General features: G+C 49.0%; 1 pseudogene; it reads right to left on the bottom strand.

Annotated features, from left to right (window-relative positions):
• Nucleotides 1-22,694: 22,694 nt before the first annotated feature.
• LOC135532746 (transcriptional regulator ATRX-like) lies at nt 22,695-66,514 on the bottom strand (annotated as a pseudogene).
• Nucleotides 66,515-72,089: the final 5,575 nt, after the last annotated feature.

The following is a 72,089-nucleotide window of genomic DNA, read 5'->3' as shown; positions in this document are numbered from 1 at the left end:
TACAGTGAGGTCACACTACAGTGAGGTTACAATACTAGGCTACAGTGAGGTTACACTACTAGACTACAGTGAGATTACACTACCAGACTACAGTGAGGCCACACTACAGTGAGGTTACACTACCAGACTACAGTGAGGTCACACTACAGTGAGGTTACAATACTAGGCTACAGTGAGGTTACACTACTAGACTACAGTGAGATTACACTACCAGACTACAGTGAGGTCACACTACAGTGAGGTTACAATACTAGGCTACAGTGAGGTTACAACACCAGGCTACAGTGAGATTACACTACCAGACTACAGTGAGATTACACTACCAGACTACAGTGGGATTACACTACAGTGGGATTACACTACAGTGAGATTACACTACCAGACTACAGTGAGATTACACTCCCAGACTACAGTGAGATTACACTACCAGACTACAGTGAGGTCACACTACAGTGAGGTTACAATACTAGGCTACAGTGAGATTACACTACCAGACTACAGTGAGATTACACTACCAGACTACAGTGAGGTCACACTACAGTGAGGTTACAATACTAGGCTACAGTGAGATTACACTACCAGACTACAGTGAGATTACACTACCAGACTACAGTGAGATTACACTACCAAACTACAGTGAGGTCACACTACAGTGAGGTTACAATACTAGGCTACAGTGAGGTTACAACACCAGGCTACAGTGAGATTACACTACCAGACTACAGTGGGATTACACTACAGTGAGGTCACACTACAGTGAGGTTACAATACTAGGCTACAGTGAGATTACACTACCAGACGACAGTGAGATTACACTACCAGACTACAGTGAGGTCACACTACAGTGAGGTTACAATACTAGGCTACAGTGAGATTACACTACTAGGCTACAGTGAGATTACACTACCAGACTACAGTGAGATTACACTACCAGACTACAGTGAGGTCACACTACAGTGAGGTTACAATACTAGGCTACAGTGAGATTACACTACCAGACTACAGTGAGATTACACTACCAGACTACAGTGATGTTACACTACAGTGAGGTTACAATACTAGGCTACAGTGAGATTACACTACAGTGAGATTACACTACTAGGCTACAGTGAGATTACACTACCAGACTACAGTTAGATTACACTACCAGACTACAGTGAGGTCACACTACAGTGAGGTTACAATACTAGGCTACAGTGAGATTACACTACTTGGCTACATTGAGATTACACTACAGTGAGATTACAATACAAGGCTACAGTGAGATTACACTACTAGGCTACAGTGAGATTACACTACTAGGCTACAGTGAGATTACACTACTAGGCTACAGTGAGATTACAATACAAGGCTACAGTGAGATTACACTACTAGGCTACAGTGAGATTACACTACTAGGCTACAGTGAGGTTACAATACAAGGCCACAGTAACCTTGAAAATGAAAGCACTTCCCTGACCAGAGTAAAGCTGTGGTGTATGTCTGTAGGAGGATTCTTTATGTGTCTGTGTTTTGACTTTTGAATAGAGGGAGAACAGTAGACCATAGGGAGAACAGTAGAACAGAGGAGAACTGTAGAACAGAGGAAGAACTGTAGAACAGAGGGAGAACCGAGGAGAACTGTAGAACAGAGGGAGAACTGTAGAACAGAGGAAGAACTGTAGAACAGAGGGAGAACCGAGGGAGAACTGTAGACCATAGGGAGAACTGTAGAACAGAGGGAGAACTGTAGAACAGAGGGAGCTGTAGAACATAGGGAGAACTGTAGAACAGAGGGAGAACTGTAGAACATAGGGAGAGCTTTTGGGGACAGATGGGAGAGAAAGGGGCTTGTAATGTTCAGCCTGTACAGAGGAACATTATTCGAATACAACCAGTTGAGGTGTACATAGGAATGATCATATTTATGAGATGTACTATATATTTATTTTATTACATATAAAGTATAAGTATAAATCTATATTATATTTATTTATTGCAAAGGCTCTATTTTGTAATGAACTTGAAGTTATCACAACTGTAAATTCTACTGAAATTATAGACAAAAATGCTGACACGTAAAATGAAACTGAAATTAAATAAATTTGGCAATAAAATTGTCTTGCTGTTGAGTGTTCACTGTGAGAACTTGGATTAGGATCTAGTGTACTGATTCAAATCAGATATTTACAATCCATTAGTGTCTATCGATGAGCGATTAATTAACTTCCTCCACTTACCTTGTATTGCATTATCTTAACCAGAGTCTTTATGTCTCAGAGTCTGTATGTCTCAGAGTCTGTATGTCTCAGAGTCTGTATCTCTCAGTCTGTATGTATTAGAGTCTGTATGTCTCAGAGTCTGTATGTCTCAGAGTCTGTATCTCTCAGTCTGTATGTATTAGAGTCTGTATGTCTCAGAGTCTTTATGTCTCAGAGTCTGTATCTCTCAGTCTGTATGTATTAGAGTCTGTATGTATTAGAGTCTGTATGTATTAGAGTCTGCATGTATTAGAGTCTGTATGTATTAGAGTCTGTATGTCTGTATGTATCAGTCTGTGTGTCTCTACTCCTGTGGGTTGTGTCTCTACTCCTGTGGGTTGTCTCTCTACTCCTGTGGGTTATATCTCTACTCCTGTGGGTTGTGTCTCTACTCCTGTGGGTTGTGTCTCTACTCCTGTGGGGTGTGTCTCTACTCCTGTGGGTTGTGTCTCTACTCCTGTGGATTGTGTCTCTACTCCTGTGGGTGTGTCTCTACTCCTGTGGGTTGTGTCTCTACTCCTGTGGGTTGTGTCTCTACTCCTGTGGGTTGTGTCTCTACTCCTGTGGGTTGTGCCTCTACTCCTGTGGATTGTGTCTACTCCGATGTTTGATTTGAGATTCCAGAGGACCACAGAGGCCCTTCCCAGTTCAGTCCCCTGGACGTTTGGACTACTTCTCAAAGAAGTTTTGATCTACTTCTCAAAGATAACCATTAGAACCAGGGAAAACAACTCAGGGGGAGGGAATAGTTTCTCACTAGAATCTCCTGGTACTTAGCCCTCCTAAACCCTATATAGTGGATGTAGGCTTTCCCTTTTGACCAAAATTAGTGCACTATAAAGGGGTGCCTCTTGGGATGCCTGCCTCCTTAGGATCTAAGTCAGGCCTCCCTCCATTCTCCTTAGGGTCTAAGTCAGGCCTCCCTCTATTCTCCATAGGGTCTAAGTCAGGCCTCCCTCTATTCTCCATAGGGTCTAAGTCAGGCCTCCCTCCATTCTTCATAGGGTCTAAGTCAGGCCTCCCTCCATTCTTCATAGGGTCTAAGTCAGGCCTCCCACCATTCTCCATAGGGTCTAAGTCAGGCCTCCCACCATTCTCCATAGGGTCTAAGTCAGGTCTCCCACCATTCTCCATAGGGTCTAAGTCAGGCCTCCCACCATTCTCCATAGGGTCTAAGTCAGGCCGCCCTCCATTCACCATAGGGTCTAAGTCAGGCCTCCCTCCATTCTCCATAGAGTCTAAGTCAGGCCTCCCTCCATTCTCCATAGGGTCTAAGTCAGGCCTCCCTCCATTCTCCATAGGGTCTAAGTCAGGCCTCCCTCCATTCTCCATAGGGTCTAAGTCAGGCCTCCCTCCATTCTCCATAGGGTCTAAGTCAGGCCTCCCTCCATTCTCCATAGGGTCTAAGTCAGGTCTCCCACCATTCTCCATAGGGTCTAAGTCAGGCCTCCCACCATTCTCCATAGGGTCTAAGTCAGGCCTCCCACCATTCTCCATAGGGTCTAAGTCAGGCCTCCTCCATTCTCCATAGGGTCTAAGTCAGGCCTCCTCCATTCTCCATAGGGTCTAAGTCAGGCCTCCCTCCATTCTCCATAGGGTCTAAGTCAGGCCTCCCTCCATTCTCCATAGGGTCTAAGTCAGGCCTCCCTCCATTCTCCATAGGGTCTAAGTCAGGCCTCCTCCATTCTCCATAGGGTCTAAGTCAGGCCTCCCATTCTCCATGGGGTCTAAGTCAGGCCTCCCACCATTCTCCATAGGGTCTAAGTCAGGCCTCCCTCCATTCTCCATAGGGTCTTAGTCAGGCCTCCCACCATTCTCCATAGGGTCTAAGTCAGGCCTCCCACCATTCTCCATAGGGTCTAAGTCAGGTCTCCCACCATTCTCCATGGGGTCTAAGTCAGGCCTCCCACCATTCTCCATAGGGTCTAAGTCAGGCCTCCCACCATTCTCCATAGGGTCTAAGTCAGGCCTCCTCCATTCTCCATAGGGTCTAAGTCAGGCCTCCCTCCATTCTCCATAGGGTCTAAGTCAGGCCTCCCTCCATTCTCCATAGGGTCTAAGTCAGGCCTCCCACCATTCTCCATAGGGTCTAAGTCAGGCCTCCCTCCATTCTCCATAGGGTCTAAGTCAGGCCTCCCACCATTCTCCATAGGGTCTAAGTCAGGCCTCCCACCATTCTCCATAGGGTCTAAGTCAGGCCTCCACCATTCTCCATAGGGTCTAAGTCAGGCCTCCCACCATTCTCCATAGGGTCTAAGTCAGGCCTCCCTCCATTCTCCATAGGGTCTAAGTCAGGCCTCCCTCCATTCACCATAGGGTCTAAGTCAGGCCTCCCACCATTCTCCATAGGGTCTAAGTCAGGCCTCCCACCATTCTCCATAGGGTCTAAGTCAGGTCTCCCACCATTCTCCATAGGGTCTAAGTCAGGCCTCCCACCATTCTCCATAGGGTCTAAGTCAGGCCTCCCACCATTCTCCATAGGGTCTAAGTCAGGCCTCCCTCCATTCTCCATAGGGTCTAAGTCAGGCCTCCCTCCATTCTCCATAGGGTCTAAGTCAGGCCTCCCTCCATTCTCCATAGGGTCTAAGTCAGGCCTCCTCCATTCTCCATAGGGTCTAAGTCAGGCCTCCCTCCATTCTCCATAGGGTCTAAGTCAGGCCTCCCTCCATTCTCCATAGGGTCTAAGTCAGGCCTCCCTCCATTCTTCATGGGGTCTAAGTCAGGCCTCCCACCATTCTCCATAGGGTCTAAGTCAGGCCTCCCTCCATTCTCCATAGGGTCTAAGTCAGGCCTCCCACCATTCTCCATAGGGTCTAAGTCAGGCCTCCCACCATTCTCCATAGGGTCTAAGTCAGGTCTCCCACCATTCTCCATAGGGTCTAAGTCAGGCCTCCCACCATTCTCCATAGGGTCTAAGTCAGGCCTCCCACCATTCTCCATAGGGTCTAAGTCAGGCCTCCTCCATTCTCCATAGGGTCTAAGTCAGGCCTCCCTCCATTCTCCATAGGGTCTAAGTCAGGCCTCCCACCATTCTCCATAGGGTCTAAGTCAGGCCTCCCCTCCATTCTCCATAGGGTCTAAGTCAGGCCTCCCTCCATTCTCCATAGGGTCTAAGTCAGGCCTCCTCCATTCTCCATAGGGTCTAAGTCAGGCCTCCCTCCATTCTCCATGGGGTCTAAGTCAGGCCTCCCACCATTCTCCATAGGGTCTAAGTCAGGCCTCCCTCCATTCTCCATAGGGTCTAAGTCAGGCCTCCCACCATTCTCCATAGGGTCTAAGTCAGGCCTCCCTCTATTCTCCATAGGGTCTAAGTCAGGCCTCCTCCATTCTTCATAGGGTCTAAGTCAGGCCTCCCTCCATTCTTCATAGGGTCTAAGTCAGGCCTCCCACCATTCTCCATAGGGTCTAAGTCAGGCCTCCCACCATTCTCCATAGGGTCTAAGTCAGGCCTCCCACCATTCTCCATAGGGTCTAAGTCAGGCCTCCCACCATTCTCCATAGGGTCTAAGTCAGGCCGCCCTCCATTCACCATAGGGTCTAAGTCAGGCCTCCCTCCATTCTCCATAGAGTCTAAGTCAGGCCTCCCTCCATTCTCCATAGGGTCTAAGTCAGGCCTCCCTCCATTCTCCATAGGGTCTAAGTCAGGCCTCCCTCCATTCTCCATAGGGTCTAAGTCAGGCCTCCCTCCATTCTCCATAGGGTCTAAGTCAGGCCTCCTCCATTCTCCATAGGGTCTAAGTCAGGTCTCCCACCATTCTCCATAGGGTCTAAGTCAGGCCTCCCACCATTCTCCATAGGGTCTAAGTCAGGCCTCCCACCATTCTCCATAGGGTCTAAGTCAGGCCTCCTCCATTCTCCATAGGGTCTAAGTCAGGCCTCCCTCCATTCTCCATAGGGTCTAAGTCAGGCCTCCTCCATTCTCCATAGGGTCTAAGTCAGGCCTCCCTCCATTCTCCATAGGGTCTAAGTCAGGCCTCCCTCCATTCTCCATAGGGTCTAAGTCAGGCCTCCTCCATTCTCCATAGGGTCTAAGTCAGGCCTCCTCCATTCTCCATGGGGTCTAAGTCAGGCCTCCCACCATTCTCCATAGGGTCTAAGTCAGGCCTCCCTCCATTCTCCATAGGGTCTAAGTCAGGCCTCCCACCATTCTCCATAGGGTCTAAGTCAGGCCTCCCACCATTCTCCATAGGGTCTAAGTCAGGTCTCCCACCATTCTCCATGGGGTCTAAGTCAGGCCTCCCACCATTCTCCATAGGGTCTAAGTCAGGCCTCCCACCATTCTCCATAGGGTCTAAGTCAGGCCTCCTCCATTCTCCATAGGGTCTAAGTCAGGCCTCCTCCATTCTCCATAGGGTCTAAGTCAGGCCTCCCACCATTCTCCATAGGGTCTAAGTCAGGCCTCCCTCCATTCTCCATAGGGTCTAAGTCAGGCCTCCCACCATTCTCCATAGGGTCTAAGTCAGGCCTCCCACCATTCTCCATAGGGTCTAAGTCAGGCCTCCACCATTCTCCATAGGGTCTAAGTCAGGCCTCCCACCATTCTCCATAGGGTCTAAGTCAGGCCTCCCTCCATTCTCCATAGGGTCTAAGTCAGGCCTCCCTCCATTCACCATAGGGTCTAAGTCAGGCCTCCCACCATTCTCCATAGGGTCTAAGTCAGGCCTCCCACCATTCTCCATAGGGTCTAAGTCAGGCCTCCCACCATTCTCCATAGGGTCTAAGTCAGGCCTCCCACCATTCTCCATAGGGTCTAAGTCAGGCCTCCCACCATTCTCCATAGGGTCTAAGTCAGGCCTCCCTCCATTCTCCATAGGGTCTAAGTCAGGCCTCCCTCCATTCTCCATAGGGTCTAAGTCAGGCCTCCCTCCATTCTCCATAGGGTCTAAGTCAGGCCTCCCTCCATTCTCCATAGGGTCTAAGTCAGGCCTCCTCCATTCTCCATAGGGTCTAAGTCAGGCCTCCTCCATTCTCCATAGGGTCTAAGTCAGGCCTCCCTCCATTCTTCATGGGGTCTAAGTCAGGCCTCCCACCATTCTCCATAGGGTCTAAGTCAGGCCTCCCTCCATTCTCCATAGGGTCTAAGTCAGGCCTCCCACCATTCTCCATAGGGTCCATTCTCCATAGGGTCTAAGTCAGGTCTCCCACCATTCTCCAGGGTTCAGGCCTCCCACCATTCTCCAGGGTCTAAGTCAGGCCTCCCTCCATTCTCCATAGGGTCTAAGTCAGGCCTCCCACCATTCTCCATAGGGTCTAAGTCAGGCCTCCCACCATTCTCCATAGGGTCAGGCCTCCTCCAAGGGTCAGGCCTCCCTCCATTCTCCATAGGGTCTAAGTCAGGCCTCCCTCCATTCTCCATAGGGTCTAAGTCAGGCCTCCCTCCATTCTCCATAGGGTCTAAGTCAGGCCTCCATAGGGTCTAAGTCAGGCCTCCCACCATTCTCCATAGGGTCTAAGTCAGGCCTCCCACCATTCTCCATAGGGTCTAAGTCAGGCCTCCCACCATTCTCCATAGGGTCTAAGTCAGCCTTCTCCATCCATTCTTCTCCATAGGGTCTAAGTCAGGCCTCCCTCCATTCTCCATAGGGTCTAAGTCAGGCCTCCCACCATTCTCCATAGGGTCTAAGTCAGGCCTCCCTCCATTCTCCATAGGGTCTAAGTCAGGCCTCCCTCCATTCTCCATAGGGTCTAAGTCAGGCCTCCCCATTCTCCATAGGGTCTAAGTCAGGCCTCCTCCATTCTCCATGGGGTCTAAGTCAGGCCTCCCACCATTCTCCATAGGGTCTAAGTCAGGCCTCCCTCCATTCTCCATAGGGTCTAAGTCAGGCCTCCCACCATTCTCCATAGGGTCTAAGTCAGGCCTCCCACCATTCTCCATAGGGTCTAAGTCAGGCCTCCCAATTCTCCATAGGGTCTAAGTCAGGCCTCCCACCATTCTCCATAGGGTCTAAGTCAGGCCTCCCTCCATTCTCCATAGGGTCTAAGTCAGGCCTCCCTCCATTCTCCATAGGGTCTAAGTCAGGCCTCCCACCATTCTCCATAGGGTCTAAGTCAGGCCTCCCTCCATTCTCCATAGGGTCTAAGTCAGGCCTCCCTCCATTCTCCATAGGGTCTAAGTCAGGCCTCTAAGTCAGGCCTCCTCCATTCTCCATAGGGTCTAAGTCAGGCCTCCCACCATTCTCCATAGGGTCTAAGTCAGGCCTCCCTCCATTCTCCATAGGGTCTAAGTCAGGCCTCCCACCATTCTCCATAGGTCTAAGTCAGGCCTCCCACCATTCTCCATAGGGTCTAAGTCAGGCCTCCCACCATTCTCCATAGGGTCTAAGTCAGGCCTCCCACCATTCTCCATAGGGTCTAAGTCAGGCCTCCCACCATTCTCCATAGGGTCTAAGTCAGGCCTCCCACCATTCTCCATAGGGTCTAAGTCAGGCCTCCTCCATTCTCCATAGGGTCTAAGTCAGGCCTCCTCCATTCACCATAGGGTCTAAGTCAGGCCTCCCTCCATTCTCCATAGGGTCTAAGTCAGGCCTCCCACCATTCTCCATAGGGTCTAAGTCAGGCCTCCTCCATTCTCCATAGGGTCTAAGTCAGGCCTCCTCCATTCTCCATAGGGTCTAAGTCAGGCCTCCCTCCATTCTCCATAGGGTCTAAGTCAGGCCTCCCACCATTCTCCATAGGGTCTAAGTCAGGCCTCCCTCCATTCTCCATAGGGTCTAAGTCAGGCCTCCCTCCATTCTCCATAGGGTCCCAACTCCTAATTGGCTTAAGACGCCAGCGAGAATTAAGGGTCTGTGATGGGTTGTTCTGTTGGCCTGGCAGCCTAATCATATACACAGCTGGGTTCAAACACTATTAGAAATCATTTGATATACGTTATCTGGGAATGATTGAGCTTTCTTCGCTTAATGAACCAACCGAAGAATCACAAAACTGTAAAGCCCACCCATCTGGCAGTCCAGCCTCTTTGTATTTACTCTGGATGAAGATCAGGGTCTCATTTCCAATGGTGCAAAAACTACACCATACAACATATAATAATAGCAAGATACAACAACAAAATACAATAGGATACAATAACAAAATACAATAGCAAGATACAACAAAATACAATAAGATACACTAACAAAATACAATAGCAAGATACAATAACAAAATACAATAGGATACAATAACAAAATACAATAGCAAGATACAACAACAAAATACAATAAGATATAATAACAAAATACAATAGCAAGATACAATAACAAAATACAATAAGATACACTAACAAAATACAATAAGATACACTAACAAAATACAATAACAAGATACAATAGCAAGATACAATAACAAAATACAATAGCAAGATACAATAACAAAATACAATAAGATACACTAACAAAATACAATAACAAGTACATTACATAGAACTTCGCAGCAATAATCAACAAATGATTAAAGTTATTCAATCAAAACAATTTCACACCTCAGTTTGTCATCAGGGGTTCAAACTGATGTGAGCCATGACCTTTCAAAGCACTTCATGGCTACCGATGTGAGTGCTACGGAGCTGTCATCATTTAGGCAGGTTACCTTCGCTTCCTTGGGCACAGGACCTATGGAGGTCTGCTTGAAAAATGTAGGTATTAAAGACTCAGTCAGGGAGAGGTTGAAAATGTCAGTGAAGACACTTGACAGTTGGTCAGCGCATGCTCAGAGTACACATTCTGGTCATTCGTCTGGCCCTGCGGCCTTGTGAATGTTGACTTGTTTAAAGGTCTTACTCACATCGGCTACTCAGAGCGTTATCACACAGTTGTCCAGAACAGCTGATGCATGCTTCAGTGTTGCTTGCCTCAAAGCGTGCATAAAAGGCATTTAGCTAGTCTGGAAGGCTCGCTCACTGGGCAGCTCACGTCTGGGTTTCCCTTTGTAGTCCGTAATAGTTTTCAAGCCCTGCCACATCCGACGAGCGTCAGAGCCAATGTAGTAGGGTCCAATCTTAATCCTGACGCTTTGCCTGTCTGATGGTTCGTCTGAGTGCATTGCGGGATTTCTTATAAGCGTCCGGATTAATGTCCCGCTCCTGAAAGCGTCAGCTCTAGCCTTTAGCTCGATGCAGATGTTGCCTGTATTCCATGGCTTCTGGTTTGGATATGTACGTACGGTCACTGTGGGGACAACGTCGTCAATGCACTTATTGATGAAGACGGGGTCTGAGGGGGTATACTCCTCAATGCCATTGGATGAAACCCGGAACATGTTCCAGTCTGCGCTAGTAAAACAGTCCTGTAGCTTAGCATCCGTACAGTCATCTAGAAAAAACAGGGGCTTTCACACACAGTGTTATATTCCTCGAAGCACAAAAGGCATTTTGCTAGTTTGGGAGTTCTGCATCACTGGGCATCTCACGGCTGGGTTCCCTTTGTGGCCCGTTATAGTCTGCGAGCCCGGCCACATACGACGAGCATCAGAGCAATAGGATTCCTCCTTCATCTGATATTTTGCATGTTTGATGTCTCGTCGGTGTCACAATCGTTGTAAGGAGCGGACCAAATGCAGCGTGGTATTTGTTCATGATGATTTTTTTAATTAAAGAAAGCACTGAACACTGAATACAAACTATACAAAACAATAAACAAATAACGACCGTGAAGCTATAATGAGAACTGTGCTGACACAAGCAACTAACATAGACAATCACCCACAAACAAACAGTGAAACCCAGGCTACCTAAGTATGATTCTCAATCAGAGACAACTAATGACACCTGCCTCTGATTGAGAGCCATACTAGGCCGAAACATAGAAATACCCAAATCATAGAAAAACAAACAGACTGCCCACCCAACTCACACCCTGACCATACTAAATAACGACAAAACAAACAGACCGCCCACCCCAACTCACGCCCTGACCATACTAAATAACGACAAAACAAACAGACCGCCCACCCCAACTCACGCCCCTGACCATACTAAATAACGACAAAACAAACAGACCGCCCACCCCAACTCACGCCCTGACCATACTAAATAACGACAAAACAAACAGACCGCCCACCCCAACTCACGCCCTGACCATACTAAATAACGACAAAACAAACAGACCGCCCACCCCAACTCACGCCCTGACCATACTAAATAACGACAAAACAAACAGACTGCCCACCCCAACTCACGCCCTGACCATACTAAATAACGACAAAAGGAAATCAAGGTCAGAACGTGACAGCCGGAGGTCGTAGCTTCCTTGCATGTGTCCATGTGTCCACGCCCTGTTCCTTGTAAGCGGTAGATCTAGACTTTATCCCAGCACAGATATTGCCTGTAATCCATGATTTTTTGGTTTGGATACATTCTTATAGTCACTGTGGGGACGACATTGTCTATATACTTATTGATGAAGCCCATGACTGTTGTGGTTAAACTCTTCAATGTTATCGGATTAATTCCAGAATCCCATCTGCAGAACAGCTGTCTAGCTTCACGTCTGCTTCTGTACGAGCAGAACAGCTGTCTAGCTTCACGTCTGCTTCTGTACGAGCAGAACAGCTGTCTAGCTTCACGTCTGCTTCTGTACGAGCAGAACAGCTGTCTAGCTTCACGTCTGCTTCTGTACTAGCAGAACAGCTGTCTAGCTTCACGTCTGCTTCTGTACTAGCAGAACAGCTGTCTAGCTTCACGTCTGCTTCTGTACTAGCAGAACAGCTGTCTAGCTTCACGTCTGCTTCTGTACTAGCAGAACAGCTGTCTAGCTTCACGTCTGCTTCTGTACTAGCAGAACAGCTGTCTAGCTTCACGTCTGCTTCTGTACTAGCAGAACAGCTGTCTAGCTTCACGTCTGCTTCTGTACTAGCAGAACAGCTGTCTAGCTTCACGTCTGCTTCTGTACTAGTAGAACAGCTGTCTAGCTTCACGTCTGCTTCATCCGACCAATTCCGTATTGAGCACATCACTGGTACTTCCTGTTTGAGCTGTTGTTGGTAAACAGCCCATCTGCCTACCTCATCCCCATACTGTATGTATTTATTGATCTTGCTCCTTTGCACCCCAGTATCTCTACTTGTACATTAATCTTCTGCACACCTACCATTCCAGTGTTTAATAACTATATTATAATTTCTTTGCCACCATGGCCTATTTATTGCCTTACCTCCCTTATCTTACCTCATTTGCACTCACTGTAAATAGACTTTTTGTTTTCTTTAGTTCTACTGTATTATTGACTGTATGTGTTGTTTATTCCATGTGTTGTTGTATGTGTGAATTGCTATGCTTTATCTTGGCCAGGTCGCAGTTGTAAATGAGAACTTGGAAACATGGCTCACTGGAGAGACGCTATCCGATGCGGTGCAGCCAACGGGTTTCTCCACGCATCGCGCCGACAGAAACAAACACCTTTCTGGTAAGAAGAGGGGTGGGGTGTATGCCTTATGGCTAACGAGGCATGGTGCGATGAAAGAAACATACAGGAACTCAAATCCTTCTGTTCACCTGATTTAGAATTCCTCACAATCAAATGTAGACCGCATTACCTACCAAGAGAATTCTCTTCGATTATAATCACAGCCGTATATATCCCCCCAAGCAGACACATCGATGGCTCTGAACGAACTTTTATTTAACTCTTTGCAAACTGGAAACCATTTATCCGGAGGCTGCATTCATTGTTGCTGGGGATTTTAACAAGGCTAATCTGAAAACAAGACTCCCAAAATTTTATCAGCATATCGATTGCGCAACCAGGGGCGGAAAACCTTGGATCACTGTTACTCTAACTTCCGCGACGCATATAAGGCCCTGCCCCGCTCCCCTTTCGGAAAAGCTGACCACGACTCCATTTTGCTGATACCTGCCTACAGACAAAAGCTAAAAAAGAAGCTCCCACGCTGAGGTCTGTCCAACGCTGGTCCGACCAAGCTGACTCCACACTCCAAGACTGCTTCCATCACGTGGACTGGGACATGTTTCGTATTGCGTCAAATAACAACATTGACGAATACGCTGATTCGGTGTGCGAGTTCATTAGAACGTGCGTTGAAGATGTCGTTCCAATAGCAACGATTAAAACATTCCCTAACCAGAAACCTTGGATTGATGGCAGCATTCGTGTGAAACTGAAAGCACGAACCACTGCTTTCAATCAGGCAAGGTGTCTGGTAACATGACTGAATACAAACAATGCAGCTATTCCCTCCGTAAGGCTATCAAACAAGCTAAGCGCCAGTACAGAGACAAAGTAGAATCCCAATTCAACGGCTCAGACACAAGAGGCATGTGGCAGGGTCTACAGTCAATCACGGACTACAGGAAGAAATCCAGACCAGTCACGGACCAGGATGTCTTGCTTCCAGGCAGACTAAATAACTTTTTTGCCCGCTTTGAGGACAATACAGTGCCACTGACACTGCCTGCAACGGAAAATGCGGTCTTCTCCTTCACTGCAGCCGAGGTGAGTAAAACATTTAAACGTGTTAACCCTCGCAAGGCTGCAGGCCCAGACGGCATCCCCAGCCGCGCCCTCAGAGCATGCGCAGACCAGCTGGCTGGTGTGTTTACGGACATATTCAATCAATCCCTATACCAGTCTGTTGTTCCCACATGCTTCAAGAGGGCCACCATCGTTCCTGTTCCCAAGAAAGCTAAGGTAACTGAGCTAAACGACTACCGCCCGTAGCACTCACTTCCGTCATCATGAAGTGCTTTGAGAGACTAGTCAAGGACCATATCACCTCCACCCTACCTGACACCCTAGACCCACTCCAATTTGCTTACCGCTCAAATAGGTCCACAGACGATGCAATCTCAACCACACTGCACACTGCCCTAACCCATCTGGACAAGAGGAATACCTATGTGAGAATGCTGTTCATCGACTACAGCTCGGCATTCAACACCATAGTACCCTCCAAGCTCGTCATCAAGCTCGAGACCCTGGGTCTCGACCCCGCCCTGTGCAACTGGGTACTGGACTTCCTGACGGGCCGCCCCAGGTGGTGAGGGTAGGTAACAACCTCTCCTCCCCGCTGATCCTCAACACTGGGGCCCCACAAGGGTGCGTTCTGAGCCCTCTCCTGTACTCCCTGTTCACCCACGACTGCGTGGCCACGCACGCCTCCAACTCAATCATCAAGTTTGCGGACGACACAACAGTGGTAGGCTTGATTACCAACAACGACGAGACGGCCTACAGGGAGGAGGTGAGGGCCCTCGGAGTGTGGTGTCAGGAAAATAACCTCACACTCAATGTCAACAAAACTAAGGAGATGATTGTGGACTTCAGGAAACAGCAGAGGGAACACCCCCCTATCCACATCGATGGAACAGTAGTGGAGAGAGTAGCAAGTTTTAAGTTCCTCGGCATACACATCACAGACAAACTGAATTGGTCCACTCACACAGACAGCATCGTGAAGAAGGCGCAGCAGCGCCTCTTCAACCTCAGGAGGCTGAAGAAATTCGGCTTGTCACCAAAAGCACTCACAAACTTCTACAGATGCACAATCGAGAGCATCCTGGCGGGCTGTATCACCGCCTGGTACGGCAACTGCTCCGCCCTCAACCGTAAGGCTCTCCAGAGGGTAGTGAGGTCTGCACAACGTATCATCGGGGGCAAACTACCTGCCCTCCAGGACACCTACACCACCCGATGTTACAGGAAGGCCATAAAGATCATCAAGGACATCTACCACCCGAGCCACTGCCTGTTCACCCCGCTATCATCCAGAAGGCGAGGTCAGTACAGGTGCATCAAAGCTGGGACCGAGAGACTGAAAAACAGCTTCTATCTCAAGGCCATCAGACTGTTAAACAGCCACCACTAACATTGAGTGGCTGCTGCCTACACACTGACACTGACTCAACTCCAGCCACTTTAATAATGGGAATTGATGGGAAATTATGTAAATATATCACTAGCCACTTTAAACAATGCTACCTTATATAATGTTACTTACCCTACATTATTCATCTCATATGCATATGTATATACTGTACTCTATATCATCGACTGCATCCTTATGTAATACATGTATCACTAGCCACTTTAACTATGCCACTTTGTTTACATACTCATCTCACATGTATATACTGTACTCGATACCATCTACTGTATCTTGCCTATGCTGCTCTGTACCATCACTCATTCATATATCCTTATTACATTTAAGTCATTTGGCAGACGCTCTTATCCAGAGCGATTTACAAATTGGTGAATTCACCGTACATATTATTTATCCCCTTACACTGTGTATAAGACAGTAGATTAGGAATTGTTAGTTAGATTACTTGTTGGTTATTACTGCATTGTCGGAACTAGAAGCACAAGCATTTCGCTACACTCGCATTAACATCTGCTAACCATGTGTATGTGACAAATAAAATTTGATTTGATTTGAACTTGTTGTCAATAAAGGTGAAATTTAAAAAATAAAAAATAGAGTAGAGTGGTCAGATTTGCCAAAGGGAGGACAAGGGAGCTCTTCTGGTAAATGGTCACCATAGTAACAAATGTACAATCTACTTCCTGCTGTTTAGAGAGAGGTGTGATCTATAAAATGGTCACCATAGTCAACAACTGTCAGGAAAGCCAACTGTACAATCTACTTCCTGCTGTTTAGAGAGGCGTGATCTATGTCTATAAAAGAAGCCCACTTTAAATCCCAGCTTCTTGACTAGCTGATCTGCATGTTTTTTAAACATCAAATTATTGTCAATCCAAAAGCCCAGATATTTATAGGCGGGAACCTGCTCAATAAAATAACCATCCAATGCATAAATGTGTAAAGGTATAGCTTCCGTCCCTCTCCTCGGCCCTACCAGGGACCCTCGGCACACATCGACAACTGACACCCACGAAGCATCGTTACTCATCGTGCCATAAAAGCTGCGGCCTTTGCAGAGCGAGGGGAACAACTTCTTCAAGGTCCCAGAGCGAGGGGAACAACTACTTCAAGGACTCAGAGCGAAGGGGAACAACTACTTCAATGTCCCAGAGCGAGGGGAACAACTACTTCAAGGTCTCAGAGCGAAGGGGAACAACTACTTCAAGGTCCCAGAGCGAGGGGAACAACTACTACAAGGTCTCAGAGCGAGGGGAACAACTACTTCAAGGTCCCAGAGCGAAGGGGAACAACTACTTCAAGGTCCCAGAGCGAGGGGAACAACTACTTCAAGGTCTCAGAGCGAAGGGGAACAACTACTTCAAGGTCCCAGAGCGAGGGGAACAACTACTACAAGGTCTCAGAGCGAGGGGAACAACTACTTCAAGGTCCCAAAGCGAAGGGGAACAACTACTTCAAGGACTCAGAGCGAAGGGGAACAACTACTTCAAGGTCCCAGAGCGAAGGGGAACAACTACTTCAAGGACTCAGAGCGAGGGAACAACTGCTTCAAGGTCCCAGAGCGAGGGGAACAACTGCTTCAAGGTCCCAGAGCGAGGGGAACAACTGCTTCAAGGTCCCAGAGCGAGGGGAACAACTACCTCAAGGTCTCAGAGCGAAGGGGAACAACTACTTCAAGGTCCCAGAGTGAGGGAACAACTACTTCAAGGTCCCAGAGTGAGGGGAACAACTACTTCAAGGTCCCAGAGCGAAGGGGAACAACTACTTCAAGGACTCAGAGCAAGGGGAACAACTGCTTCAAGGTCCCAGAGCGAGGGGAACAACTGCTTCAAGGTCCCAGAGCGAGGGGAACAACTGCTTCAAGGTCCCAGAGCGAGGGGAACAACTGCTTCAAGGTCCCAGAGCGAGGGGAACAACTTCTTCAAGGTCCCAGAGCGAGGGGAACAACTGCTTCAAGGTCCCAGAGCGAGGGAACAACTGCTTCAAGGTCCCAGAGCGAGGGGAACAACTGCTTCAAGGTCCCAGAGCGAGGGGAACAATTGCTTCAAGGTCCCAGAGCGAGGGGAACAACTACTTCAAGGTCTCAGAGCAAATGACATCACCATTTTTTTTAAAGCATGTGAAAAAGGTAATTCAAATAACTAAATTCAACCTAGCTAATTAATGGCCTGGCTCCCCCTCCACTCAATATTTTTGTTAAACAGAAAACCCAGACATATGGCAGCAGATCCACAAGGTCTGCCATGAGAGGTGACTGTATAGTTCCCCTAAGGAAAAGCACCTTAGTAAATCTGCATTCTCTGTGAGAGCTTCCCATGTCTGGAATACACTGCCATCAGACACACATAACTGCACCACATATCACACTTTCACAAAATGCTTGAAGACATGGCTAAAGGTCAATCAGATTTGTGAACATGGTCCCTAGCTGTGTGTTGCCGCTTTCCATGTTGTCTGTAGCTTGTGAGGTGTGGAAACACTTTGTTGCTTTTATGAATTTTGTCTTGCTGCTTTTTGCTCTATGTTGCCCTGTCTGTATGCTACGTCTTGCTTGTCCTATGTTGCTATGTCTTGCTTGTTCTACGTTGCTATTGTCTATATTGTAATTGTTTTTAATAACCTGCCCAGGGACTGCGGTTGAAAATTAGCCGGCTGGCTAAAACCGGCACTTTTACTGAAACGTTGATTAATGTGCACTGTCCCTGTAAAAATAAAAATAAACTCAAAAACTCAACCGATTGAAACGCCATTAGCACCCCGCTAACTAGCTAGCCATTTCACACCGGTTACATAAACCACCTGAAATATTTACACGAGAATTAGAAAACACCAAACATTCATTTTTTCCCGCATTCAGTACCACATTTTAAATCAACAAGGGCTTTCCGCAAGGCAACAAAATCAGACTGAAGCTCTGGTATCGCCTGGTCAGCGATAGGGGCAATAATGTACATAACAGTGTGGATACAGATGGATGTTACAGGTTTTCACAGATAGACCGATATTATTTACATAAATAGCAGGGTTGTGGACTCGAGTCACATGACTTAGACGAGTCTCGTTTCCCGTCCCAAATTTGATGACTTTGAGACTCGACTTGATAGAAAATAAAATAACTTGACGGAGGACATTTCCTGGTTTGCTGTAGAGCCGATCGGATCGAGTGCAGTGAAATCGTCAGTTTGTAGGGAGAGGATTGCCATAATAAATAAATATGCAGCGCCAAAGTTTGGTGATCAAGACCATGAACTGTTTACTTTGCTCACCAGCATTGGGGCAAAACGTACTTGCTTACCGGTATTTTGGTATGAAGCCTAACAATGGCTTCAAATTGATAATTTAGAATTTGTTGTTAAAATGAATTATCAGTGTTGAAAGAGGCAACATAACAGTGGAGAGTGCTTTTAAAAATCTTGTTGAAATGTTTGTTGTTGCTTTCACACGTTTTAAATGCATAGGCCTGGTGTGGTAAATCTGCAGTATATTCCATCTAATACTATAATAATTACGTTTCATCATATTGCAACACGTAGACATTTCTGTTTCATGTGTGATCGGCCTATGCTGCATTCCTACCATTTCTTACCCTCTGAGGGGGTAAGACGGGACTAAGACGGGACTGGGGTAGGGGGATAGAGAGGGAGGGGGTAAGACGGGACTGGGGTAGGGAAGGGGGATAGAGAGGGAGGGGAGTAAGAAGGGACTGGGATAGAGAGGGGGAGGGGGGTAAGACGGGGACTGGGGTAGGGGGATAGAGAGGGGGAGGGGGTAAGAAGGGACTGGGATAGAGAGGGGGAGGGGGTAAGAGAGGACTGGGGTAGGGTAGAGAGGGGGATAGAGAGGGAGGGGGTAAGAGAGGACTGGGGTAGGGTAGAGAGGGGGATAGAGAGGGAGGGGGTAAGAGGGGACTGGGATAGAGAGGGGGAGTTCACTGTGGTTATATCACTGGTCCACTGTGGTGTAGTGTTCACTGTGCCCCGTCTTGTAGTCGGCGTTTCCGTGGTCTAGTCTGTATTCCCCGTGGTCTAGTCGGTATTCCCCGTGGTCTAGTCTGTATTCCCCGTGGTCTAGTCTGTGTTCCCCGTGGTCTAGTCTGTATTCCCCGTGGTCTAGTCGGCATTCCCCGTGGTCTAGTCGGCATTCCCCGTGGTCTAGTCGGTATTTCCCGTGGTCTAGTCTGTATTCCCGTGGTCTAGTCGGTATTCCCCGTGGTCTAGTATGTATTCCCCCGTGGTCTAGTATGTATTCCCGTGGTCTAGTCTGTATTCCCCGTGGTCTAGTCGGTATTCCCCGTGGTCTAGTCTGTATTCCCCTGGTCTAGTCTGTATTCCCCGTGGTCTAGTCGGTATTCCCCGTGGTCTAGTCTGTATTCCCGTGGTCTAGTCGGTATTTCCCGTGGTCTAGTATGTATTCCCGTGGTCTAGTCTGTATTCCCGTGGTCTAGTCTGTATTCCCCGTGGGTCTAGTCGGCATTCCCCGTGGTCTAGTCGGCATTCCCCGTGGTCTAGTCGGCATTCCCGTGGTCTAGTCTGTGTTCCCGTGGTCTAGTCGGCGTTCCCCGTGGTCTAGTCTGTGTTCCCCGTGGTCTAGTCTGTGTTCCCCTGTGGTCTAGTCGGCGTTCCCGTGGTCTAGTCTGTGTTCCTCGTGGTCTAGTCGGTGTTCCCGTGGTCTAGTCGGTATTCCCCGTGGTCTAGTCTGTATTCCCCGTGGTCTAGTCTGTATTCCCCGTGGTCTCGCTCTGTATTCCCCGTGGTCTAGTCGGTATTCCCCGTGGTCTAGTCTGTATTCCCGTGGTCTAGTCTGTATTCCCGTGGTCTCGCTCTGCATTCCCGTGGTCTCGTCTGCATTCCCCGTGGTCTAGTCGGTATTCCCCGTGGTCTAGTCTGTATTCCCGTGGTCTAGTCTGTATTCCCGTGGTCTCGCTCTGTATTCCCCGTGGTCTAGTCTGTATTCCCGTGGTCTAGTCTGTATTCCCGTGGTCTAGTCTGTATTCCCCGTGGTCTAGTCTGTATTCCCCGTGGTCTAGTCGGTATTCCCCGTGGTCTAGTATGTATTCCCCCGTGGTCTAGTCTGTATTCCCCGTGGTCTCGTCTGTATTCCCCCGTGGTCTAGTCTGTATTCCCCGTGGTCTAGTCGGCATTCCCCGTGGTCTAGTCGGCATTCCCGTGGTCTAGTCTGTGTTCCCGTGGTCTAGTCGGCGTTCCCCGTGGTCTAGTCTGCGTTCCCGTGGGTCTAGTCTGTGTTCCCCGTGGTCTAGTCGGTATTCCCCGTGGTCTAGTCGGCGTTCCCCGTGGTCTAGTCTGTGTTCCCCGTGGGTCTAGTCGGTATTCCCGTGGTCTAGTCGGTATTCCCCGTGGTCTAGTCGGTATTCCACGTGGTCTAGTCGGTATTCCCCGTGGTCTAGTCGGTATTCCCCGTGGTCTAGTCAGTGAAAGAAACGCCACAAAAACTAAAAGGTGGTCACCCTTTGGTCACTTTATTAAATGTTATATTAAATACTTATCAAGATAGTAGCAGTTCAGATCAATCAATGAATGGCAACAAAAAACCTAGCTGGTGTTGCTAAACACGAGAAGGACTTTCTGGAGGGCGGCATTTCAGAAATACAGCTTATTGTGCAAACGGAGGAACCCTGCCCCCGTCGACCAGGTCAGACAACCTCCTGTCGACCTGTCGACCCCGTCCTGTACCAGGGTTGGATTAGGATGCAACAAGTGGAACAGAAAGAGAAGGATGAACAGCACCCTGGGATATGGAGCTACGCTAGGCAACAACTTGACAACAAGAGCATGAGCTTTACAAAGAGAGAGAGAGAGAGTCCCGGGGAAGTGAGTGAGGGGAGAGGATGGGGACAGTTTGTTTAAAACATCACGAGAGCATTCCATATTACCATTATAATAACCATGAGACAAATAGTGGAAATATTAAGGGCTACAAGCTAGAAAATCATTCTCAAATTTAATTTACACAAAACTTTAGGAAATGGAATTAATGCCCTCATTTTGTTTTGTCATGGCTATGCATCAGAATCTCCCAAAGAGTTTTACAACACCAGCACATCTTTCTGCCTGTCTGTCTGTCTGTCTGCCTGCCTGCGTGTCTGTCTGCCTGCCTGTCTGTCTCCGTGTCTGTCTGTCTGCGTGTCTGTCTGTCTGTCTGCCAGCCTGTGAGTCTGCCTGCATGTCTGCCTGCGTGTCTGTCTGCCTGCGTGTCTGTCTGCATGTCTGCCTGCGTGTCTGTCTGCCTGCCTGCGTGTCTGTCTTTCTGCCTGCGTGTCTGTCTGCGTGTCTGTCTGTCTGTCTGCCTGCCTGCGTCTGTCTGGATGCCTGCCTGTGTCTGTCTGTCTGTCTGTGTCTGTCTGCCTGCGTGTGTCTGTCTGCCTGCGTGTGTCGGTCTGCCTGCGTGTGTCGGTCTGCCTGCGTGTGTCTGTCTGCCTGCGTGTGTCTGTCTGCCTGCGTGTGTCTGTCTGCCTGCGTGTGTCTGTCTGCCTGCGTGTGTCTGTCTGCCTGCGTGTGTCTGTCTGCCTGCGTGTGTCTGTGTGTGTCTGTCTGCCTGCGTCTGTCTGTCTGCGTGTGTCTGTCTGTCTGTCTGCCTGCGTGTGTCTGTCTGTCTGTCTGCCTGCGTGTGTCTGTCTGCCTGCGTGTGTCTGTCTGCCTGCCTGCGTGTGTCTGTCTGCCTGCGCCTGCCTGCGCTCTGTCTGTCTGCCTGCGTCTGTCTGTCTGCCTGCGTCTGTCTGTCTGCCTGCGTCTGTCTGTCTGCCTGCGCCTGTCTGTCTGCCTGCGTCTGTCTGTCTGCCTGCGTCTGTCTGTCTGTCTGCGTGTCTGTCTGTCTGCGTGTCTGTCTGTCTGCGTATCTGTCTGTCTGCGTATCTGTCTGTCTGCATGTCTGTGTCTTGGTAGAGGGAGGGTTCTATAGGGGATCTAATAATCGAGATGTTTAATATCCTAAAACAGTCCTGTCAGCACTATGGTCTCCTCTGGGGGTTCTTTAGATAGACAGGCATTCATTAAAACTGTATCAAAACACAACGTACAGAATAATCAATTCATTAAACAACCCTTCTATAGGGAAAGAATAACGAATGAGTAAAAGGACAAAACATTTCCTTTCCTTACGTTATTTTAAATACATGAAAACTGAAGACAGAAGAGAAGTTGAATAACATTAAGGCGGTATATACAGAATTTCAAATGACATTTCTAAAACGCCTTCATATAGTCCCTATACAAGTCATGTCATTCCCTGCTTCAGGAGACAGGAGAGCTGGAGGGAGTGGTGAGGGGCTCCGAGACCCTTCTCTCTGTGTCGTCACACCTCCCAGTGAAGGAGGGTTGTAAGACAGCGGGCAACGTCCCAGATCCCGCCCCCTATCCCCTACATAGTGCACTACCTCTAACCAAAACCCTAGGGGATCTGGGCTCCATCTAGTGCACTACATAGGAGACGGAGCAGCATTAGGGAGCAACCTACTGAGTGAGACAGTGAGGGGGCAGTGAGTGGGTCTGAGTCCCAAATGATACCCTATTGCCTAAATAGTGCACTACTTTTGACCAGAGCCAATATGAAGTGGATAGTGCACTATGTAGAGAATAGATAGGGGACTATGTGGAGCAAGCCCTGGGTCCCCCTCCCTTACAGGTTGCCCTTGGAGGGGCCGGGGTTCTGCCGCCCATGGAGGGGTGGGTGGGATGACCCTGTAGCGCCCCCAGCTGTTGGTACAACCCCAAGAGTTCCATCTGGCTCATCCCTCCAGCTCCCAGCATGCCGTTCATCTGGCTCATCAGCTGGGCCTGGCTGGCCATGGCCATCTGCTGCTCTCTCACCTTCCTGTTGGTGATCACCTTCTGAACGTACATCATTAGCTGTGGAGGGGAGGCAGAGAGAGGTTAGGACTTCAGGTTCCATCAGAGAGAGACAGATGGAGAGAGAGGTTAGGACTTCAGGTTCCCTCAGAGAGAGACAGATGGAGAGAGAGAGAGGTTAGGACTTCAGGTTCCATCAGAGAGATGGAGAGAGAGAGGTTAGGACTTCAGGTTCCATCAGAGAGAGACAGATGGAGAGAGAGAGAGGTCAGGGACTTCAGGTTCCATCAGAGAGAGACAGATGGAGAGAGAGGTTAGGACTTCAGGTTCCATCAGAGAGAGACAGATGGAGAGAGAGAGAGGTCAGGACTTCAGGTTCCATCAGAGAGAGACAGATGGAGAGAGAGGTTAGGACTTCAGGTTCCATCAGAGAGACAGATGGAGAGAGAGAGAGGTCAGGACTTCAGGTTCCATCAGAGAGACAGATGGAGAGAGAGGTTAGGACTTCAGGTTCCATCAGAGAGAGACAGATGGAGAGAGAGAGAGGTCAGGACTTCAGGTTCCATCAGAGACAGATGGAGAGAGAGAGGTTAGGACTTCAGGTTCCATCAGAGATAGATGGAGAGAGAGGTTAGGACTTCTTCGTGCTAGCTTGTGTCATGTTAGGTCGTGCTAGCTTGTATCATGTCGTGTTAGGTCCTGTTAAGTCGTGCTAGCTTGTATCTTGTCGTGTTAGGTCCTGCTAGGTCGTGCTAGCTTGTATCATGTCGTGTTAGGTCCTGCTAGGTCGTGCTAGCTTGTATCATGTCGTGTTAGGTCCTGCTCGGTCGTGCTAGCTTGTATCATGTCGTGTTAGGTCCTGCTAGGTCGTGCTAGCTTGTATCATGTCGTGGTTAGGTCCTGCTAGGTCGTGCTAGCTTGTATCATGTCGTGTTAGGTCCTGCTAGGTCGTGCTAGCTTGTATCATGTCGTGTTAGGTCCTGCTAGGTCGTGCTAGCTTGTATCTTGTCGTGTTAGGTCCTGCTAGGTCGTGCTAGCTTGTATCTTGTCGTGTTAGGTCCTGCTAGGTCGTGCTAGCTTGTATCATGTCGTGTTAGGTCCTGCTAGGTCGTGCTAGCTTGTATCATGTCGTGTTAGGTCCTGCTAGGTCGTGCTAGCTTGTATCATGTCGTGTTAGGTCCTGCTAGGTCGTGCTAGCTTGTATCATGTCGTGTTAGGTCCTGCTAGGTCGTGCTAGCTTGTATCATGTCGTGTTAGGTCCTGCTAGCTTGTATCATGTCGTGTTAGGTCCTGCTAGCTTGTATCATGTCGTGTTAGGTCCTGCTAGGTCGTGCTAGCTTGTATCATGTCGTGTTAGGTCCTGCTAGGTCGTGCTAGCTTGTATCTTGTCGTGCTAGGTCCTGCTCGGTCGTGCTAGCTTGTATCTTGTCGTGTTAGGTCCTGCTCGGTCGTGCTAGCTTGTATCATGTCGTGTTAGGTCCTGCTAGGTCGTGCTAGCTTGTATCATGTGGTGTTAGGTCCTGCTAGGTCGTGCTAGCTTGTATCTTGTCGTGTTAGGTCCTGCTCGGTCGTGCTAGCTTGTATCATGTCGTGTTAGGTCCTGCTCGGTCGTGCTAGCTTGTATCATGTCGTGTTAGGGTCCTGCTAGGTCGTGCTAGCTTGTATCTTGTCGTGTTAGGTCCTGCTCGGTCGTGCTAGCTTGTATCATGTCGTGTTAGGTCCTGCTAGGTCGTGCTAGCTTGTATCATGTCGTGTTAGGTCCTGCTAGGTCGTGCTAGCTTGTATCATGTCGTGTTAGGTCCTGCTAGGTCGTGCTAGCTTGTATCATGTTGTGTTAGGTCCTGCTAGGTCGTGCTAGCTTGTATCATGTCGTGTTAGGTCCTGCTAGGTCGTGCTAGCATGTATCATGTCGTGTTAGGTCCTGCTCGGTCGTGCTAGCTTGTATCATGTCGTGTTAGGTCCTGCTAGGTCGTGCTAGCTTGTATCATGTCGTGCTAGCTTGTATCATGTCGTGCTAGGTCGTGCTAGCTTGTATCATGTGGTGTTAGGTCCTGCTAGGTCGTGCTAGCTTGTATCATGTGGTGTTAGGTCCTGCTAGGTCGTGCTAGCTTGTATCATGTTGTGTTAGGTCCTGCTAGGTCGTGCTAGCTTGTATCATGTCGTGTTAGGTCCTGCTAGGTCGTGCTAGCATGTATCATGTCGTGTTAGGTCCTGCTCGGTCGTGCTAGCTTGTATCATGTCGTGTTAGGTCCTGCTAGGTCGTGCTAGCTTGTATCATGTCGTGCTAGCTTGTATCATGTCGTGCTAGGTGGTGCTAGCTTGTATCATGTGGTGTTAGGTCCTGCTAGGTCGTGCTAGCTTGTATCTTGTCGTGTTAGGTCCTGCTAGGTCGTGCTAGCTTGTATCATGTCGTGTTAGGTCCTGCTAGGTCGTGCTAGCATGTATCATGTCGTGTTAGGTCCTGCTCGGTCGTGCTAGCTTGTATCATGTCGTGTTAGGTCCTGCTAGGTCGTGCTAGCTTGTATCATGTCGTGCTAGCTTGTATCATGTCGTGCTAGGTCGTGCTAGCTTGTATCATGTGGTGTTAGGTCCTGCTAGGTCGTGCTAGCTTGTATCATGTGGTGTTAGGTCCTGCTAGGTCGTGCTAGCTTGTATCATGTCGTGCTAGGTCCTGCTAGGTCGTGCTAGCTTGTATCATGTGGTGTTAGGTCGTGTCAGGTTAGAAGTTGTGATCTTACAGTCTGTTGCTTGTTGAGGACGTCTCTGTAGACAGCTTCTCTTCGTTTGAGCTCCATCTCTACACTGGCCTGTCTCCCCCAGAGCCATGGCCTGGACCTGGGACTCCGTTAGGGCTGGGTTCTCCTTCCACTGGAGAAGAGAGGAGGAGACTGGTCACACACTGTTCTGACAGACCATACAACCAAAACTTCCTCACACCTCAAGTCTTCAACCCAGGTTCCTAGGAGGATAGACAACTTCAGTGATGGTGAGAAGGACTGCAGCACCCATTCAGTCCACCCCCTGATGGTGTCTTCTAGAGATTATCCCTCCTCATGGTGTCTTCTAGAGATTATCTAGTTAGATTATATTAGATTATCCCTCCACCCCTCCTGATGGTGTCGTCTAGAGATTATCTAGTTAGATTATATTAGATTATCCCTCCACCCCTCCTGATGGTGTCGTCTAGAGATTATCTAGTTAGATTATATTAGATTATCCCTCCACCCCTCCTGATGGTGTCTTCTAGAGATTATCTAGTTAGATTATCCCTCCACCCCTCCTGATGGTGTCGTCTAGAGATTATCTAGTTAGATTATCCCTCCACCCCTCCTGATGGTGTCGTCTAGAGATTATCTAGTTAGATTATATTAGATTATCCCTCCACCCCTCCTGATGGTGTCGTCTAGAGATTATCTAGTTAGATTATCCCTCCACCCCTCCTGATGGTGTCGTCTAGAGATTATCTAGTTAGATTATATTAGATTATCCCTCCACCCCTCCTGATGGTGTCGTCTAGAGATTATCTAGTTAGATTATATTAGATTATCCCTCCACCCCTCCTGATGGTGTCGTCTAGAGATTATCTAGTTAGATTATATTAGATTATCCCTCCACCCCTCCTGATGGTGTCTTCTAGAGATTATCCCTCCACCCCTCCTGATGGTGTCGTCTAGAGATTATCTAGTTAGATTATATTAGATTATCCCTCCACCCCTCCTGATGGTGTCTTCTAGAGATTATCTAGTTAGATTATATTAGATTATCCCTCCACCCCTCCTGATGGTGTCTTCTAGAGATTATCTAGTTAGATTATATTAGATTATCCCTCCACCCCACCTGATGGTGTCTTCTAGAGATTATCTAGTTAGATTATATTAGATTATCCCTCCACCCCTCCTGATGGTGTCGTCTAGAGATTATCCCTCCTGATGGTGTCGTCTAGAGATTATCTAGTTAGATTATCCTTCCACCCCTCCTGATGGTGTCTTCGAGAGATTATCTAGTTAGATTATATTAGATTATCCCTCCACCCCTCCTGATGGTGTCGTCTAGAGATTATCCCTCCTGATGGTGTCGCCTAGAGATTATCTAGTTAGATTATATTAGATTATCCCTCCACCCCTCCTGATGGTGTCGTCTAGAGATTATCTAGTTAGATTATCCCTCCACCCCTCCTGATGGTGTCGTCTAGAGATTATCTAGTTAGATTATATTAGATTATCCCTCCACCCCTCCTGATGGTGTCGTCTAGAGATTATCTAGTTAGATTATCCCTCCACCCCTCCTGATGGTGTCGTCTAGAGATTATCTAGTTAGATTATATTAGATTATCCCTCCACCCCTCCTGATGGTGTCTTCTAGAGATTATCTAGTTAGATTATATTAGATTATCCCTCCACCCCTCCTGATGGTGTCTTCTAGAGATTATCCCTCCTGATGGTGTCGTCTAGAGATTATCTAGTTAGATTATCCTTCCACCCCTCCTGATGGTGTCTTCGAGAGATTATCTAGTTAGATTATATTAGATTATCCCTCCACCCCACCTGATGGTGTCTTCTAGAGATTATCTAGTTAGATTATATTAGATTATCCCTCCACCCCTCCTGATGGTGTCTTCGAGAGATTATCTAGTTAGATTATATTAGATTATCCCTCCACCCCTCCTGATGGTGTCGTCTAGAGATTATCTAGTTAGATTATATTAGATTATCCCTCCACCCCTCCTGATGGTGTCGTCTAGAGATTATCTAGTTAGATTATCCCTCCACCCCTCCTGATGGTGTCGTCTAGAGATTATCTAGTTAGATTATATTAGATTATCCCTCCACCCCTCCTGATGGTGTCTTCTAGAGATTATCTAGTTAGATTATATTAGATTATCCCTCCACCCCTCCTGATGGTGTCGTCTAGAGATTATCCCTCCTGATGGTGTCGTCTAGAGATTATCTAGTTAGATTATCCTTCCACCCTCCTGATGGTGTCTTCTAGAGATTATCTAGTTAGATTATCCTCCACCCCTCCTGATGGTGTCTTCGAGAGATTATCTAGTTAGATTATATTAAGTTGTCCCTCCACCCCTCCTGATGGTGTCTTCGAGAGATTATCGAGTTAGATTATATTAGGTTGTCCCTCTGCCCCCTCCACTCACCACTCTCCCGATGGTGTCCTCTAGAGATTCTCTGGGGAGGAACTTGAGAGCGTTGGTGGCTTCCATCACCTTCTGACGGCCCTGGTTGATCAACTCCTACAATCGTAGAAAAAAGATGCAAAAGTTAAAAATAAATCTAGAACGCCAATTTAAAGTACTGGGTTAAATCTAGAACCCCAATTTAGAGTACTGGGTTAAATCTAGAACCCCAATTTAGAGTAGTGGGTTAAATCTAGAACCCCAATTTAGAGTACTGGGTTAAACCTAGAACCCCATTTAAGAGTACTGGGTTAAATCTAGAACCCCAATTTAATAGTACTGGGTTAAATCTAGAACCCCAATTTAAGAGTACTGGGTTAAATCTAGAACCCTAATTTAGAGTCCTGGGTTAAATCTAGAACCCCAATTTAGAGTCCTGGGTTAAATCTAGAACCCCAACTTAAAGTACTGGGTCATGACAGGGCCACCAACCGGTGTGTGAGGAACATATCATTTGGTCAATTCGCAGCCGGGTCTGAGATGCAGGACTCGTGGCTGGGCGAGTGCGTCTGTGACAGGGCAGCATGTGTGTGTGTTTGACAGGGTAGTATGTGTGTGTGTGACAGGCAGTGTGTGTGTGTGTGTGTGTGTGTGTGTGTGTGACTGGTACCTCCAGCTGAGGGTTGGACATGGAGGCCAGTGCGGCAACGTTGAAGGGGAAGTAGCTGTTAGCTCCTCCCATGTCCATCTGTCCTCCGTACGCTCCATGGTTCACACGCAGAGACAGACCCTGGGACAGAGACAGAGAGGGTTATAGAGACACGCAGAGACAGACCCTGGGACAGAGACAGACCCTGGGACAGAGACAGAGGGTTATAGAGACAGACCCTGGGACAGAGACCGTTATAGAGGGTTATAGAGACAGACCCTGGGACAGAGACCGTTATAGAGACACACAGAGACAGACCCTGGGACAGAGACAGAGAGAGAGGCTACAGAGACAGAGAGAGAGGGCTACAGAGACAGAGAGAGAGGGCTACAGAGACAGAGAGAGAGGGCTACAGAGACAGAGAGAGAGGGGCTACAGAGACAGAGAGAGAGGGCTACAGAGACAGAGAGAGAGGGCTACAGAGACAGAGAGAGGGCTGCAGAGACAGAGAGAGAGGGCTACAGAGACAGAGAGAGAGGGCTACAGAGACAGAGAGGGGCTACAGAGACAGAGAGGCTACAGAGACAGACAGAGAGGGCTACAGAGACAGACAGAGAGGGCTACAGAGACAGACAGAGAGGGCTACAGAGACAGACAGAGAGGGCTACAGAGACAGACAGAGAGGGCTACAGAGACAGAGAGAGAGGGCTACAGAGACAGAGAGAGAGGGCTACAGAGACAGAGAGCTACAGAGACAGAGGGCTACAGAGACAGAGGGCTAGAGACAGAGGGCTAGAGACAGAGGGCTACAGAGACAGAGGGCTACAGAGACAGAGGGCTACAGAGAGAGAGGGCTACAGAGAGAGAGGCTACAGAGAGAGAGAGGGCTACAGAGACAGAGGGCTACAGAGACAGAGAGAGAGGGCTACAGAGACAGAGAGAGGGCTACAGAGACAGAGAGAGGGCTACAGAGACAGGGCTACAGAGACAGAGAGAGGGCTACAGAGACAGACAGAGGGCTACAGAGACAGACAGAGGGCTACAGAGAGAGGGCTACAGAGACAGAGAGGGCTACAGAGACAGAGAGGGCTACAGAGACAGAGAGGGCTACAGAGACAGAGAGGACTATAGAGACAGAGAGAGGACTACAGAGACAGAGAGAGGGCTACAGAGACAGAGAGAGGGCTACAGAGACAGAGAGAGGGCTACAGAGACAGAGAGAGGGCTACAGAGACAGAGAGAGGACTAAAGAGACAGAGAGGACTACAGAGACAGAGAGGACTACAGAGACAGAGAGGACTACAGAGACAGAGAGAGGACTACAGAGACAGAGAGAGGACTACAGAGACAGATAGGGCTACAGAAGAGACAGTTAAGTCTGAGGTTGGAGTCATTAAAACTCATTTTTCAACCACCACATATTTCTTGTAAACAAACTATAGTTTTGGCAAGTCGGTTAGGACATCTACTTTGTGCAGACAGAAGTCATTTTTCCAACAATTGTTTACAGACAGATTATTTCACTTATAATCCACTGTATCACAATTCCAGTGGGTCAGAAGTTTACATACACTAAGTTGACTGTGCCTTTAAACAGCTTGGAAAATTCCAGAAAATGATTTCACAGATTTAGAAGATCCTGATAGGCTAATTGACATCATTTGAGTCAATTGGAGGTGTATTTGTGGATGTATTTCAAGGTCTACCTTCAAACTCAGTGCCTCTTAGCTTGACATCATGGGAAAATCAAAAGAAATCTGCCAAGACCTGATTTCAGCCCCCAAAATTGTAGACCTCCACAAGTCTGGTTCATCCTTGGAACTAATTTCCAAACACCTGAAGGTACCACGTTCATCTGTACAAACAATAGTACGCAAGTATAAACACCATGAGACCACACAGCCATCATAACGCTCAGGAAGGAGACGCGTTCTGTCTCCTAGAGATGAACGTACTTTGGTGTGAAAAGAGTAAATAAATCAATCCCAGAACAGCAGCAAAGGACCTTGTGAAGATGCTGGAGGAAACAGATACAAAAGTATCTACAGTGGGGAGAACAAGTATTTAGTCAGCCACCAATTGTGCAAGTTCTCCCACTTAAAAGATGAGGCCTGTAATGTTCATCATAGGTCCACTTCAACTATGACAGACAAAATGAAAGAGAAAATCCAGAAAATCACATTGTAGGATTTTCAATGAATTTATTTGCAAATTATGGTGGAAAATAAGTATTTGGTCACCTACAAACAAGCAAGATTTCTGGCTCTCACAGACCTGTAAGTTCCCCTCTGTCCTCCACTCGTTACCTGTATTAATGGCACCTGTTTGAACTTGTTATCAGTATAAAAGACACCTGTCCACAAACTCAAACAGTCACACTCCAAACTCCACTATGGCCAAGACCAAAGAGCTGTCAAAGGACACCAGAAACAAAATTGTAGACCTGCACCAGGCTGGGAAGACTGAATCTGCAATAGGTATGCAGCTTGGTTTGAAGAAATCAACTGTGGGAGCAATTATTAGGAAATGGAAGACATACAAGACCACTGGTAATCTCCCTCGATCTGGGGCTCCACGCAAAATCTCACGCCGTGGGGTCAAAATGATCACAAGAACGGTGAGCAAAAATCCCAGAACCACACGGGGGGACCTAGTGAATGACCTGCAGAGAGCTGGGACCAAAGTAACAAAGCCTACCATCAGTAACACACTACACCGCCAGGGACTCAAATCCTGCAGTGACAAACGTGTCCCCTGCTTAAGCCAGTACATGTCCAGGCCCGTCTGAAGTTTGCTAGAGAGCATTTGGATGATCCAGAAGACGATTGGGAGAATGTCATATGGTCAGATGAAACCAAAATATAACTTTTGGTAAAAACTCAACTTGTCGTGTTTGGAGGACAAAGAATGCTGAGTTGCAGCCAAAGAACACTATACCTACTGTGAAGCATGGGGGCTGAAACATCATGCTTTGGGGCTGTTTTTCTGCAAAGGGACCAGGACGACTGATCCGTGTAAAGGAAAGAATGAATGTGGCCATGGATCGTGAGATTTTGAGTGAAAACCTCCTTCCATCAGCAAGGGCATTGAAGATGAAACGTGGCTGGGTCTTTCAGCATGATAATGATCCCAAACACACCACTCGGGCAACAAAGGAGTGGCTTCGCAAGAAGCATTTCAAGGTCCTGGAGTAGCCTAGCCAGTCTCCAGATCTCAACCCCACAGAAAATCTTTGGAGGGAGTTGAAAGTCTGTGTTGCCCAGCAACAGCCCCAAAACATCACTGTTCTAGAGGAGATCTGCATGGAGGAATGGGCCAAAATACCAGCAACAGTGTGTGAAACCTTGTGAAGACTTACAGAAAACGTTTGACCTCTGTCATTGCCAACAAAGGGTATATAACAAAGTATTGTGATAAACTTTTGTTATTGACCAAATACTTATTTTCCACCATAATTTGCAAATAAATTCATTAAAAATCCTACAATGTGATTTTCTGGATTTTTCCCCTCATTTTGTCTGTCATAGTTGAAGTGTACCTATGATGAAAATTACAGGCCTCTCATCTTTTTAAGTGGGAGAACTTGCACAATTGGTCTGGTATTGACATAACCTGAAAGGCCGCTCAGCAAGGAAGAAGCCACTGCTCCAAAACCGCCATTAAAAAACAGACTATGGTTTGCAACTGCACATGGGGACAAAGATTGTACTTTTTGGAGAAATGTCCTCTGGTCTGATGAAACAAAAATAGAAAAACAAAAAATAGAACTGTTTGGCCATAATGACCATCATTATATTTGGAGGAAAAAGGGGAGGCGAGCAAGGAGGCCTACAAACCTGACTCAGTTACACCAGCTCTGTAAGGAGGAATGGGACAAAATTCACCCAACTTATTGTGGGAAGGCTACCCGAAAAGTTTGACCCAAGTTAAACAATTTAAAGGCCATTCTACCAAATATTAATTGAGTGTATGTAAACTTCTGACCCACTGGGAATGTGATGAAAGAAATAAAAGCTGAAATAAATCACTCTCTCTACTATTATTCTGGCATTTCACATTCTTAAACTAAAGTGGTGATCCTAACTGACCTAAAACAGGACATTTTTACTGGGATTAAATGTCAGGAATTGTGAAACTGAGTTTAAACGTATTTGGCTGAGGTGTATGTAAATTCCGACTTCAACTGTGTGTAAGCTGGTGGTTCCTTTTAACAATGAGATCATCTTTGAGAACTAACAATCACCAAAATAAAAGCTAGACTCAAGGAGAATTTAAATTCCAATAACAAATAATTTAGCAGTATTGATTTTGTGTTTGTGCAAAATAAAATAATAATAAATAAAATCACTTTAAAAGGGCAACATTCCCTCAGCTCCATGGAGAAATGTGTATTTTATATATTATATATTTTTGTAGAATTGCAGGAAATTGCCTTAAATGTTACACAATTAACCGCACGGCCAAGATGGGGGCCTCTAAAATGGGCTCCACACGGCCAAGATTGGGGCCTCTAAAATGGGCTCCACACGGCCAAGATGGGGGCCTCTAAAATGGGCTCCACACGGCCAAGATGGTAGCCTCTAAAATGCGCTCCACACGGCCAAGTTGGGGGGCTCTACACGGTCAAGATGGGGGGCTCTCAAATGGCCTCCACACGGTCAAGGTGGCGGCCTCTAAAATGGGCTCCAAACGGCCAAGGTGGCGGCCTCTAAAATGGGCTCCAAACGGCCAAGGTGGCGTCTCTAAAATGGCCTCTCCACGGCCACGGTGGCGGCCTCTCCACGGCCACGGTGGCGGCCTCTCCACGGCCACGGTGGCGGCCTCTACACGGCCACGGTGGCGGCCTCTCCACGGCCACGGTGGCGGCCTCTACACGGCCACGGTGGCGGCCTCTACAATGGCCTCTACACAGCCAAGGTGGAGGCCTCTAAAATGGGCTCCAAACGGCCAAGGTGGAGGCCTCTAAAATGGGCTTCAAACGGCCAAGGTGGCGGCCTCTAAAATGGCCTCTACACGGCCAAGGTGGCGGTCTACACGGCCAAGGTGGAGGCCTCTAAAATGGCCTCTACACAGCCAAGGTGGAGGCCTCTAAAATGGCCTCTACACGGCCAAGGTGGGAGGCCTCTAAAATGGCCTCTACACAGCCAAGGTGGAGTCCTCTAAAAATGGCCTCTACACGGCCAAGGTGGAGGCCTCTAAAATGACCTCTACACGGCCAAGGTGGAGGCCTCTAAAATGACCTCTACACGGCCAAGGTGGAGGCCTCTAAAATGACCTCTACACGGCCAAGGTGGAGGCCTCTAAAATGACCTCTACACGGCCAAGGTGGAGGCCTCTAAAATGACCTCTACACGGCCATGGTGGAGGCCTCTAAAATGACCTCTACACGACCAAGGTGGAGGCCTCTAAAATGACCTCTACACGGCCAAGATGGGGGCCTCTAAAATCCAGCCGCGCCGAAGGGCAAGCTTAAAGGGTCAATGCCGACAGTTACATAGTTAACCAAATCGCTACCCGGACTAACTATTTAGCAGTTTCATGGCTTGGGGGTAGAAGCTGTTCAGAGTCTGTCTGACTGTACCTTCTTCTCCGCCTCGTACTCGCCCAGGCTGCTTTGCGGTCCTCCTCGCTGAGAGCCTCCTCTTCCTTGTGATCCAGCAGGGAGTCATGTTCATGATAGCCCACAATCTGCTCCTTATTGCTGTGGAGCAGCTCAGCTAGGAAGGGGTCCTACGGGAGAGAAGTTACAGCACGGTTAGGTTCAGGTTAGGAAGTCAAGCTCATGATAGCCCACAATCTGTCCCTTATTGCTGTGGTCCTACAGGAGAGATGGAGCAGTCAGCCAGGACACACACCATGAAACCACATCCGACAGCACCAGTTCTTTTTTAACGAATCAAAACCCTATAAGTGGAATACATTCTGTTAATCTGATCAGAGATGACAAAGTCCAACAGCTGGTTTGAGTGTTCTGCTACAGAGTGGAACACCAGGCAGCTGGAGAGGAGGGAGGAGAGATGGGGGAGAGATTGACAGACAGGGGAGGAGAGGAGAGAGAAACAGGGGGGAGGGGAGGGAGGGGTCAGCCTGATTACCAACAGCGACAAGATGGCCTACAGAGAGGAGGTAGGTCCTCTGAAGGCGTGGTGCTGGGTAAACCACCTCTCCGTGAACACTGAGCAGATTGTGGACACCAGGAGGAACCAGGCCCCACTCATCACCGGTGCCTCCGTGGAGACAGTCAACTTCACATTCCTCAGCGTACACATGTCGGAAACGCTGAAATGGTGGAACCACACCGACACCGAAGTGAAGACAGCAACTATTCAACCTCAGGGTGCTGAAGAAATTCGGCCTGTCTACGATGGGCCCTCAGTGTTCTACAGGAACACCATCGAGAGCATCCTGTCGGGCTGCATCACAGTGTTCTACAGGAGCACCATAGAGAGCATCCTGTCGGGCTGCTTCACAGTGTTCTACAGGAGCACCATCGAGAGCATCCTGTCGGGCTGCTTCACAGTGTTCTACAGGAGCACCATCGAGAGCATCCTGTCGGCTGCATCACAGTGTTCTACAGGAGCACCATCGAGAGCATCCTGTCGGGCTGCATCACAGTGTTCTACAGGAGCACCATCGAGAGCATCCTGTCGGGCTGCATCACAGTGTTCTACAGGAGCACCATCGAGAGCATCCTGTCAGGCTGCATCACAGTGTTCTACAGGAACACCATCGAGAGCATCCTGTCAGGCTGCATCACAGTGTTCTACAGGAGCACCATAGAGAGCATCCTGTCAGGCTGCATCACAGTGTTCTACAGGAACACCATCGAGTGGACGTGGACCTGTAGAAGCCGACTGAATACTACAGGCTTATGGAGAGATCGGCAAAAACATCTAAAACACCACTACAGACAGTAGACTACTGGGAGCCATTTCACCACTACAGACAGTAGACTACTGGGAGCCATTTCACCACTACAGACAGTAGACTACTGGGAGCCATTTCACCACTACAGACAGTAGACTACTGGGAGCCATTTCACCACTACAGACAGTAGACTACTGGGAGCCATTTCACCACTACAGACAGTAGACTACTGGGAGCCATTTCACCACTATAGACAGTAGACTACTGGGAGCCATTTCACCACTATAGACAGTAGACTACTGGGAGCCATTTCACCACTACAGACAGTAGACTACTGGGAGCCATTTCACCACACTACAGACAGTAGACTACTGGGAGCCATTTCACCACTACAGACAGTAGACTACTGGGAGCCATTTCACCACTACAGACAGTAGACTACTTGGGAGCCATTTCACCACTATAGACAGTAGACTACTGGGAGCCATTTCACCACTATAGACAGTAGACTACTGGGAGCCATTTCACCACTACAGACAGTACACTACTGGGAGCCATTTCACCACTATAGACAGTAGACTACTGGGAGCCATTTCACCACTATAGACAGTAGACTACTGGGAGCCATTTCACCACTACAGACAGTAGACTACTGGGAGCCATTTCACCACTACAGACAGTAGACTACTGGGAGCCATTTCACCACTACAGACAGTAGACTACTGGGAGCCATTTCACCACTACAGACAGTAGACTACTGGGAGCCATTTCACCACTATAGACAGTAGACTACTGGGAGCCATTTCACCACTATAGACAGTAGACTACTGGGAGCCATTTCACCACTACAGACAGTAGACTACTGGGAGCCATTTCACCACTACAGACAGTAGACTACTGGGAGCCATTTCACCACTACAGACAGTAGACTACTGGGAGCCATTTCACCACTACAGACAGTAGACTACTGGGAGCCATTTCACCACTACAGACAGTAGACTACTGGGAGCCATTTCACCACTATAGACAGTAGACTACTGGGAGCCATTTCACCACTATAGACAGTAGACTACTGGGAGCCATTTCACCACTACAGACAGTAGACTACTGGGAGCCATTTCACCACTACAGACAGTAGACTACTGGGAGCCATTTCACCACTACAGACAGTAGACTACTGGGAGCCATTTCACCACTATAGACAGTAGACTACTGGGAGCCATTTCACCACTATAGACAGTAGACTACTGGGAGCCATTTCACCACTATAGACAGACTACTGGGAGCCATTTCACCACTATAGACAGACTACTGGGAGCCATTTCACCACTACAGACAGTAGACTACTGGGAGCCATTTCACCACTATAGACAGTAGACTACTGGGAGCCATTTCACCACTATAGACAGTAGACTACTGGGAGCCATTTCACCACTACAGACAGTAGACTACTGGGAGCCATTTCACCACTATAGACAGTAGACTACTGGGAGCCATTTCACCACTATAGACAGTAGACTACTGGGAGCCATTTCACCACTATAGACAGACTACTGGGAGCCATTTCACCACTATAGACAGACTACTGGGAGCCATTTCACCACTACAGACAGTAGACTACTGGGAGCCATTTCACCACTACAGACAGTAGACTACTGGGAGCCATTTCACCACTATAGACAGTAGACTACTGGGAGCCATTTCACCACTATAGACAGTAGACTACTGGGAGCCATTTCACAGTACACTACTGGGAGCTACCAGACAGTACACTACTGGGAGCCATTTCACCACTATAGACAGTAGACTACTGGGAGCCATTTCACCACTATAGACAGTAGACTACTGGGAGCCATTTCACCACTACAGACAGTAGACTACTGGGAGCCATTTCACCACTACAGACAGTAGACTACTGGGAGCCATTTCACCACTACAGACAGTAGACTACTGGGAGCCATTTCACCACTACAGACAGTAGACTACTGGGAGCCATTTCACCACTATAGACAGTAGACTACTGGGAGCCATTTCACCACTACAGACAGTAGACTACTGGGAGCCATTTCACCACTACAGACAGTAGACTACTGGGAGCCATTTCACCACTACAGACAGTAGACTACTGGGAGCCATTTCACCACTACAGACAGTAGACTGGGAGCCATTTCACCACTACAGACAGTAGACTACTGGGAGCCATTTCACCACTATAGACAGTAGACTACTGGGAGCCATTTCACCACTATAGACAGTAGACTACTGGGAGCCATTTCACCACTACAGACAGTAGACTACTGGGAGCCATTTCACCACTACAGACAGTAGACTACTGGGAGCCATTTCACCACTACAGACAGTAGACTACTGGGAGCCATTTCACCACTATAGACAGTAGACTACTGGGAGCCATTTCACCACTATAGACAGTAGACTACTGGGAGCCATTTCACCACTATAGACAGTAGACTACTGGGAGCCATTTCACCACTATAGACAGACTACTGGGAGCCATTTCACCACTACAGACAGACTACTGGGAGCCATTTCACCACTATAGACAGTAGACTACTGGGAGCCATTTCACCACTATAGACAGTAGACTACTGGGAGCCATTTCACCACTATAGACAGTAGACTACTGGGAGCCATTTCACCACTATAGACAGTAGACTACTGGGAGCCATTTCACCACTACAGACAGTAGACTACTGGGAGCCATTTCACCACTACAGACAGTAGACTACTGGGAGCCATTTCACCACTACAGACAGTAGACTACTGGGAGCCATTTCACTACTACAGACAGTAGACTACTGGGAGCCATTTCACCACTACAGACAGTAGACTACTGGGAGCCATTTCACCACTACAGACAGTAGACTACTGGGAGCCATTTCACCACTACAGACAGTAGACTACTGGGAGCCATTTCACCACTACAGACAGTAGACTACTGGGAGCCATTTCACCACTACAGACAGTAGACTACTGGGAGCCATTTCACCACTACAGACAGTAGACTACTGGGAGCCATTTCACCACTACAGACAGTAGACTACTGGGAGCCATTTCACCACTACAGACAGTAGACTACTGGGAGCCATTTCACCACTACAGACAGTAGACTACTGGGAGCCATTTCACCACTATAGACAGTAGACTACTGGGAGCCATTTCACCACTATAGACAGTAGACTACTGGGAGCCATTTCACCACTATAGACAGTAGACTAGGGAGCCATTTCACCACTATAGACAGTAGACTACTGGGAGCCATTTCACCACTACAGACAGTAGACTACTGGGAGCCATTTCACCACTACAGACAGTAGACTACTGGGAGCCATTTCACCACTACAGACAGTAGACTACTGGGAGCCATTTCACACTATAGACAGTAGACTACTGGGAGCCATTTCACCACTATAGACAGTAGACTACTGGGAGCCATTTCACCACTACAGACAGTAGACTACTGGGAGCCATTTCACCACTACAGACAGTAGACTACTGGGAGCCATTTCACCACTACAGACAGTAGACTACTGGGAGCCATTTCACCACTACAGACAGTAGACTACTGGGAGCCATTTCACCACTACAGACAGTAGACTACTGGGAGCCATTTCACCACTACAGACAGTAGACTACTGGGAGCCATTTCACCACTACAGACAGTAGACTACTGGGAGCCATTTCACCACTATAGACAGTAGACTACTGGGAGCCATTTCACCACTATAGACAGTAGACTACTGGGAGCCATTTCACCACTACAGACAGTAGACTACTGGGAGCCATTTCACCACTACTGGGATACAGACAGTAGACTACTGGGAGCCATTTCACCACTATAGACAGTAGACTACTGGGAGCCATTTCACCACTACAGACAGTAGACTACTGGGAGCCATTTCACCACTATAGACAGTAGACTACTGGGAGCCATTTCACCACTATAGACAGTAGACTACTGGGAGCCATTTCACCACTATAGACAGTAGACTACTGGGAGCCATTTCACCACTATAGACAGTAGACTACTGGGTGCCATTTCACCACTATAGACAGTAGACTACTGGGAGCCATTTCACCACTACAGACAGTAGACTACTGGGAGCCATTTCACCACTACAGACAGTAGACTACTGGGAGCCATTTCACCACTATAGACAGTAGACTACTGGGAGCCATTTCACCACTATAGACAGTAGACTACTGGGAGCCATTTCACCACTACAGACAGTAGACTACTGGGAGCCATTTCACCACTACAGACAGTAGACTACTGGGAGCCATTTCACCACTACAGACAGTAGACTACTGGGATACATTTCACCACTATAGACAGACTACTGGGAGCCATTTCACCACTATAGACAGACTACTGGGAGCCATTTCACCACTATAGACAGTAGACTACTGGGAGCCATTTCACCACTATAGACAGTAGACTACTGGGAGCCATTTCACCACTATAGACAGTAGACTACTGGTAGACTAGCCATTTCACCACTATAGACAGTAGACTACTGGGAGCCATTTCACCACTACAGACAGTAGACTACTGGGAGCCATTTCACCACTACAGACAGTAGACTACTGGGAGCCATTTCACCACTACAGACAGTAGACTACTGGGAGCCATTTCACCACTACAGACAGTAGACTACTGGGAGCCATTTCACCACTACAGACAGTAGACTACTGGGAGCCATTTCACCACTACAGACAGTAGACTACTGGGAGCCATTTCACCACTACAGACAGTAGACTACTGGGAGCCATTTCACCACTACAGACAGTAGACTACTGGGAGCCATTTCACCACTACAGACAGTAGACTACTGGGAGCCATTTCACCACTACAGACAGTAGACTACTGGGAGCCATTTCACCACTACAGACAGTAGACTACTGGGAGCCATTTCACCACTACAGACAGTAGACTACTGGGAGCCATTTCACCACTACAGACAGTAGACTACTGGGAGCCATTTCACCACTACAGACAGTAGACTACTGGGAGCCATTTCACCACTACAGACAGTAGACTACTGGGAGCCATTTCACCACTACAGACAGTAGACTACTGGGAGCCATTTCACCACTACAGACAGTAGACTACTGGGAGCCATTTCACCACCAGTAGACTACAGACAGTAGACTACTGGGAGCCATTTCACCACTATAGACAGTAGACTACTGGGAGCCATTGCACCACTATAGACAGTAGACTACTGGGAGCCATTTCACCACTACAGACAGTAGACTACTGGGAGCCATTTCACCACTACAGACAGTAGACTACTGGGAGCCATTTCACCACTACAGACAGTAGACTACTGGGAGCCATTTCACCACTACAGACAGTAGACTACTGGGAGCCATTTCACCACTATAGACAGTAGACTACTGGGAGCCATTTCACCACTACAGACATGAGACTACTGGGAGCCATTTCACCACTACAGACAGTAGACTACTGGGAGCCATTTCACCACTACAGACAGTAGACTACTGGGAGCCATTTCACCACTATAGACAGTAGACTACTGGAGCCATTTCACCACTACAGACAGTAGACTACTGGGAGCCATTTCACCACTACAGACAGTAGACTACTGGGAGCCATTTCACCACTACAGACAGTAGACTACTGGGAGCCATTTCACCACTACAGACATGAGACTACTGGGAGCCATTTCACCACTATAGACAGTAGACTAATGGGAGCCATTTCACCACTACAGACAGTAGACTACTGGGAGCCATTTCACCACTACAGACAGTAGACTACTGGGAGCCTGTCCGTCCTGTACAGCAGCTAAATACTATATCACCTGCTGAGAGCTGGGAACACACCTGCAGGGCCCCTTATGTATCTGTGTTTGTGTGCTGTGTGTGTGTGTGTGTGTGTGTGTGTGTGTGTGTGTGTGTGTGTGTGTGTGTGTGTGTGTGTTGGGGCCTCTCCAGTGTCTGGGGTTAGACCCCTGGTTGCTCCCTTCTCTGTCATTAGGAGGAAACAAGCTGCTTCCTTGGTCTGCAATTAGTGTTCACTATTCTAGAGCAGGAAGACAGGAAGGCTGTGTCCCAAATGGCTCCCTATTTAATGCACTACTTTAACCAGGTCCTATAGGGCACTCTTTAGGGCACTCTTTAGGGCATAAGGAGCCATTTGAAGTTGGGATGCACACAGGGAGTGTCTTAAAGAGAGGGATGGACTAATGACACACCATCAGGTAGACTGATGGAGAGAGAGAGAAGAAAAACTACTCGGGTGAGGAGAAGAGAGGGTAAGGATCGCTGTGGACTCAAGGATCGCTCTCCAACTGATTCACCTGCCCTCTCTTCTATCCAACTGATTCACCTACCCTCTCTTCTCTCCAACTGATTCACCTACCCTCTCTTCTCTCCAACTGATTCACCTACCCTCTCTTCTCTCCAACTGATTCACCTACCCTCTCTTCCTCCAACTGATTCACCTACCCTCTCTTCTATCCAACTGATTCACCTACCCTCTCTTCTATCCAACTGATTCACCTACCCTCTCTTCTCTCCAACTGATTCACCTACCCTCTCTTCTCTCCAACTGATTCACCTACCCTCTCTTCTCTCCAACTGATTCACCTACCCTCTCTTCTCTCCAACTGATTCACCTACCCTCTCTTCTATCCAACTGATTCACCTACCCTCTCTTCTCTCCAACTGATTCACCTACCCTCTCTTCTCTCCAACTGATTCATCCACCCTCTCTTCTCTCCAACTGATTCACCTACCCTCTCTTCTCTCCAACTGATTCACCTACCCTCTCTTCTCTCCAACTGATTCATCCATCTCTCTTCTCTCCAACTGATTCACCTACCCTCTCTTCTATCCAACTGATTCACCTACCCTCTCTTCTCTCCAACTGATTCATACCCTCTCTTCTCTCCAACTGATTCATCCATCTCTCTTCTCTCCAACTGATTCACCTACCCTCTTCTCTCCAACTGATTCATCCATCTCTCTTCTCTCCAACTGATTCATCCATCTCTTTCTCTCCAACTGATTCATCCATCTCTCTTCTCTCCAACTGATTCATCCATCTCTCTTCTCTCCAACTGATTCATCCATCTCTCTTCTCTCCAACTGATTCATCCATCTCTCTCTCTCCAACTGATTCACCTACCCTCTCTTCTCTCCAACTGATTCACCTACCCTCTCTTTGGTCTCCAACTGATTCATCCATCTCTCTTCTCTCCAACTGATACTTTTCTCTCCAACTACCTATCTTCTCTCCAACTGATTCATCCATCTCTAAACTGATTCACCTACCCTCTCTTCTCTCCAACTGATTCATCCATCTCTCTTCTCCCAACTGATTCACCTGCCCTCTCTTCTCTCCAACTGATTCATCCATCTCTTCTCTCTGATTCACCTACCCTCTTCTCTCCAACTGATTCACCTACCCTAACTTCTCTCCAACTGATTCATCCATCTCTATGATTCACCTACCCTCTAACTGATTCATATCTCTTCTCTCCAACTGATTCATCCATCTCTCTTCTCTCCAACTGATTCATCCACTCTCTTCTCTCAACTGATTCATCCATCTCTTCTCTCCAACTGATTCATCCATCTCTCTTCTCCAACTGATTCATTTCTCTCCAACTGGTTCTCTTCTCTCCAACTGATTCATCCATCTCTCTTCTCTCCAACTGATTCAAACCTAACCTCTCTTCTCTCCAACTAATTCATCCATCTCTCTTCTCTCCAACATCCATCTTCATCCATCTCTCTTCTCTCCAACTGATTCATCCATCTCTCTTCTCTCCAACTGATTCATCCATCTCTCTTCTCTCCAACTAATTCATCCATCTCTCTTCTCTCCAACTGATTCATCCATCTCTCTCTCCCTGGAACTGATTCATCCATCTCTCTTCTCTCCAACTGATTCATCCATCTCTCTTCTCTCCAACTGATTCATCCATCTCTCTTCTCTCAACTGATTCATCCATCTCTTTGGTAAAAGGCAGTACACAGATTAATGACGGAGCGCTCATTCATGCTGTGTTGTGCTGTTAGACAGCATCTCTAAAGGCTGTGCTGAGATCATTAAACGGCATGGTGGGGCCCTCGGGGGCCAAACCAGCCTGTCACACAGCACCTGCACCCATGGGAGGAGAGGAAACAATGGAACAGACAGATAGAGCTGGAGGGGGACGCAGGCCGGACAGACCAGAGGGAGGGATAACAACAGGGTTTATGACATCTCTAAAGATCAAAGGCAGCTGGCTGCACACTAACCTGTTACACACACACACACACACACACAGAGGGAAAGCAGGTTAACAGAGAGCATCTTGGCATTTAAAGGTTATTTGGTTCATCGTTGTTCCAGTGAAGGATATTGCGGTGTGTCTATAATGAGAGGGTTTAAACACAGGTCACGAGGGTTGGACCTGTTCCTCTGCAGGGGCCAGATGGGACGCATGTTCCCTCCACTACACAGATTTATGAGAGTGTGCCAGGCGAGCGTGCACACACACACACACAACCGTGATTTCTCCAAACAACCAGTGACAATGGTTCCTCGTTGTTAGTCACATCCCATCGTCCTGGGACAGAAGTGACATACATCTATGGTACCGACGCCTGTCCTGGAGAGATTATACCCCCAGCCATCCCATCCAGCCTCCGTACCTTGGGCAGCATAGGCGTGGTCCTCTTGCTCTTCTTGCCAGTGGGATCATCCAGAAGGTCAGGTTCAAAGGCGTAGAGCTCCGTCAGCTCATTCATGGTGAAATGTCTCTCTATCTGCTGTTGATCCACCACTCGGAAGGACAGAGACTGTTTAGCCACCTGGCGGTCATAGATCTTCTCTTCCATAGTACCCTGAGAGGGAAAGAGGACAGGTCAGAGGACAGGTTTACATCTATAGTACCCTGAGAGGGAAGGGACAGGTCACAGGTTTACATCTATAGTACCCTGAGAGGAAAGGGGACAGGTCAGAGGACAGGTTTACATCTATAGTACCCTGAGAGGGAAAGGGGACAGGTCAGAGGACAGGTTTACATCTATAGTACCCTGAGAGGGAAGAAGAGGACAGGTTTACATCTATAGTACCCTGAGAGGGAAAGAGGACAGGTTTACATCTATAGTACCCTGAGAGGGAAAGAGGACAGGTCAGAGGACAGGTTTACATCTATAGTACCCTGAGAGGGGAAGAGGACAGGTCAGAGGACAGGTTTACATCTATAGTACCCTGAGAGGAGAAGAGGACAGGTTTACATCTATAGTACCCTGAGAGGAGAAGAGGACAGGTCAGAGACAGGTTTACATCTATAGTACCCTGAGAGGGGAAAGGACAGGTTTACATCTATAGTACCCTGAGAGGGAAAGAGGACAGGTTTACATCTATAGTACCCTGAGAGGGAAAGAGGACAGGTTTACATCTATAGTACCCTGAGAGGGAGAAGAGGACAGGTTTACATCTATAGTACCCTGAGAGGAGAAGAGGACAGGTTTACATCTATAGTACCCTGAGAGGGAAAGAGGACAGGTTTACATCTATAGTACCCTGAGAGGGGAAAAGGACAGGTTTACATCTATAGTACCCTGAGAGGAAAGAGGACAGGTTTACATCTATAGTACCCTGAGAGGGGAAAAGGACAGGTTTACATCTATAGTACCCTGAGAGGGAAAGAGGACAGGTTTACATCTATAGTACCCTGAGAGGGAAAGAGGACAGGTCAGAGGACAGGTTTACATCTATAGTACCCTGAGAGGGAAAGAGGACAGGTCAGAGGACAGGTTTACATCTATAGTACCCTGAGAGGAAAGAGGACGGGTCAGAGGACAGGTTTACATCTATAGTACCCTGAGAGGAGAAGAGGACAGGTCAGAGGACAGGTTTACATCTATAGTACCCTGAGAGGGAAAGAGGACAGGTTTACATCTATAGTACCCTGAGAGGGAGAAGAGGACAGGTTTACATCTATAGTACCCTGAGAGGGAAAGAGGACAGGTCAGAGGACAGGTTTACATCTATAGTACCCTGAGAGGGAGAATAGGACAGGTTTACATCTATAGTACCCTGAGAGGGAAAGAGGACAGGTTTACATCTATAGTACCCTGAGAGGGAAAGAGGACAGGTTTACATCTATAGTACCCTGAGAGGAGAAGAGGACCGGTCAGAGGACAGGTTTACATCTATAGTACCCTGAGAGGGAAAGAGGACAGGTTTACATCTATAGTACCCTGAGAGGGGAAGAGGACAGGTTTACATCTATAGTACCCTGAGAGGGAAAGAGGACAGGTCAGAGGACAGGTTTACATCTATAGTACCCTGAGAGGGAAAGAGGACAGGTTTACATCTATAGTACCCTGAGAGGGAAAGAACAGGTCAGAGGACAGGTTTACATCTATAGTACCCTGAGAGGAGAATAGGACAGGTTTACATCTATAGTACCCTGAGAGGGGAAGAGGACAGGTTTACATCTATAGTACCCTGAGAGGGAAAGAGGACAGGTTTACATCTATAGTACCCTGAGAGGAGAAGAGGACAGGTTTACATCTATAGTACCCTGAGAGGGGAAGAGGACAGGTTTACATCTATAGTACCCTGAGAGGGGAAGAGGACAGGTTTACATCTATAGTACCCTGAGAGGGAAGAGGACAGGTTTACATCTATAGTACCCTGAGAGGGAAAGAGGACAGGTCAGAGGACAGGTTTACATCTATAGTACCCTGAGAGGGAAAGAGGACAGGTTTACATCTATAGTACCCTGAGAGGGAAGAGGACAGGTCAGAGGACAGGTTTACATCTATAGTACCCTGAGAGGAGAAAGAGGACAGGTTTACATCTATAGTACCCTGAGAGGAGAATAGAGACAGGTTTACATCTATAGTACCCTGAGAGGGGAAGAGGACAGGTTTACATCTATAGTACCCTGAGAGGGAAGAGAAAGAGTACCCTGAGACAGGTTTACATCTATAGTACCCTGAGAGGAAAAAGAGAAGAGGACAGGTTTACATCTATAGTACCCTGAGAGGGAAAGAGGACAGGTCAGAGGACAGGTTTACATCTATAGTACCCTGAGAGGGAAGAGGACAGGTTTACATCTATAGTACCCTGAGAGGGAAAGAGGACAGGTCAGAGGACAGGTTTACATCTATAGTACCCTGAGAGGAGAAGAGGACAGGTTTACATCTATAGTACCCTGAGAGGGAAAGAGGACAGGTCAGAGGACAGGTTTACATCTATAGTACCCTGAGAGGGGAGAAGAGGACAGGTTTACATCTATAGTACCCTGAGAGGAGAAGAGGACAGGTTTACATCTATAGTACCCTGAGAGGAGAAGAGGACAGGTTTACATCTATAGTACCCTGAGAGGAGAATAGGACAGGTCAGAGGACAGGTTTACATCTATAGTACCCTGAGAGGAGAAGAGGACAGGTTTACATCTATAGTACCCTGAGAGGAGAAGAGGACCGGTCAGAGGACAGGTTTACATCTATAGTACCCTGAGAGGGAAAGAGGACAGGTCAGAGGACAGGTTTACATCTATAGTACCCTGAGAGGGGAAGAGGACAGGTTTACATCTATAGTACCCTGAGAGGGAAAGAGGACAGGTTTACATCTATAGTACCCTGAGAGGAAAGAGGACAGGTCAGAGGACAGGTTTACATCTATAGTACCCTGAGAGGGGAAGAGGACAGGTTTACATCTATAGTACCCTGAGAGGAGAAGAGGACAGGTTTACATCTATAGTACCCTGAGAGGGAAAAAGGACAGGTTTACATCTATAGTACCCTGAGAGGGAAAGAGGACAGGTTTACATCTATAGTACCCTGAGAGGGAAGAGGACAGGTCAGAGGACAGGTTTACATCTATAGTACCCTGAGAGGAAAGAGGACAGGTTTACATCTATAGTACCCTGAGAGGAGAAGAGGACAGGTTTACATCTATAGTACCCTGAGAGGGAAAGAGGACAGGTCAGAGGACAGGTTTACATCTATAGTACCCTGAGAGGGAAAGAGGACCGGTCAGAGGACAGGTTTACATCTATAGTACCCTGAGAGGAGAAGAGGACAGGTTTACATCTATAGTACCCTGAGAGGAGAATAGGACAGGTCAGAGGACAGGTTTGTTCTTAACTGACTAGTTAAATACATTAAAAGAATACCCTGGGTAAACGAAAGTATTTCCTGTGCCTCAAAACCAAACATTTTCCTGGTCCACCACTCCCCCTGGACTTGAACTTTACAACCAGGTCCACCTCTACAAGTTTCGGGACCCACGACTCCTAACCCTAACCCTAACCGAGCTGCACTTCCTAACCTCCTGCCCAATGTATGACCATATTAGAGAGACATATTTCCCTCAGATCACTCAAACACGTCAGCTTGTTTTGCCACTACAATACACCACCTTCGTTGCCCTGATTTTAGTCTGAACTCTGCTGAGTATTATGTGATCGACTGACTGGCTGGCTGGTTGACTGGCTGGCTGACTTGGTTGACTGGCTGGCTGGCTGGCTGACTTGCTGACTTGGCTGGCTGACTTGGACTTGACTGGCTGGCTGGCTGGCTGACTTGTTTGACTGGCTGGCTGACTTGGTTGACTGGCTGACTGGTTGGCTGGCTGACTTGGTTGGCTGGCTGACTGGTTGGCTGGCTGACTGACTTGGTTGACTGGCTGACTTGGTTGACTGGCTGACTGGTTGGCTGGCTGACTGACTTGGTTGACTGGCTGACTGGTTGGCTGGCTGACTGGTTGGCTGGCTGACTTGGTTGACTGGCTGACTGGTTGGCTGGCTGGCTGACTTGGTTGACTGGCTGACTTGGTTGACTGGCTGGCTGACTTGGCTGACTTGGTTGACTGGCTGACTTGGTTGACTGGCTGACTGGTTGACTGGCTGACTTGGTTGACTTGGCTCACTTGGTTGACTGGCTGACTGGCTGAATTGGTTGACTGGCTGACTTGGTTGACTGGCTGACTTGGTTGACTGGCTGGCTGACTGGTTGGCCGACTGGTTGGCCGACTGGTTGGCCGACTGGTTGGCTAACTAACTGGTTGGCTGTTTACCTGAGCCAGGAATCGGTAAACGTAGCAGGTCTTGAGCTGTCCGAGCGGTAGAGCCTGAAGATACTCTGGATGTCGTACGACGGGTTCCAAGACGCGTCGAAGATGATGACCCTGTTAGCTCCTATCAGGTTGATGCCCAGAGAACCAGCCCTGGTCGAGATCAGGAACAACCGACCTCTACAGAGGGAGAGAGGGAGGAGAGGTAGAGAGGGAGGAGAGGTAGAGAGGGAGGAGAGGTAGAGAGGAGAGGAGAGGTAGAGAGGAGAGGTAGAGAGGAGAGATGGGAGAGGAGAGGTAGAGGAGAGGTAGAGAGGAGATGGGGGAGAGGAGAGGAGAGGTAGAGAGGGAGAGGTACAGAGGAGAGATGGGGGAGAGGAGGTAGAGAGGAGAGGTAGAGAGGAGAGGTAGAGAGGAGAGATGGGGGAGAGGGAGAGGTAGAGGGAGGGAGGTAGAGAGGAGAGTAGAGAGATGGGGAAAGGAGGTAGAGAGGGAGGAGAGGTAGAGAGGGAGGAGGTAGAGAGGGAGGAGAGAGAGAGGAGGAGAGAGAGAGGGAGGAGAGGGAGGAGAGGTAGAGAGGGAGGAGGGTAGAGGGGAGGAGAGGTAGAGAGGGCGGAGAGAGAGAGGAGGAGAGGTAGAGAGGGAGGAGAGGTAGGAGGAGAGGTAGAGAGGGAGGGAGAGGTAGAGAGGAGAGGTAGAGAGGAGAGGTAGAGAGGAGAGATGGGGGAGAGGAGAGGAGTAGAGGAGAGGTAGAGAGGAGAGGTAGAGAGGAGAGATGGGGAGAGGAGAGGTAGAGGAGAGGTAGAGAGGAGAGATGGGGAGAGGAGGGAGAGAGAGGTAGAGAGGAGAGGTGGGGGAGAGGAGGTAGAGAGGGAGGAGAGGTAGAGGAGAGGTAGAGAGGAGAGAGATGGGGGAAAGGAGAGGTAGAGAGGGAGGAGAGGAAGAGGGGAGGAGAAAGTAAGAAGGGGGAGCAATGATGGGGGGATAGAACCAACTTCCTCTTATTGAAGATGCATTACAATATCAACTATGAAGGGACAGGACTATCAAAAACATGTTTGTACTACCAGAGTATGGGTGTCGTTTGTAGAGTATAGAGATAGAGGTGACAGGGTAGCCTAGTGGTTAGAGCGTTGGACTAGTAACCAAAAGGTTGCAAGTTCAAATCCCAGCTGACAAGGTACACATCTGTCGTTCTGCCCCTGAACAGGCAGTTAACCCACTGTTCCTAGGCGTCATTGAAAATAAGAATCGGTTCTTAACTGACTTGCCTAGTTAATTAAAGGTAAAATAACAAATATTGTTATCCACGTCGGCACCAGTGATGTTAGGATGAAACAGAGGTCAACAACATAGCTTCAGCTTCTAACGTCCCTATAAAGATGTGATGGTAATTCAGAGATTGTCTCTAAAATAGTGTCTGAGTATAACAGAACTGATTTGGCAGGCGAAACCATTCAGGAAGTAGTTGTTTTTTGGTTTTGTAGTTTTCTATTCAATGCCATTACAGTATCCATTGACTTAGGACTACAATTGCAGTTCCAATGCCTTCCACTAGATGTCAACAGTATTTAGAAATGGTTTCAGGCTTGTAGTATTCTGATGAGGGAGTAAGACCAGTCTGAATGAGTGAACCCTTACGTGTCACAGAGCTTTTTCATGCACGCGACCGAAAGAGTGCCTTTCTTGTTTAGCTTTTATATTGACAACGTTGTTGTCCGGTTGAAATATTATAGATAATTTAGGCTAAAAACAACCTGAGGATGGAATATAAACATTGTTTGACATGTTTTTATGAACTTTACGGATACAAGTCTGCCTGTTTTGACTGCATTTGAGCCTGTGGATTACTGAAGAAAACACGAACAAAACTGAGGTTTTTGGATATAAAGAGGGACTTTATCGAACAAAAGGAAAATTTATTGAGTAAATGAATGTCTTCTGAGTGCAACCATATGAAGATCATCAAAGGGATTCATTTTCTCTCCATTTCTGAGTTCTGTAACTCTTCTACTTGGCTGGTTACTGGTTTGTAATGATTTGTATGCTGGGCTGTGTTCTCAAATAATTGTAAGGTATGCTTTCCGTAAAGCATTTTTTTAAATCTGACACCGTGGTTGGATTCACAAGAAGTTCATCTTTAAACCTATGTAAAATATGTTTTGTTTTCTGAATTTTTATAACGAGTATTTCTGTATTTGAGCGAGCCGGGTGTCGTTTACCGGACGTTGCTGGTGTCATTGAACTCCTCTGCCCACTTCTTCCGGTTCAGGGCGTTGGTGGAGCCGTCCAAGCGGTAGTAGTCAATGTTCCGGAACCACTTCCCCTCACCTGCACAGGTAAACACAGTGTCGTCAGACAACAGTTTTCAAAGACTACAGTCATCATCCAGTTTGGCCTTTCCTGTCAGCTTCAGTTTAGGTAGTCAATAGGCAAGCCTTCTCCCAAACCAATCCTTGAACAGGCCTAGTTTCAAAACGCATCACTAGAGTCTGGGCCAGGAGTGAAGCTCCTCGTTGAAGCCATTAAGTGTAAGGATGACCACAGTACTGCAGGTACTACTGTTAGCAGAAAACAGGATCCTGCACTATAATGAAAGGAATTTACATCAAACAATAAGTTACAAGCATAATTTAGTAGCTAATGGCAACCTGCAGTACCAAGTCAGTCTTCAATACTCAATGAGAAGGAGGCAGGACCGAGTCTGCAACAACACAATACAGAGAGAGAGAGGTAGTAGAGGTCAGGGGGTAGAGAGGGGGTTAGGGGGGGGGTAGAGAAGTCAGGGGGTAGAGGTCAGGGGGTAGAGGTCAGGGGGGGTAGAGGTCAGGGGGTAGAGGTCAGGGCAGTACAGTACCTTTGTAGGGAGAGACTGTTTCTCCTCCTCTTTGGCTCGGCCAGCCAGCTCCAGGAAGTCTTCAATCAGGTCCAGAGAGATCAGAGACTGACTGAACACCAGACTGATGAGGGGACAGAAGACGCGTCGACATCACTAGACTGTCATGTCAACAGGACATTTACAACAGGGAAACAGTCCCACCGAGCCATGTTGAAGCATTTCATTCAAGCACTTAGCATTGATCAATTCAGCACAATGTGTTCCATGTCTCCAGAGCTCGGCTCCTTACACTTTGTCCTCCACCTCCTCGGCCATACGGAGGATCTCAAAAACAGCAGCACCATCTTCCCAGAATGCTCCAGGATCTCAGAGTCGGCCTCTGTAACAAACTCCTTGTGCCAGTCAGGACTCCTGGTGCCAGGGCTGGAAGCTGGGCGCACTGGGGAGGGCAGAGGGCAAGGGTTAGAGGTCAGAGCTGGAGCAATGAGCTCAGATGGTTCATGTTATGTACAGTGCCTTTTAAAAGTATTCAGACCCCTTAGATTTCTTCACATTTTATTGTTACAAAGTGGGATTAAAATGTATTTAATTGTCTGTTTGTTGTTGTTGTTTTTGTTGTTGTTGTCAACAGTCTACACAAAATACTATGTCAAAGTGGAATAATAATTCTATCATACTCTTTGCTCTAACAGAGCAAACCTTACTTCAACATTCCCTTCCTGACACCATAACATCACACATTTCTAGTGAGGTAACAGTCTACAGGCTCTATATAATTGTATTTCTATACCTTCCTCCTGTGGCTCCGCCCCGGTTGCGGCTGGAAGGGTCTCCCCCGGGAGCTGGTGTTCCACTCCTTTATCACCTCGAGAGCGTCACTGTCTGAGTCACTGTCCTTCTTCCTGGTCTTCCCCTCTTCTTCCCTACAGGGGACAGAGCAGAGCAAGTTGGACATTACAGTACGATAAGACAGTCACCGGACCAATGACTGGTTAGAGGAAGCAGCCGACCGGACCAATGACTGGTTAGAGGAAGCAGCTGACCGGACCAATGATTGGTTAGAGGAAGCAGCTGACCGGACCAATGACTGGTTAGAGGAAGCAGCTGACCGGACCAATGACTGCAGTCAAACAGCTTTTACACCTGATGCTGGATGAATACATCTGATGTGTTGGGATGTTTTCCATGGATCTACAGGATGGTGAGTGACAGGATGGTGAGTGACAGGATGGTGAGTGACAGGATGGTGAGTGACTGGATGGTGAGTGACAAGATGGTGAGTGACAGGATGGTGAGTGACAGGATGGTGAGTGACTGGATGGTGAGTGACAGGATGGTGAGTGACAGGATGGTGAGTGACAGGATGGTGAGTGACAGGATGGTGAGTGACAAGATGGTGAGTGACAAGATGGTGAGTGACAGGATGGTGAGTGACAGGATGGTGAGTGACTGGATGGTGAGTGACTGGATGGTGTGTGACTGGATGGTGAGTGACTGGATGGTGAGTGACTGGATGGTGAGTGACAGGATGGTGAGTGACAGGATGGTGAGTGACAGGATGGTGAGTGACTGGATGGTGAGTGACTGGATGGTGAGTGACTGGATGGTGAGTGACTGGATGGTGAGTGACTGGATGGTGAGTGACAGGATGGTGAGTGACAGGATGGTGAGTGACAGGATGGTGAGTGACAGGATGGTGAGTGACTGGATGGTGAGTGACTGGATGGTGAGTGACTGGATGGTGAGTGACTGGATGGTGAGTGACTGGATGGTGAGTGACTGGATGGTGAGTGACTGGATGGTGAGTGACTGGATGGTGAGTGACTGGATGGTGAGTGACAGGATGGTGAGTGACAGGATGGTGAGTGACAGGATGGTGAGTGACTGGATGGTGAGTGACTGGATGACTGGATGGTGAGTGACTGGATGGTGAGTGACTGGATGGTGAGTGACTGGATGGTGAGTGACTGGATGGTGAGTGACTGGATGGTGAGTGACTGGATGGTGAGTGACTGGATGGTGAGTGACAGGATGGTGAGTGACAGGATGGTGAGTGACAGGATGGTGAGTGACAGGATGGTGAGTGACTGGATGGTGAGTGACTGGATGGTGAGTGACTGGATGGTGAGTGACAGGATGGTGAGTGACAGGATGGTGAGTGACAGGATGGTGAGTGACAGGATGGTGAGTGACTGGATGGTGAGTGACAGGATGGTGAGTGACAGGATGGTGAGTGACAAGATGGTGAGTGACAGGATGGTGAGTGACAGGATGGTGAGTGACAGGATGGTGAGTGACTGGATGGTGAGTGACTGGATGGTGAGTGACTGGATGGTGAGTGACAGGATGGTGAGTGACAGGATGGTGAGTGACAGGATGGTGAGTGACAGGATGGTGAGTGACAGGACGGTGAGTGACTGGACGGTGAGTGACAGGACGGTGAGTGACAGGACGGTGAGTGACAGGACGGTGAGTGACAGGACGGTGAGTGACAGGACGGTGAGTGACAGGACGGTGAGTGACAGGATGAGTGACAGGACGGTGAGTGACAGGACGGTGAGTGACAGGACGGTGAGTGACAGGACGGTGAGTGACAGGACGGTGAGTGACAGGACGGTGAGTGACAGGATGGTGAATTACGCAGAAAAGTGATATGTAGTTACTTTTTCTGTTTCTCGTCTTCAGAGGTCATGCTCATGGAAGACTCCTCGGTCTCCGAGGCGATGAACTCGTCCATGCTGTCCTCGTCAAAGTACCCCTAAAACACAAGACATAGTCAGAACCCCCGAGGCAGAGTCAGAACCCCGAGGCAGAGTCAGAACCCCGAGGCAGAGTCAGAACCCCGAGGCAGAGTCAGAACCCCGAGGCAGAGTCAGAACCCCGAGGCAGAGTCAGAACCCCCGAGACAGAGTCAGAACCCCCGAGACAGAGTCAGAACCCCGAGACAGAGTCAGAACCCCGAGACAGAGTCAGAACCCCGAGACAGAGTCAGAACCCCGAGACAGAGTCAGAACCCCGAGACAGAGTCAACTAAGAGCGGGAACATGGGATAATAAAGAGTCTCAGATTATTTTCCAAGACGAGTACAAAGACCTCAAAGCTACAAGCAGGCCCAAAATGTTCAAACAGACAGCCGGGCGAGAGGGAACAGCTGGGCGAGAGAGACAGCCGGGCGAGGGGAGAGAGACAGCCGGGCGAGGGGAGAGAGACAGCCGGGCGAGGGGAGAGAGACAGCCGGGGCGAGGGAGAGAGAGAGACAGACAGCCGGGCGAGGGAGAGAGAGAGACAGACAGCCGGGCGAGGGAGAGAGAGAGACAGACAGCCGGGCGAGGGGAGAGAGAGAGACAGACAGCCGGGCGAGGGGAGAGAGAGACAGACAGCCGGGCGAGGGGAGAGAGAGAGACAGACAGCCGGGCGAGGGGAGAGAGAGACAGACAGACAGCCGGGCGAGGGAGAGAGACAGACAGACAGCCGGGCGAGGGGAGAGAGACAGCCGGGGCGAGGGGAGAGAGACAGCCGGGCGAGGGGAGAGAGACAGCCGGGCGAGGGGGAGAGAGACAGCCGGGCGAGGGAGAGAGACAGCCGGGCGAGGGGAGAGAGACAGCCGGGCGAGGGGAGAGAGACAGCCGGGCGAGGGGAGAGAGACAGCCGGGCGAGGGGGAGAGAGACAGCCGGGCGAGGGGAGAGAGACAGCCCGGGCGAGGGGAGAGACAGCCGGGCGAGGGGAGAGAGACAGCCGGGCGAGGGGAGAGAGACAGCCGGGCGAGGGAGAGAGACAGCCGGGCGAGGGGGAGAGAGACAGACAGACAGCCGGGCGAGGGGAGAGAGAGAGACAGACAGCCGGGCGAGGGAGAGAGAGAGACAGACAGCAGGCGAGGGGAGAGAGAGACAGACAGCCGGGCGAGGGAGAGAGAGACAGACAGCCGGGCGAGGAGAGAGAGACAGACAGAGCCGGGCGAGGGGAGAGACAGACAGCCCGGGCGAGGGACAGCCGGGCGAGGGAGAGAGACAGCCGGGCGAGGGGAGAGAGACAGCCGGGCGAGGGGAGAGACAGCCGGGCGAGGGGAGAGAGACAGCCGGGCGAGGAGACAGACAGCCGGGCGAGGGGAGAGAGACAGCCGGGCGAGGGGAGAGAGACAGCCGGGCGAGGGGAGAGACAGCCGGGCGAGGGGAGAGAGACAGCCGGGCGAGGGGGAGAGAGACAGCCGGGCGAGGGGAGAGACAGCCGGGCGAGGGAGAGACAGACAGACAGCCGGGCGAGGGGAGAGAGACAGACAGACAGCCGGGCGAGGGGAGAGAGAGACAGACAGCCGGGCGAGGGGAGAGAGAGAGAGACAGACAGCCGGGCGAGGGGAGAGAGAGACAGACAGACAGCCGGGCGAGGGGAGAGAGACAGACAGACAGCCGGGCGAGGGGGAGAGAGACAGACAGACAGCCGGGCGAGGGGAGAGAGACAGACAGACAGCCGGGCGAGGGGGAGAGAGACAGACAGACAGCCGGGCGAGGGAGAGAGACAGACAGACAGCCGGGCGAGGGAGAGAGACAGACAGACAGCCGGGCGAGGGAGAGAGACAGACAGCCGGGCGAGGGGAGAGAGACAGACAGCCGGGCGAGGGGAGAGACAGACAGACAGCCGGGCGAGGGAGAGAGACAGACAGACAGACCGGCGAGGGGAGGAGACAGACAGACAGACACCCGGGCGAGGGGAGAGACAGACAGACAGACACCCGGGCGAGGGAGAGAGACAGACAGACAGCCGAGCGAGGGAGAGAGACAGACAGACAGCCGGGCGAGGGGAGAGACAGACAGACAGCCGGGCGAGGGGAGAGAGACAGACAGACAGCCGGGCGAGGGAGAGAGACAGACAGACAGCCGGGCGAGGGAGAGAGACAGACAGACAGCCGGGCGAGGGAGAGAGACAGACAGACAGCCGGGCGAGGGAGAGACAGACAGACAGCCGGGCGAGGGGAGAGACAGACAGACAGCCGGGCGAGGAGAGAGACAGACAGACAGCCGGGCGAGGGGAGAGAGACAGACAGACAGCCGGGCGAGGGGAGAGAGACAGGAAAAGTGTGTGCACCTTGTTTTCCTTGCTGATGTAGTCCAGCTGCAGGCACCAGGGATGGGTCCAGATTCTGCTGAGCATCTGGAAGTCCTGGAACAGTTTGGTCCTGGCTCGGCCCCCGACCCCCCTCCACCACGTTCCCCGCACCTGCCCACAGAGACCGAGCGAGACAGAGCGGTGCGTGAGAGGGAGAATGTATTTATTTCATACCCACCACAGCTGTAGCTGAATGAGGAACCACTCCCTCACACTCACAACACCAGAACAATCAGAGAGACGGAACAAATGTAGTGCTATAATCACGGTTGTGTTGGGATTTTCTGTTCCCTTTCTATTCGGTTTTTAGATTTTACTTGAAATTCAGTTCAGTTGCTAGTTTTTATGAATAAATATCAATATTTATTTTGTATATAATAGCAGGGCTACCCCAGGCCCCCACCCCCAATAGCAGGGCTACCCCAGGCCCCCACCCCCAATAGCAGGGCTACCCCGGGCCCTAATGTGTACCTGTTAAGTGCTCCAGGTAGTGTCGGTATAGAGTACACTAGATGGGATAGGGGTTAGTGTGTACCTGTTAAGTGCTCCAGGTAGTGTCGGTATAGAGTACACTGGATGGGCGTGACTCTGACGGACACAACGTACTCATGTTTAGGAGGCAGGAACTTGGTCAGGGCAGAGTAGTCTCTTCTCTGGAGAGAGAGCAGAGAGACCAGTAAACACACGGTAGTCTCTTCTCTGGAGAGAGAGCAGAGAGACCAGTAAACACACGGTAGTCTCTTCTCTGGAGAGAGAGCAGAGAGACCAGTAAAACACACAGTAGTCTCTTCTCTGGAGAGAGAGCAGAGAGGCCAGTAAACACACGGTAGTCTCTTCTCTGGAGAGAGAGCAGAGAGACCAGTAAACACACGGTAGTCTCTTCTCTGGAGAGAGAGCAGAGAGACCAGTAAAACACACAGTAGTCTCTTCTCTGGAGAGAGCAGAGAGGCCAGTAAAACACACGATAGTCTCTTCTCTGGAGAGAGAGCAGAGAGGCCAGTAAACACACGGTAGTCTCTTCTCTGGAGAGAGAGCAGAGAGACACACGGTAGTCTCTTCTCTGAGAAGGTAGGGACACACGGTAGTCTCTTCTCTGAGAAGGTAGGGACACACGGTAGTCTCTTCTCTGAGAAGGTAGGGACACACGGTAGTCTCTTCTCTGAGAAGGTAGGGACACACGGTAGTCTCTTCTCTGAGAAGGTAGGGACACACGGTAGTCTCTTCTCTGAGAAGGTAGGGACACACGGTAGTCTCTTCTCTGAGAAGGTAGGGACACACGGTAGTCTCTTCTCTGAGAAGGTAGGGACACACGGTAGTCTCTTCTCTGAGAAGGTAGGGACACACGGTAGTCTCTTCTCTGAGAAGGTAGGGACACACGGTAGTCTCTTCTCTGAGAAGGTAGGGACACACGGTAGTCTCTTCTCTGAGAAGGTAGGGACACACGGTAGTCTCTTCTCTGAGAAGGTAGGGACACACGGTAGTCTCTTCTCTGAGAAGGTAGGGACACACGGTAGTCTCTTCTCTGAGAAGGTAGGGACACACGGTAGTCTCTTCTCTGAGAAGGTAGGGACACACGGTAGTCTCTTCTCTGAGAAGGTAGGGACACAGTCAAAGAGAGGCAATAAACAGCCTGAGGTTGTTGATATCAGTCAGAAATAATTATTCTAGTGTCAAAGTGGTCTACAAAGTGGAGGACAATTAAGTCATAAAGTCCGTCTCATCCACAACGGAGATTTACGTGGTAAAGTGGTATCCACAACTTCATCGGACTCTGGGCAAGTAGATTAAGGGACTGATTTCCAAAATCCCAAGGTATCACTTTAAAAGACATTTCCTGCAATTCTGCACCTTTTGGCACCAGGGGGAAAAATGTGCAGTTTTACAGCAAATTTCCTGCAATTCCATAAACGTTGTCATCTTAATAATATGATATCTGAGTGAGAGTGACTTACAAAATGAATGGGGCCCCCTCGAGGTCAGCAGGGCCCCCTAGGGCCCCCTGCGTGCCCGGTCTATATTCGCAAATATGACTACAAGTTTAGACAACCGGCTGACTCATTGACCAATCTAAAACATGGCTAGTTGACATGACTCATTAACCAATCTAAAACATGGCTCGACATGACTCATTAACAAATCTAAAACATGGCTCGCTGACATGACTCATTAACCAATCTAAAACATGGCTAGTTGACATTACTCATTAACCAATCTAAAACATGGCTCGCTGACATGACTCATTAACCAATCTAAAACATGGCTAGTTGACATGACTCATTAACCAATCTAAAACATGGCTGCTGACATGACTCATTAACCAATCTAAAACATGGCTATTGACATGACTCATTAACCAATCTAAAACATGGCTAGTTGACATGACTCATTAACCAATCTAAAACATGGCTCGACATGACTCATTAACCAATCTAAAACATGGCTAGTTGACATTACTCATTAACCAATCTAAAACATGGCTCGCTGACATGACTCATTAACCAATCTAAAACATGGCTAGTTGACATGACTCATTAACCAATCTAAAACATGGCTAGTTGACATGACTCATTAACCAATCTAAAACATGGCTCGCTGACATGACTCATTAACCAATCTAAAACATGGCTAGTTGACATGACTCATTAACCAATCTAAAACATGGCTAGTTGACATGACTCATTAACCAATCTAAAACATGGCTAGTTGACATGACTCATTAACCAATCTAAAACATGGCTCGCTGACATGACTCATTAACCAATCTAAAACATGGCTAGTTGACATGACTCATTAACCAATCTAAAACATGGCTAGTTGACATGACTCATTAACCAATCTAAAACATGGCTCGCTGACATGACTCATTAACCAATCTAAAACATGGCTCGGCTGACATGACTCATTAACCAATCTAAAACATGGCTAGTTGACATGACTCATTAACCAATCTAAAACATGGCTAGTTGACATGACTCATTAACCAATCTAAAACATGGCTCGCTGACATGACTCATTAACCAATCTAAAACATGGCTCGCTGACATGACTCATTAACCAATCTAAAACATGGCTAGTTGACATGACTCATTAACCAATCTAAAACATGGCAAGTTGACATGACTCATTAACCAATCTAAAACATGGCTCGCTGACATGACTCATTAACCAATCTAAAACATGGCTCGCTGACATGACTCATTAACCACCTAAAACATGGCTCGCTGACATGACTCATTAACCAATCTAAAACATGGCTCGCTGACATGACTAATTGAGTGATTGACATAAGACAGAAACTGCTGATGCTCGACCAGTTAGAAATGTCACCTTTGAATTCCTCTATTCTGCCTAGCAACAGTAAGTTGAGAACCTGACTGAGTTCAGTTTTTGGAAATGGATCCATGGGCCTACATAAGGGAGGCTGTGAGCCGCCGTTACCCACAGTGTTACCTGAACACATCCATTGAGCATCTCGTAGAGATGTGAGCCCTCTTCTTCATGATCCGTACATCCTGGTCCGTGGAGTCGGCTGCCTGCCCGTTCTGGATGGGGTTGACAACGGTTCCTGAACTCCTTCACTGACCCCAGCAGGTTCTCCTTGATGAAGTTCACCATGCAGTGGTCTGGACAGGACACACACACAACATAAGTATTCACCCTCCCCTCAGTGTTATATAGTGTTACAACAGTGGTCTGGACAGGACAAACACACATTAGTACACTTTCAAATAAATATTCAGCCCTCTTGGATTTCTTTTCACATTTTGTTGTGTTACAACGCGAGATTCAAAAAGGATTTCAATGTAATTCTTTTGTCGTCCATCTAAACAAAATACTGAAATGTAAAAAAATAATAAAAAAGAGAAATAAACTAATATAGCTTGATTTGATAAGTATTCACCCCACATGTTTGGCAGTGATTACAGCTGTGATTCTTCTGAGGTAAGTCTCATAAGAGCTTTGCACAACTGTATTATTTTAAAGATTTAAAGAAACAGAATCTACAGAAACAGGAGAGGGACTCCTGCCCTACGGGCCGTTCTAGTTCACTCTACAGAAACAGGAGATGGACTCCTGCCCTACGGGCCGTTCTGGTTCACTCTACAGAAACAGGAGATGGACTCCTGCCCTACGGGCCGTTCTGGTTCACTCTACAGAAACAGGAGATGGACTCCCTGCCCTAAGGGCCGTTCTGGTTCACTCTACAGAAACAGGAGAGGGACTCCTGCCCTAAGGGCCGTTCTGGTCCACTCTACAGAAACAGGAGATGGACTCCTGCCCTAAGGGCCGTTCTGGTTCACTCTACAGAAACAGGAGATGGACTCCTGCCCTACGGGCCGTTCTGGTTCACTCTACAGAAACAGGAGATGGACTCTGCCCTAAGGGCCGTTCTGGTTCCTCTACAGAAACAGGAGAGGGACTCCTGCCCTAAGGGCCGTTCTGGTTCACTCTACAGAAACAGGAGATGGACTCCTGCCCTAAGGGCCGTTCTGGTTCCTCTACAGAAACAGGAGATGGACTCCTGCCTAAGGGCCGTTCTGGTCCACTCTACAGAAACAGGAGAGGGACTCCTGCCCTACGGGCCGTTCTGGTTCACTCTACAGAAACAGGAGATGGACTCCTGCCCTAAGGGCCGTTCTGGTTCACTCTACAGAAACAGGAGAGGGACTCCTGCCCTGCGGGCCGTTCTGGTTCACTCTACAGAAACAGGAGATGGACTCCTGCCCTAAGGGCCGTTCTGGTTCACTCTACAGAAACAGGAGATGGACTCCTGCCCTACGGGCCGTTCTGGTTCACTCTACAGAAACAGGAGATGGACTCCTGCCCTACGGGCCGTTCTGGTTCACTCTACAGAGACAGGAGAGGGACTCCTGCCCTACGGGCCGTTCTGGTTCACTCTACAGAAACAGGAGATGGACTCCTGCCCTACGGACCGTTCTGGTTCATTTTGGCTAACTGTATATAACAGGAAGTAACGGACATACACTCTATGAGGTTGTTCTGCAGCGGAGTGCCGGGTGAGCACCACTCTCCGTCGGGTCTTGATGGAGTTCATGGCTTTAGAGATGGCCGACGCCTCGTTCTTCAAGATGTGGCCCTCATCACAGATCACAAAGTCTGGGCCTGGGGAGGAGACAACACAGAGCAGAGAGTTGAGAAGAAACTGGATACAAGAAATAACTGTGTGTGTGTGTCCTCTACCTACCTGGGTCAACCAGGGTCTTCTGGAAGGTCTCTTTGAGTTTCTTGCTCTTGATGTTTCTACCCTGTGTGAGGTTCCGGTACATCTCATAGCCAATGATCATGATTCCTCCATCCTCCTGCCACTGCTGCAGGGCAGACGCTCTCTCCTGAGGACGCTTCACCGTGGCCAGCTCCGTCACCTAGCGACAGACGCAGAGCGGGAACACCGACACACAGCGTAAAAAACACACACAGCTCTGGAAAAAACTAGAGACCACTGCATAATGATCTGTATCTGTGGTTTTACTATTTATAGGTATGTGTTTGGGTCAAGTTAAACAGTTTTGTTTTATTCTATTCTGACAACAATTCTCCCAAATAAACACATTGTCATTTAGAGCTTTTCTTTACAGAAAACAACAACTGGAATTGTGATACTGTGAATTATAAGTGAAATAATCTGTCTGTAAACAATTGTTGGAAACATTACTTGTGCCATGCAGAAAGTAGATGTCCTAACCGACTTACCAAAACTATAGTTTGTTAACAAGACATTTGTGGAGTGGTTGAAAACGAGTTTTAATGACTCCAACATAAGTGTATGTAAACTTCAAACTTCAACTGTGTGAATATATATATATATGTGTGTGTGTGTGTGTGTGTGGCCTCTAAACTCTCCTCGTCCTTGAAGCCGTACTGCCACTTCTCAAACTCGTTGAGCCAGTTGAGAACGGTGTTGAGAGGACAGACGATCAGAGCCGTGGAGAAGTCTAACTTTTCACACAGCAGTAGTGTGTGGAGTAGGGTTACCACCTAGTGGTATAAACAGGGTTAGAAACAGTCTAGATATATACACATAGAGAGAGTAGGGTTACCACCTAGTGGTATAGACAGGGTTAGATACAGTCTAGATATATACACATAGAGAGAGTAGGGTTACCACCTAGTGGTATAGACAGGGTTAGATACAGTCTAGATATATACACATAGAGAGAGTAGTGTGTGGAGTAGGGTTACCACCTAGTGGTATAAACAGGGTTAGAAACAGTCTAGATATATACACATAGAGAGAGTAGGGTTACCACCTAGTGGTATAGACAGGGTTAGATACAGTCTAGATATATACACATAGAGAGAGTAGGGTTACCACCTAGTGGTATAGACAGGGTTAGATACAGTCTAGATATATACACATAGAGAGAGTAGTGTGTGGAGTAGGGTTACCACCTAGTGGTATAAACAGGGTTAGATACAGTCTAGATATATACACATAGAGAGAGTAGGGTTACCACCTAGTGGTATAGACAGGGTTAGATACAGTCTAGATATATACACATAGAGAGAGTAGGGTTACCACCTAGTGGTATAGACAGGGTTAGATACAGTCTAGATATATACACATAAGTAGTAGAGAGTTAGTACAGTCTAGGGTTACCACCTAGTGGTATAGACAGGGTTAGATACAGTCTAGATATATACACATAGAGAGAGTAGTGTGTTAGGGTTACCACCTAGTGGTATAGACAGGGTTAGATACAGTCTAGATATATACACATAGAGAGAGTAGTGTGTGGAGTAGGGCTACCACCTAGTGGTATAGACAGGGTTAGATACAGTCTAGATATATACACATAGAGAGAGTAGTGTGTGGAGTAGGGTTACCACCTAGTGGTATAGACAGGGTTAGATACAGTCTAGATATATACACATAGAGAGAGTAGTGTGTGGAGTAGGGCTACCACCTAGTGGTATAGACAGGGTTAGATACAGTCTAGATATATACACATAGAGAGAGTAGTGTGTGGAGTAGGGCTACCACCTAGTGGTATAGACAGGGTTAGATACAGTCTAGATATATACACATAGAGTAGGGTTACCACCTAGTGGTATAGACAGGGTTAGATACAGTCTAGATATATACACATAGAGAGAGTAGTGTGTGGAGTAGGGTTACCACCTAGTGGTATAGACAGGGTTAGATACAGTCTAGATATATACACATAGAGAGAGTAGTGTGTGGAGTAGGGTTACCACCTAGTGGTATAGAAAGGGTTAGATACAGTCTAGATATCCACATGTTGTTCCGTTACAGCCTTGTTCTAAAATGGATACAATTATTTTTCCCCCTCATCGATCTACACACAATACCCACGTAATGGCACACTACCCCATAAATGACACACTACCCCATAATGACAATACCCCAAGACGACACACTACCAGACAAAGACAATACCCCAAGACGACACACTACCAGATAAAGACAATACCCCAAGACACAATACCCCCATAAATGACACACTACTGACAATACCCAGATAAAGACACACTGTCCCATAGACACCCAATGTCCCACCACACTGTCCCATAACAACGCGACACACTGTCCCATGACAATACACACTGTCCCATAACAACGCGACTGTCCCAAAACCACTGTCCCATAGCAACGCACACTGTCCCATAACAACGACACACTGTCCCATAACAACGCGGCACACTGTCCCATAACAACGGCGTCCCATAACAACGCGACACACTGTCCCATAACAACGCGACACACTGTCCCATAACAACGCGACACACTGTCCCATAACGACGCGAACACTGTCCCATAACAACGCGACACACTGTCCCATAACGATAAATCAATAGGGCTGTTGTCCTGCTGGAAGGTGAACCTTCGCCCCAGTCGGAGGTCCTGGAGCGCTCTGGAGCAGGTTTTCATCAAGGATCTCTGTCCTTCGCTCCGTTCATCTATTCTGACAAGTTTTCCAGTCCCTGCCACTGGAAAATATCCCCACAGCATGATGCTGCCACCACCATGCTTCACCGTAGGGATGCTGCCACCACCAAGCTTCACCGTAGGGATGGTGCCACCACCATGCTTCACCGTAGGGATGGTGCCTCCACCATGCTCCACCGTCCTCCCACCGTCCAGTAGGGATGGTGCCTCCACCATGCTTCACCGTACCTCCACCATGCTTCACCGTAGGATGGTGCCTCCACCATGCTTCACCGTAGGGATGGTGCCTCCACCATGCTTCACCGTAGGGATGGTGCCTCCATGCTTCACCGTGGGATGGTGCCTCCGCCATGCTTCACCGTAGGGATGGTGCCTCCGCCATGCTTCACCGTAGGGATGGTGCCTCCGCCATGCTTCACCGTAGGGATGGTGCCTCCGCCATGCTTCACCGTAGGGATGGTGCCTCCGCCATGCTTCACCGTAGGGATGGTGCCACCGCCATGCTTCACCGTAGGGATGGTGCCACCGCCATGCTTCACCGTAGGGATGGTGCCTCCACCATGCTTCACCGTAGGGATGGTGCCAGGTTTTTATCCAGATGTGAAGCTTGGCATTCAGGCCAAAGAGTTCAATCTTGGTTTCATCAGACCAGAGAATCCTCTCGGTGCCTTTTGGTAAACTCCAAGTGGGCTGTCATGGCCTTTACAGAGGAGTGGCTTACGTCTGGCCATTCTACCATAAAGGCCTGATTGGTGGAGTGCTGCAGAGATGGTTGTCCTTCTGGAAGATTCTCCCATCTCCACAGAGGAGCTCTGGAGCTCTGTCAGGGTGTCCATCGGGTTCATGGTCACCTCCCTGACCAAGGCCCTTCTACCCTGATTGCTCAGTTTGAACGGGCGTCCAGCTCGAGGAAGAGTCTTGGTGGTTCCAACCTTCTTCCATTTAAGAATGATGGAGGCCACTCTGTTCTTGGGGACCTTCAATGCTGCAGAAACATTTTGGTACCCTTCCCCAGATCTGTGCCTCGACACAATCCTGTCTCGGAGCTCCATGGACAATTTATTTGACCTCATGGCTTGGTTTTTGCTCTAACATACACTGTCAACTGTGGGACATTATATAGACAGGTGTATTTGTTTCCAAATCATGTCCAATCAGTTGAATTTACCACAGGTGGACTCCAATCAAGTTGTAGAAACATCTCAAGGATGATAGATGGAAACAGGATGCACCTGAACTCAATTTCGAGTCTCATAGCAAAGGGTCTGAATTCAGAGATATGATATGTTTTTTATTTAAGACATTTGAAAACAGATCTAAATAAACGTTTTTGTTTTGTTGTCATTATGGGGTAGTGTGTGTAGATCGCTGAGGATTTTTATTTATTTAATCCATTTTAGAATAAGGCTGTAACGTAACAAAATGTGGAAAAAGTCAAGGGGTCTGAATACTTTCTGAATGCACCGTACAGAGACAAAGGGTGAAGTAGAACGTGTGCAGGGTTACCCCCTAGTGGTAAAAGCAGGTAATTACAGGGTCAGATGAGATAAATGGTGGAAGTAGACATTATGCTCCTCCCACAACTAGAGAAACACCAACCTTTCTATAGGAAGACAGAAATGAAAGTCTAAAACAGAAACAACAGGTGGCTGGGTGGTACAGACCTGCAGTGTTTTTCCCAGACCCATACAGTGAGCCAGGATACATCCAGAACCAGAGTTCTTGTTGGTTTTCTTCACGGACTCACAACAGCAGTCCCACATGAACTGGACCCCTAGAGAGACAGACACAGACACCTCACTCAACACCCAAAGCATTTCTGAAGACGTGTCTGTTCGGCGTTGACGCAGACGGCTGTGAAGCATGGTAATGATGAGGTAATGACTTGATGAGGTAATGACTTGATGAGGTAATGACTTGATGAGGTAATGACTTGATGAGTAAACAAGTAAAAGCAGCGCTCCATTCACTATACCATCAACATTATGATGAAAGACTTTCTCTACCTGTTGGTTTGGTTTCTACCACTGGTTCTACTACCGCTACCACTGGTTCTACTACCGCTACCACTGGTTCTACTACCCGCCGGTTCTACTACCACTGGTTCTACTACCACTGGTTCTACTACCGCTACCACTGGTTCTACTACCACTGGATCTACTACCGCTACCACTGGTTCTACTACCACCGGTTCTACTACCTTACCGCCGGTTCTACCACTACCACTGGTTTCTACTACCACTGGTTCTACCCGCTACCACTGGTTCTACTACCACTGGTTCTACTACCGCTACCACTGGTTCTACCACTGGTTCTACTACCGCTACCACCGGTTCTACTACCACTGGTTCTACTACCTTCTACCACCGGTTCTACTACCACTGGCTCTACTACCGCTACCACCCGGTTCTACTACCACTGGTTCTTACTACCGGCTACCGCCGGTTCTACTACCGCTGGGTTCTACTACCACTGGTTCTACTACGCTACCACTGGTTCTACTACCACTGGTGCTACTACCGCCACCACTGGTTCTACTACCACTGGTTCTACTACCGCTACCGCCCGGTTCTACTACCGCTACCGCCGGTTCTACTACCACTGGTTCTACTACCGCTACCGCCGGTTCTACTACCGCTACCGCCGGTTCTACTACCGCTACCACTGGTTCTACTACCGCTACCACTGGTTCTAATACCACTGGTTCTACTACCGCTACCACTGGTTCTACTACCACTGGTTCTACTACCGCTACCACTGGTTCTACTGCCACTGGTTCTACTACCGCTACCACTGGTTCTACTACCACCACTGGTTCTACTACCACTGGTTCTACTACCGCTACCACTGGTTCTACTACCACTGGTTCTACTACCGCTACCACTGGTTCTACTACCACTGGTTCTACCGCTACGCGCTACCACTGGTTCTACTACCACTGGTTCTATACCGCACTGGTTCTACTACCACTGGTTCTACTACCGCCATCCGCTACCCACTGGTTCTACTACCTACCACTGGTTCTACTACCACTGGTTCTACTACCGCTACCACTGGTTCTACTACCACTGGTTCTACTACCCCGCTACCACTGGTTCTACTACCACTGGTTCTATTACCGCTACCACTGGTTCCATTACCGCTACCACTGGTTCTACTACCACTGATTCTACTACTGCTATCGCCGGTTCTACTACCACTGGTTCTACTACCACTGGTTCTACTACGCTACCACCGGTTCTACTACCACTGGTTCTACTACGCCATCAAATGTTCTATTACCACTGGTTCTACTACCGCTTACCACTGGTTCTACTACCACTGGTTCTACAACCGCTACCCTGGTTCTACTACCACTGGTTCTACTACCGCTACCACCGGTTCTACTACCACGTTCACTACCACACGGTTCTACTACCACTGGTTCTACTACACTGGTTCTACTACCACTGGTGCTACTTACCGCCACCACCGGTTCTACTACCGCCACGCCCGGTTCTACTACCACTGGTTCTATCCATCAATGGGTTCTTCTACCACTGCCCGGTTCTACTACCGCTCGTTCTACTACCGCTACCGTTCGGTTCTACTCGGGCTGGTTCTACTACCGCTGGTTCTACTCACGCCGGTTCTACTACCACATCACCGGTTCTTCTACCACTGGTTCCCCTACTACCTTTGTTCTTCTACCGCCCGGTTCTTACTATCACTGGTTCTACTACGCTACCACGGTTCTACTACCACTGGTTCTATCATCTACCTTGATCACCGGGTTCTACTACATCGATACTACTACCGCTACGCCGGTTCTACTACCTGCTACCGCCCGGTTCTACTACCGCTACCGCCGGTTCTACCCATACCGCCGGTTCTACTACCGCTTCGCCAGTTCTAACACTGGTTCTACCGCTGGTTCTACACTGGTTCTACTACGCTTCGCCGTTCTTCACTGGTTCTACTCACGGTTCTACTACCGCTGGCCACCACTGGTTCTACTACCACTGGTTCTACTATCTACCACGGTTCTACTACCACTGGTTCTCCTACACATCACGGTTCTACTACCACTGGTTCTACTACCGCCCACCGGTTCCTGCACTACCCACTGGTTCTACCGCTATCACACTACGCGGGGTTCTCCTATCACCAGTTCACCGCTGTTCTATCTACCACTGGTTACTACCATTCTATCAAACCGCCCGTTCTTCTACCGCTGGATTCTACTACCGCCCGGTTCTACTACCATGCCGCCAGTTCTTCTACCACTGGTTCTGCACTACGGTTCTACTACACGCTTCCGCCCAGTTCTTCTACCGCTGGTTCTACTACCACTGGTTCTACTACCGCTACCACGGTTCTACTACCACTGGTTCTACCGCTACCACCCGGTTCTACTACCACTGGTTCTACGCTACGCCCGGATCTACTACCGCTACCGCCGGATTCTACCACTGGTTCTACTACCGCTACCACTGGTTCTACTACCGCTGGTTCTACTACGCTACCACTGGTTCTACTACCACTGGTTCTACTACCGCTACGCCGATTCACTACCGCTACCGCCGGTTCTACTACCACTGGTTCTACTACCGCTACCGCTCGGTTCTACTACGCTACCGCCGGTTCTACTACCGCTACCACCGGTTCTACTACCGCTACCGCTGGTTCTACTACCACTGGTTCTACTACCGCTACCACTGGTTCTACTACCACTGGTTCTACTACCTCTACCACTGGTTCTACTACCACTGGTTCTACTACCGCTACCGCTGGTTCATACCACTGGTTCTACTACCGCCACCACTGGTTCTACTACCACTGGTTCTACTACCGCTACCGCTGGTTCTACCACTGGTTCATTACGCTACCACTGGTTCTACTACCACTGGTTCTACTACCGCTACCACCGGTTCTACTACTACCACCGGTTCTACTACCACTGGTTCTACTACCGCTACCACTGGTTCTACTACCGCTACCACTGGTTCTACTACCACTGGTTCTACTACCGCTACCACTGGTTCTACTACCACTGGTTCTACTACCGCTACCACCGGTTCTACTACCACTGGTTCTACTACCGCTACCACCGGTTCTACCACCACTGGTTCTACTACGCCCGGTTCTACTACCGCTACCGCTGGTTCTACTACCACTGGTTCTACTACCGCTACCACTGGTTCTACTACCACTGGTGCTACTACCGTACCACTGGTTCTACTACCGCTACCGCCGGTTCTACTACCCCGCCGTTCTACCGCCGCCGGTTCTACCTGCCGCCGGTTCTACTACCGCTACCGCCGGTTCTACTACCCGCTACCGCCGGTTCTACTACCCGCTTCCGCGGTTCTTCTACCACTGGTTCTACTACCGGTTCTACTACCGCTACCGCCCGGTTTCTTCACTACCGCTGGTTCTACTACCACCGGTTCCTACTACCCGCTTCACCGCCGGTTCACTACCGCCCGGTTCTCCTACCGCTACACGCCGATTCCACTACCGCCCGGTTCCCACTACGCTACTGCGGTTCTACTACACGCCCGGTTCTACTACCGCTACCGCCGGTTCTCGACCGCCGGTTCTACTACGCCGCCCTGGTACTACTGCCGCGGTTCCCTGCCACGCCGGTTCTACCTACCGCTGCCGCGGTTCTACGATACCGATACTACGCTTCACCGCCCGAGTACTACTACGCCGGTGCCACCACCCGCCGGTTCTACCGCCGCCCCCGCCGGTTCTACTACCGCTGCCCGCCCGGTACTACTGCAGCCGCACGCGGTTCTGCCCACCTCCCGCCTCCGGTTCTCCTACACGCCACCGCCCGGTTCTCTACCTGCCGCCGCCGGTTCTACCGCCGGTTCTACCACCGCCATGGCGGTTCTCCTACGCCGCCGGTTCTCCTACCGCTACCGCCCGGTTCTACGACCGCCAGTTCTACACACACGCTACTACTACGCCACCAGCGTTGACTACCGCCACCGCCCGTTCTACTACGCCGGATCTACTACGCCCGGTTCTACTTTTGCCCGGTTCTACTGCAGCGACCGCCCGATTCGCAACTACCGCCAGTTCTACTGCCCGCCCGGTTCTGCTACAGCTACGCCGGTTCTACTACCGCTACCGCGGTTCTGCCACCGCCCGGTTCTGCTACCGCTACCGCTGATCCGGCTCTACTACTATGCTCGCTGCTGCTCGCCAGCAACCAACGCTGCTGGTGGCGGCAACGCTGCTGGCGCGCTGAGCTATTGGTGGCAACGCTGCTGGTGCTGCTGGTGGCGGCGGCAACGCTTGGCTGCTGCTAGCTGGCTAGCAACAGCTGGCGGCTGATAACAACGCTGCTGGCGACGCTGCTGCTGCTGGTGGCAGCGCTGCTGCTGGTGCTGCTGCTGCTGGTGGCAGCGTGCTGCTGCTGGTGTGCAGCGGCTGCTGCTGGTCGCGTGAAGCGCTTGGCTGGTCGTGGTGCTGCGCTGCTGCTGCTGGTGGCAGCAGCTCGCTGCTGGTGGCAGCGGCGCTTGCTGCTGGTGGCGAGCAACGCTGCTGTGCAGCAGCGTGCATGCTGCTGCTGGTGCTGTGCTGGTGGCAGCGGCAACGCTGCTGCTGCTAATATGCTGCTGGTGGCGCGTGCTGCTGCGTGGCAGTGGTGACAGCAGCAACGCTGCTGCTGCAGATGCAGCGCTGGCTGTAACGCTGCTGCTGCTGCTAACAGCGGCTGGCGGCGCTGCTGCTGCTGCTTAACAGCGCTGCTGGCTGGCAACTGGCTGCATGCTGGCGCTCGCTGGCTGCGCTGGCTGCTGCTGCTGCTGTAACTGCTGCTGCTGCTGCTGCTGCTGCTGCTGGTGGCGGCTGCTGCTGGCTGGCGAACGCTGCTGGTGGCAGCTGCTGCTGGTGGCAGCGCTGCTGCTGGTGGCAACTGCTGCTGCTGCTGCTGCTGCTGAGTCGGCTTGTTCGAGAAATGCTGAGGCGTTTTCTCACTTCCTGCCAAGACTCTGTAAAGGTCATCGATGGTGTTACACCAATATATGATGAGACTCTCAAACAGGCTCCTAGTGAAAGTTTAGATTCTCAGGTGACTTGTAATAGGGATTCTCTTGAAATCCAAGCGGACCTTCAAACCTGTACCAAGGAGGTCATTAGTCAGATCCTCACTGTGTATCACTCTGAGGAATCCATGGAGGAATGCCTCTCTAGCCTAAAAGGAGATACAGAAGACCTGTCCAAGCTTTTGGATGCCGTTGTTTCTCAGATTGACGTCCTTGCCGCCTCCAAATCATATTTATCTGTTGATGACTATGCTGTCAATACACAGGACAATTTGCATGGTGAGATCAACAATGATGAGGAGGAGGCATCCTCTAGAAGTCTTAAATCCAAAGCCTTTGACAAACTATGTACTGATGAATTTCAAACTAAAGCCTCACATATGGCTGGTGGGATCCTTCAATCAGGGTTAATTGGTATTGTAAATACCAGCCTTGATGGTAGAAGTGCAGACATTTGTGCAGAGTCCAGTAATGATGGTGATGATAGAGATGTCAAAATCCTTCAGAAGAGTGGAACTCCATCTTTATTCACCTCTTCTCTGCACACCAATTCTGCAGCATCCAACATCGTCAGAAGCATCACTAAAGACGTTAATAGC

Source organism: Oncorhynchus masou, unplaced genomic scaffold, assembly GCF_036934945.1.
Source record: "Oncorhynchus masou masou isolate Uvic2021 unplaced genomic scaffold, UVic_Omas_1.1 unplaced_scaffold_2004, whole genome shotgun sequence".
NCBI classification, from domain to species: Eukaryota; Metazoa; Chordata; class Actinopteri; order Salmoniformes; family Salmonidae; genus Oncorhynchus; species Oncorhynchus masou.
The sequence above is the reverse complement of the archived record's forward strand: the minus strand, read 5'-3'. Positions and strand labels throughout refer to the sequence as shown.